The following is a 72,089-nucleotide window of genomic DNA, read 5'->3' on the forward strand; positions in this document are numbered from 1 at the left end:
TTCATCTTTGCCAATTTTGATGCCTTTGATTTCCTTTTGTTGTCTGATTGCTGATGCTAGAACTTCCAACACTATATTAAACAACAGCGGTAAGAGTGGGCATCCCTGTCGTGTTCCTGATCTCAGGGAAAAAGCTCTCAGTTTTTCCCCATTGAGGATGATGTTAGCGGTGGGCTTTTCATAAATGGCTTTTATGATGTGTAAGTATGTTCCTTCTATCCCGACTTTCTCAAGGGTTTTTATTAAGAAAGGGTGCTGGATTTTGTCAAAGGCCTTTTCTGCATCGATTGACAGGATCATATGGTTCTTCTCTTTTTTTTTTTTTAATGTGATGTATCACGTTGATTGATTTGCGAATGTTGAACCAGCCCTGCATCCCAGGAATGAATCCCGCTTGATCATGGTGAATAATTCTTTTTATAAACTGTTGAATTCGATTTGCTAGTATCTTATTGAGAATTTTTGCATCCATATTCATCAGGGATATTGGCCTGTAGTTCCCTTTTTTTACTGGGTCTCTGTCTGGTTTAGGAATCAAAGTAATACTGGCTTCATAGAATGAGTCTGGAAGTTTTCCTTCCCTTTCTATTTCTTGGAATAGCTTGAGAAGGATAGGTATTATCTCTGCTTTAAACGTCTGGTAGAACTCCCCTGGGAAGCCATCTGGTCCTGGACTCTTATTTGTTGGGAGATTTTTGATGACTGATTCAATTTCTTCGCTGGTTATGGGTCTGTTCAAGCTTTCTATTTCCTCCTGATTGAGTTTTGGAAGAGTGTGGGTGTTTAGGAATTTGTCCATTTCTTCCAGGTTGTCCAGTTTGTTGGCATATAATTTTTCATAGTATTCCCTGATAATTGTTTGTATCTCTGAGGGATTGGTTGTAATAATCCCATTTTCATTCATGATTTTATCTGTTTGGGTCATCTCCCTTTTCTTTTTGAGAAGCCTGGCTAGAGGTTTGCCAATTTTGTTTATTTTTTCAAAAAACCAACTCTTGGTTTCATTGATCTGCTCTACAGTTTTTTTAGATTCTATATTGTTTATTTCTGTCCTGATCTTTATTATTTCTCTTCTTCTGCTGGGTTTAGGCTGCCTTTGCTGTTCTGCTTCTATTTCCTTTAGGTGTGCTGTTAGATTTTGTATTTGGGATTTTTCTTGTTTCTTGAGATAGGCCTGGATTGCAATGTATTTTCCTCTCAGGACTGCTTTCGCTGCGTCCCAAAGCATTTGGATTGTTGTATTTTCATTTTCGTTTGTTTCCACATATTTTTTAATTTCTTCTCTAATTGCCTGGTTGACCCACTCATTCGTTAGTAAGGTGTTCTTTAACCTCCATGCTTTTGGAAGTTTTCCAGACTTTTTCCTGTGGTTGATTTCAAGCTTCATAGCATTGTGGTCTGAAAGTATGCATGGTATAATTTCAATTCTTGTAAACTTATGAAGGGCTGTTTTGTGACCCAGTATATGATCTATCTTGGAGAATGTTCCATGTGCACTCGAGAAGAAAGTATATTCTGTTGCTTTGGGATGCAGAGTTCTAAATATATCTGTCAAGTCCATCTGATCCAATGTATCATTCAGGGCCCTTGTTTCTTTATTGACTGTGTGTCTAGATGATCTATCCATTTCTGTAAGTGGAGTGTTAAAGTCCCCTGCAATTACCACATTCTTATCAATAAGGTTGCTTATGTTTGTGAGTAATTGTTTTATATATTTGGGGGCTCCGATATTCGGCACATAGACATTTATAATTGTTAGCTCTTCCTGATGGATAGACCCTGTAATTATTATATAATGCCCTTCTTCATCTCTTGTTACAGCCTTTAATTTAAAGTCTAGTTTGTCTGATATAAGTATGGCTACTCCACCTTTCTTTTGGCTTCCAGTAGCATGATAAATAGTTCTCCATCCCCTCACTCTCAATCTGAAGGTGTCCTCAGGTCTAAAATGAGTCTCTTGTAGACAGCAAATAGATGGGTCTTGTTTTTTTATCCATTCTGATACCCTATGTCTTTTGGTTGGCGCATTTAATCCATTTACATTCAGTGTTATTATAGAAAGATACGGGTTTAGAGTCATTGTGATGTCTGTATGTTTTATGCTGGTAGTGATGTCTCTGGTACTTTGTCTCACAGGATCCCCCTTAGGATCTCTTGTAGGGCTGGTTTAGTGGTGACAAATTCCTTCAGTTTTTCTTTGTTTGGGAAGACCTTTATCTCTCCTTCTATTCTAAATGACAGACTTGCTGGATAAAGGATTCTCGGCTGCATATTTTTCCTGTTTAGCACACTGTAGATATCGTGCCAAGCCTTTCTGGCCTGCCAAGTTTCAAAAGAGAGATCAGTCACGAGTCTTATAGGTCTCCCTTTATATGTGAGGGCACGTTTATCCCTTGCTGCTTTCAGAATTTTCTCTTTATCCTTGTATTTTGCCAGTTTCACTATGATATGTCGTGCAGAAGATCGATTCAAGTTACGTCTGAAGGGAGTTCTCTGTGCCTTTGGATTTCAATGCCTTTTTCCTTCCCCAGTTCAGGGAAGTTCTCAGCTATTATTTCTTCAAGTACCCCTTCAGCACCTTTCCCTCTCTCTTCCTCCTCTGGGATACCAATTATGCGTATATTATTTCTTTTTAGTGTATCACTTAGTTCTCTAATTTTCCCCTCATACTCCTGGGTTTTTTTTATCTCTCTTTCTCTCAGCTTCCTCTTTTTCCATAACTTTATCTTCTAGTTCACCTATCTCTCCTCTGCCTCTTCAATCCGAGCTGTCGTGGTTTCCATTTTGTTTTGCATTTCGTTTAAAGTGCTTTTCAGCTCCTCGTGACTGTTCCTTAGTCCCTTGATCTCTCTAGCAAGAGATTCTCTGCTGTCCTCTATACTGTTTTCAAGCCCAGCGATTAATTTTATGACTATTATTCTAAATTCACTTTCTGTTATATTATTTAAATCCTTTTTGATCAGTTCATTGGCTGTTGTTATTTCCTGGAGATTCTTCTGAGGGAATTCTTACGTTTGGTCATTTTGGATAGTCCCTGGAGTGGTGAGGACCTGCAGGGCACTTCCCCTGTGCTGTGGTGTATAATTGGAGTTGGTGGGCAGGGCCGCAGTCCGACCTGATGTCTGCCCCCAGCCCACCGCGGGGGCCACAGTCAGACTGGTGTGTGCCTTCTCTTCCCCTCTGCTAGGGGTGGGATTCACTGTGGGGTGGCGTGGCCCATCTGGGCTACTTGCACACTTCCAGGCTTGTGGTGCTGGGGATATGGCGTATTAGCTGGGGTGGGTAGGCAAGGTGCACGGGGGCAGGAGGGGCAGGCTTAGCTCGCTTCTCCTTAGGTGATCCACTTCAGGAGGGGCCCTGTGGCAGCGGGAGGGGGTCAGATCCGCTGCCGGAGGTTTGGCTCCGCAGAAGCACAGAGTTGGGTGTTTGTGCGGAGCGAGCAAGTTCCCTGGCAGGAACTGGTTCCCTTTGGGATTTTGGCTGGGGGATGGGCGGGGGAGATGGCGCTGGCGAGCGCCTTTGTTCCCCACCAAGTTGAGCTCTGTCTTCCGGGGGCTCAGCAACTCTCCCTCCCTTTGTCCTCCAGCCTTCCTGCTTTCCGAGCAGAGCTGTTAACTTATGACCTCCCAGAGGCTAAGTCTCGCTTGCTGTCGGAACACACTCCGTCCGGCCCCTCCGCTTTTGCCAGCCAGACTCGGGGGCTCTGCTTGGCTGGCAGGCTGCCCCTCAGCCCCAGCTCCCTCCCGCCAGTCCGTGGAGCGCGCACCGCCTTGCCGCCCTTCCTACCCTCTTCCGTGGGCCTCTAGTCTGCGCTTGGCTCCGGAGACTCTGTTCTACTAATCCTCTGGCGGTTTTCTGGGTTATTTAGGCAGGTGTAGGTGGAATCTAAGTGATCGGCAGGACGTGCAGTGAGCCCAGCGTCCTCCTATGCCGCCATCTTCCAACCTCCTCCCATAGCACTTTTGAGACATCTAACTTATATTTGCTTTGTGACTACCCAAGCTCTCTCAGGACAGGGAAAATTCTGTTTTTATTTATCATCTTTATCACTAATACCTAAGAGTCTTTGCATATAGTAAGTGTTCAATAAGTATTTTTTAAATAAATGAATAGCAGTTGGTTATTCATATTATAAGAAGTTAATATTCCTTTACTCATCAATGGCCCCAAGCACATACACAATTAGCATGATTAAAATCAACCTTCTTTACGAGCACATGGGTGGCTCAGTCAGTTAAGCATCTAATCCTTGATTTTGGCTCAGGTCATGATCTCACGGTACCTGGGATCAAGCCCTCCACTGGGCTCTGCACTGACAGCATAAAGCCTGCTTTGGATTCTCTCTCTCTCTACCTCTCTCTTTGCCCCATTCCTGCTGTTGCATGCTCGCTCTCTCTCTCTCTCTCTCTCTCTCAAAATAAATAAACTTTTTAAAAAATCATTAAAATTTTTTTTAATGTTTACTTATTTATTTTGAGAGAGGGAGAGAGACAGAGAATCCCAAGAAGGCTCCCCACTGTCAGAAGAGAGCCCAGAGCAGGGCTCAAATTCACAAACCATGATATCATGACATGAGCTGAAACCAAGAGTTGGACACTTAACCAACTTACTCCTCCCTAGGCACCCCTAAAATTTTTCAAAATTTTATTTCCTTTATTTCCAGTAGAGGAAACAGTTAATTGTCCCCCAAATAGGCCAGTGGTAACCTGCAGGGCTCCTGTAGATACTTTGCCTTCTACCCTATGTAGCTAAAGGACTGTACCCAAGTGATCTGAGTGCCTTCTATTAGAACTTTACCTCAGTATTAGTTGGTTTCATCTGAAACAGGCCTTTTCATTTCCATCTTAAAAGCATGCAAATATTTTTGTTTTATGAATAAAAAATTGAAATTTGCCTGGGGAACCTGGGTGGTTCAGTCAGTTAAGCATCTGACTCTTGATTTTGGCTCAGATCATGATCTCACCTATGTTGGGCTCTGTGCTGACAGCCTGGAGCCTGCCTGGGAATCTCTCTCTCCCTCTTTCTGCCTCTCCTCCACAAACACTGTGTTCGCGTGCTCTCTTACTCTCTCTCAAAATAAATAAACTTAAAAAAAACAAATAGAAATTTGCAAATTAGACTCCAAAAATATCCATTCTTAATCTTTTCACTTTAAAGTGTTTTCTTTTTAAATTTATTTTATGACAGATTAATTCAAAATTCATCATTGTAAGAGAGATGAGCATAATTGCCCAAAAAAGAAAAAGATGGTGGCACATCTCTGATCTTCTGATAACTGTGTAAATACTGATATTCTACATGCATGGAATTATGACTAACTGAATTAGGGCTGATATCGTATACCCCGGATTTGTTGGGTTGTGTTAGTAATTTAACACAGAAAATTACTGATATAATCCTCTGGTTAGTAAAATTAAATAGAGCTTCTTTCTTGATACACTATAGCCTTTTTAATCTGGGACTTGAGAAGGCTCAGAATGAAGAGACATGGGTTAACTGCTTATGTATTCCTAGTTTTCTCCTCAGAACATTTACATAGTATGTCCCTGTTGGGATGTTCAAGATTGACTGCTGAGCACTAAATAGTCTGGGCCCAGCCACAGGAATAGATTAGTACACAGAAGCCTGATGGAATTTTCCTCTGAAGAAGGGCTCTACCTCTCCTTCTCACCCCACTCTGAAAAGACACTGTAACTCTTGTGGGGTCTGAGGCCTTGATAAATAAAGCAGTGGCAAAGAGGGTGGGTTAGGCATCTTATATTTGCCAAGGACTCTTGAGAGAAAAAAGGAAACATTTTAACAATTTTACTACCAAATATTTCAAGCATATAAAAATGTATACAAATAATAAAACTAACACTCTTATGTCCACTATCAAACTTTGCCAAATCTTAATATTTTATCTTGTATCAGATCTAGTAGAAATAAAAGGGAACATCAGAGATGTGATTGATGTTCTCTAAGGACCCCACCTGTACCACACATTCACCTGTCTTCTTTCCAAGACATATTTACTCTCCAGAGTCTAAAGTTTACATTGACATGTGTTTTTTATTGTTATCTATACATTTTTTGTGTGTTTTAAAATATATTCTCTAAGCAAGTTGTACATACACACACACACACACACACACACACACACACACACACACACGCATGCACCTTGGCTCACTATTCTATTTTTTAGATGTATCCATATTAAAACTTGAATAAATCACATTCCATGTCATCTACTTTAAACCAGTGAATTGCATTTCAGCATTTAAACTCATAAGTGATGGGGCACCTGAGTGGCTCAGTCAATTAAGCATCTGACTTCAGCTCATGATCTCACAGTTTGTGGTTTCAAGCCCTGCATCAGGCTCTGTGCTGACAGCTTATAGCTGGAGACTGCTCCAGATTCTGTGTCTCCCTCTCTCTCTACTCCTCCCCTGTTCATTCTCTCTCTCTCCCTCTCTCTCTCTCTCTCTCTGTCTGTCTGTCTCTCCCTCTCTCTCTCTCTCTGTCTGTCTCTCTCTCTCTCAAAAAAATAATAAATTAACATTAAATTCCTAACAGATCAACTCATTCTCATGGTGGTATATGTTCATGTTGTTTCTTTTTCTTGATATGGCAGGGGTACTGGTGGCAGGAGTGAGGGAAGAATAAAGAGCTACTTTTTCTTCCTGGTGATTCCAATATGTACCCTGCAAGAGAGTCTGTGTGGTTAAAAGATGTCTGTGATGATTAACCTTACATGTCAAGTTGTCTGAACCATGATATCCAAATTTTTGGTTAAATGTTATTCCAGAAGTTTCTGTGAGGATGTTTTATGGATAAGATAAACATTTAAATTGATGGAATGTGAGTAAAGCAAATTGCCCTCCATAATGTAGGTGGACTTCAATCAATCAGTTCAAGGAGAAGAAAAAGCTAAGAGAAAAAAGCCTGAGGTCCCCTGAGCAAGAAGGAATTCTTCCAACAGACTGCTTTGTCCAATGAAATGCAACTCTTCCCTGAGTCCCCAGCCTCCCAAGCCATCTGGTAGATTGTGGATTCACGGAGTCTTCAGAAGCACATGAGCCAATTCCTTAAAATCAATCAATCAACCAATCAATCTGCATGTGTGTTTGTGTGTGCACATACATATATGAATGTACATACACACACACATCCTGTTCCTTCTATTTTTATGGAAAACCCTGACATAAGGTCAAAATATAAATTTCATTTGTTTTCATTTGTGGCTGTCTGGTCTTTGGAGATCCAGAAACTTGGGAATGGAGCAAAAGCAATGGACACATTTGTTGTGTACGCTTTTCTAGTTGTTGTGTATGCTTTTCTTTCACCTAAACTTATACTTTCAGCCCTGGGCCATGAGTTATTTTCTCTACTCTCTGTGCTTAATCAGAAGATGTAAGATAAGGGGCACCTGGGTGGCTCAGTCGGTTAAGTGTCCGACTTCAGCTCAGATCATGGTCTCACGGTCCGAGAGTTTGAGCTCCGCATCGGGCTCTGTGCTGATAGCTCAGAGCCTGGAGCTTTCTTCCCATTCTGTGTCTCCTCCTCTGTCTGCCTCTCCCACACTCATGCTCTGTCTCTCAAAAATGAATAAACATTAAAAAAAGAATTAAAAAAAGAAGACACATGATTAATCTCATAGGCACTCAACTATTGTTTATTAAATTATTAGCTGAATAAATGTGCGTGGTAATTTCAGAGAGCCAAATAGGGATAATAGTAATAAAGGGACCTCTTAACCAACAAATCCATCAATACAAATACACCTGTGTGGCATGGTCATATATTTAGCACTATACTGGAAAGTGTTGGGTAACAGGGTCCAGAGAGACTTGGAAAAATAATTGCAATGGTGACATTTAAGGTCAAAACATAAAAGCACTCAAAAAATGCCGGTACAAAAGCAGCATGTGATAAAAACAAATATAAAAAGAATCATAAGATAGTAGTGATAGAAATAAATATGAGAATAAGTATGAGAAGAATGAGAGGTAGCATGATACAATGATAAAAAGAATGCCGAATTTGGGAACTGAAGGTCTGCATTCAAATCCTAACACTGCCACCCTGTGTTCCATATAATCCTTGGCCAGACAATTAACTCTCTAGCCTTGTTTGCCTTTTTTACAGAATGACTTTCAATTGTCTCTCACTGTGTTCACCCTCTAGATTTCTCATGTGTTGAGTGGTGAATAAGTCAGTTATATGAACATCAAGTACTAATTTATTGATTTCCCTCTACCCTCTGTTTGTCAATCACAAAAACTACTCTGTTAATGAAGTAAAGCAGCATTCAGTACTCAAGGTGCTATGTTTAAAATTTTTTTTTACATTTATTTATTTTTGACAGATGGAGAGAGAGAGAGCACAAATGGGGAAGGGGCAAAGAGAGAAGGAGACACAGAATCAGAAGCAGGCTCCAGGCTCCGAGCTGTCAGCACAGAGCCCAACGCGGGGCTCGAACTCACAAACCATGAGATCATGACCTGAGCTGAAGTCAGACACTTAACCGACTGAGCCACCCAGGTGCCCCCCCCCAATGGTGCTATGTTTAAAAGAAACTACTGAACTCTGTCAAAATCCAGTGACATTACCAAGTACAGGATGAACCACTCTGCTACTTCTTGGATGACTTCACATTTTACATCCTGTTCTGGACACTTCAGAATCTTGTGACAGACCAGATCATGGAACATGGGTCATGTAAATGCCTTCAAGTTGCTCAAATCAGCAACCCCATAACAAGATAGGCAGTCAGATGAAATTATCAGAAGCACAGATGGCACTCAATCGGGCTTAGTGTGGGAGAATTCCTTCTCAAAACATGTGGGGATTGAGTTCTCCTTTATGCTACCCCTTTGTGGAAATGCTTTATGTTTAATCAACCTCTCTTTGCCCACATGCCTGAGAAATGCAATTCCCTTTTCAATGGGGAAAATTGGCCCCTGACTGATTTCCATTATATTTATATATCCTTTGCCTTCCTGGGCATGCATCGGCTGGGTCTCTGCAGTGACAAACTGATGGATGGGGCTCTATGGAGTGGAGAGGAGATGCAACTCCATAGGACAGAGTTCCTCCTTTCCATCTATCTGCTCTGAAGGTATACCATCTCCCAGCTGGAAGCCACAGAAACACAACACAAAGATCCTGAGACTCGGAAAAGTGCTTTGAAAAAGAGAACTGAGAAATATAAAGTACAGTTAAAAGTGTCAGGGTATTCGGTTACAGTCCTGGCTCCACTGATAGCTAAATAGGTGACCTTGGATAAATCACATAAACTCATTAATAAAATGGAAATCTTTCTACCTCATTTCTCTTGTGAAATAACCAAAAAGTGAAAACTTATATTAGGAATGCAAGGTTTTTTGTGTTTTTTTTTTGATAAATATGATCATATATAGTCTACTAGGGATAAAAATCTCAAGGTGCTTCCTGTGGTACCCTCATTGGCCCTGAGCAGTAGAGCTTTGTGGTTACATGTAAGGAAGGGATTTGGAAGTCACCTGCAGGATTTAAATCTCACCTCCAACTCTGGCCATAGGTGTGACCTCACATAAGTTCCTCAAACTGAATTATCAACCTTTTTTTTTCCTTATCTACAAAATAATTAGCTCACAGAGTTATTGTCATGTTAGTTCACGTATGACAAAATTAACATAACTGAGTTGATTCTAGTTCTGAAAATTATTCTGGACACGCTGGTGTTATTTGGTATAGTATTTGTGTAAAAGGCTGAAAAGAAGCCAACGTAGAGGATGCTAACACAAATCGTAGAGAAGGCAAAGTTTCTTTCTATGTCTAGTGCCAGCAGGCACCCCCAGACCCTGGTTCCTCCTTCCTACTATCCCTTTAGTGAGCTCAATGGGATTTTAAAGCAGCTCTTCCTCCACACTGCCCAATAGAAGAGTGAAATACAGATATAAGATGCTGTCCTCCAAAATGTACATTTTGTGGGGCCAAGCACAGGACACAAAGAAAATCTAGAGGAAAATTCTAGAGTGTACATACAAATGCTCAAGACATAGGATGTCAGAGATGAAGAAGTAAGGGAATCATCCTAGTGGGATATAAGCCACCATGGCTGTATCACAAAATCACAAAATCACAGTGAGTTCTTTTGTATTCACAAAATCACAATGAAGTTCTTTGAGTGTCTACTGTGAAAACATTGTCCAACATACTTTATTGTCTATAATCTCATTCAGTCCTCATAAATCTCCTTCAGAGTAAATATTACCATTCCCCCTTTAGAAAGGAGGAAAGGCTCACAGTGATGTCTCCTGGATGAAGTCACACAGAAGTTATGAAAAAGAGTGAGTCTGTGATAGGTTTTTGCAGCTCTGCCTTACCTTCCCAGAATTTTAAAAGTTCATTTGGCTGGTCACATAAAATAACTCACCCCTAAGTGTCCAGGGCGGTCTTCTGGATTCTGGACCTTGTGCTGTTATTTTCTTGCTTTCATTGGCCCACTGGAAGCTTCAGTTCCCAAAATCTGCAGATAAGGAGTAGTTCCAAAGGTTCCCTGAGCCTAAAAGGGAGAAGGAAATAATAGGTAGATGAAATCATAATTGCACAAATAAAAAATAATGGCAGAATAGACCACTAAAAATAGGAACTAATATTTCCTGGAAAAAGAGGGCAACAAAGTTTAAGACTTTATCTTGAGAAAATAAAACTAAAATGTATTAAAGGGAGTTAATTTTACATTTAATAAAAATATAAATTATACTGCAATTATTTGACAATTATTAAAATTAACAAAGAACATTTGAGATCATTTTCCAAAGGAATTACGTAACTGCATGCCCATGATACCCTCCAATGTAAAGGGAATCATTCTTGCAAAAAAAAACACTGAGAGTTCATCAATTTTCCCAAAGGCTTCCCTGTATCCTTTGATATTCAAATCATCAAATTATTCTCCTTTGAAGCCTATCGTGTCATCCTCCTTGTCGATTTTTCTCTTCTTCAATTATTAACTGGTCTAACTCTGTCAGATCCTCATTTGTCAATTATTTTGCATGTGATTAGAGAAATTCTTCATCATCCCTTCATCTTTGCAAAATCCTGCAGCTTTTTCCAAGATGTGCAGTTTCCTTCTGCAGTCAAATTGGAATATACATGTGCTATGTTGTCAGATGTCTGAGAGAACCCAGCAAAGGTACCAATGCTGTGGATGTAGAGAGCAGTATGTTAAGTGAAGAGAGATATTCTCATGGACACTAACTGTAATGAGGGGACAGTTTATTAGTCCATGCCCTCATTCACTGATGCCTTTCATCCCACTCTCCTACATAGCTGTAACTCTAGGGGTGATGGTAAATAATATTATGGTAAAAAGATTCTCTGTATTAGGAAGAATAATAACTCCTAAGTCCTGGGGAGCTCTTCACAGACAGCAAGCTACTTTCACATCCATCACCAGTGTATCCTAACACTATCCTTTAAAGAGAGGCGAAGTATTTTTATATACAATTTCACAGATAAGGAAACTGAGACTCAGCAAGGTGTACATTTTTAAAGAATTTCTTCCTAACCTACTCTCCATCTTCAAAGTATTAACTTTTGTTTACTATTTTCTTGCTTGGCATTGAGTACTGTGCTAAGTATTTTACATGTAGCACCCCATTTATTCCTGATAACTGTCTGAGTGAATGATTACAATTAGGCATTATTAACTTAATTTTGTAAAAACAAAACTGAGGATAATTAAAGTTAAGGAACTTGTTGTGTTAAGTCACTTATTGCTACAACAATCCTGTATAAGAAATGACCCCAAAATCTCAAAGGCTTCCAACAACCATCATTTATTTCTTACTCAAAGAATCAGCTGGAGGGCTGAGTTGACTCTGGTTCAGGTAGTAAGTTGGGTTCAGATCTGTTCCATGTGGGTCATTTATGACCCATGCTGAAGTTGCAGTAGCTATCTGGGGCAAGACCTCCTCATGACATGTCAGCAGTGCATGAGGCTATGTTCATGTCATATCCCTGAACCTGTCACTGTCCAAAATGAATCACTGAATAAAACCAACTCAATGGAAAAAGGGCATAGAATCTGTCTACACTGCTGGGAAGCACTGAAGAGTCACATGACTAAGAGTATGGGTGGATAACCTATTATAGGTGTGGGCAGGCAAAGAGGGTAACAGTTACGTATTTTGTATTTCTGACAACAGCCATATCTTACCACTGGCCCAAGTCTCCCCACCAAGTTCTGACTCCAGAGCCCATGCTGTTAATCACCTCCAGGTACTTTGCAGGAACTGCACCCAATGCACAAAAGTGAGTCCTTGTGGTCATGTTGATACTATATCACCACTTCCTCCTGATCAAAGTTGTTTGTCACCTTCTAGCTGAACCCTCTTGATCCTCCTCTGTATAGATAGCCCCGTGTAGCTCAGGAGCTAACCCAGAACTGGATGATTACTCTCTGTATTTCGAGGACAGCAGCTAAGAAGAAAAGATTTCCTCCTGGGCTGCACTGACCTTAATAGTATATTGAAACAGCAATTCTCAGTTCACAAAGCATTTTCATAGTTCTTATCTCAATGGGCCCTTCTCCCTTAAATTTCAGGTGATAGACATTATCATAGCCATTTTAAAGATTTAGAAGCTGAGGCTTAGCAAGACAAAAGACTCTGCAAATACATAGTTCATGAGCTCCCTTGTCTGGAAATGACGTGAAACCTTCTGTTTAATGTACTTCTATCATCTGGGCAGGCCACTTACTGAGGCTCCTGCAGATGACTTCACTTAATTTTCACAGCAGTGAAATGGGCCAGATGTTCTTATCTGTTTCTGTACACAAGAAGTTAGAACTGTCCCAGGTCATAAGCGAGGGAAGTGGCAAAACCACAGTCCAGCCCAGCTGTGTCACTGCACTGCCTCTTCCTTTAAACTCTACATGCTATTTTGTTTCTTCTTTCATCCTTGTCCCACCTCTCCACTAGGCAATCAGCTGCCAAAAGCCAGATGGTCTCTTGCCTCAAACCCTTGTGATGTAGCCAAACCATGGTCTGGACCCAGGATTTGTCTTTGACTCCATACCTGAACATTTTTGTTCTTCTTTTCTCAGTCTCCTGTATGCTACTCTGTCTAGTTCCATCTGGATCAATTGCTTTCTGACCCTCAGGCCTACTGGCTAGATCTTGATGCCTATTACCTCTCATCCTGCCACACAGAACTTCTCTTCTTAATGTCCTATTTTAAGACATTTCTACATTTACACCTCTATCAGTTTGGACTGGAATGTCTTCAAGTTCAACTTTTGGACAAACAGGTTTTCAACATGTTTACAAGAATAAATCTATCCTTGATGTTTTTGTCCACAATATGTCTCATATATTTAAAATGTTCTTTTTATTTAAATTTACATATAATAAAATTAAACCTTTTTATGTATAGTTCCATGGCATTTAACACATGAATAAGTTTGTGTTACTATCATAACTGATGCACAGAACCATTCTGCCACTTCAAAATTCCCTTCTGCTTTCCCTTTGTAGTTACACCCTTCTTCACTCCTAACAATTGATATCCACTGATTAGTTCCTCACTGCTATAATTTTGTGTTTTCAAGAATGTCATATAATATGTAACCTTTTGAGCCTGGCTTCTCTCACTCACGATAATGCCTTTGAGATGCATCCAGAATGCTGTATGCATAAATAGGCCATTCCTTCTTATTGCTGAGTAACATTTCATTGTATGGATGTGCCCTGGTTTGTTTTTACATTTCCCTGTTGAAGGACATTTGGAAAGTTTCCAGTTTGGACTGATTATGAATAGAGCTGTCATAAACATTCACATATAGATGTTTGTATGAACAGAAGTTTTCATTACTCTAGGATAAGCATCCAGGAGCAGACTGCTAGGTCATATGATAAATGTATTCTTAACTTTATAAGAAAGTGCCATACAGTTTTCCAGAGTTAGAGGTAGTTTTCTTACCTACCTCTATGCAGTTTTATTACAGGCAGACTTTTGTTTGTTGGTTTGTTTTGTTTTGTTTTGTTTTGTTTTAGAGAGAGTGCAAACAAGGGAGAGGGCAGAGGGAGAGAGAGAAAGAATTTTAAGCAGGCTCCATACTCAGCACAGAGTTCAATGTGGGGCTTGATGCCACGGCCCTGGGATCATGACCTGAGCCAAAAACCAAAAGTGGGACTCTCAACTGACTGAGCCACCCAGGTGCCCCTCACAGATTCTGTTACAGTGCTTACGCCCGGTCTTTGCTCCTCCAGATTTACTCTTGGCTCTTCTCCATCTTTCTCCATGCTCAGAAGACTAGTATCCATGGCTACACCAAGTAACTCCCTTATTTTTTGCTTCCCATTGGGTTTGGCTTGTGGGAGGCACTGTTAAGATGGCAGAAGGCAGGAATAGAAGGATGTCAGGATTTGCTTGCCTGATACCTCCCTTCTGGTTGTCACAGTTGTTGTAGCTCTCTAACATAGCCATTGTTTCTTCCAGGCCACACACTTTGATTCCCTTGCCTCCATGGGCCTATTCTTGGTCACCAGGGGTCAATGCACTGTCTCTGGTCATTGTATATTCTTTTTATATTCATATGTTTATATTCTTTTTATATTTATATTAATCTTTGCAAAGTCACTATAAAATAGGAAGATAGCTGAGAAAACAGAGGCACAAGGATAAATTGCCTGAGGTCACATAGGTGGTAATTAACAAAGCCAAGATGAAAATCCAAGTCTTTTGACCCTTAAGCCCATGTTCTTCCCAATAAACTGACTGCATCTTATTTGTGTCAATTCTCTTATCATATATCCCTAGAGATAATTCACCACACATGCTGGGAACATTAAAATAAACTAGCAAAGTCTTGAATTTATGGTCCACATCTTCTCAGCATGTTGACTACATCAATATAGCTTCTCTTCTTCCTATTTATCTGATTTTCTTTCTTATTTTTTTCTTTTTTTAAGTGAAAGAGAGACAATGGGGGAGGGGCAGAGAGAGAGAGAGAGAGAAAGAGAGAGAGAATCCCAAGTAAACTATGCACTGTTAGCACAGAGCCCAACGTGGGGCTTGAACACATGAACTGTGAGATCATGACCTGAGCAAAAGTCAGACGCTTAACTGAGTCACCCAGGCACCCCTGATTTTGTTTCTTTATTCCTAATACCCATGGTATCTTTTGTATCAATTCTAAGCTTAATAAAAAAATGATCAAAATTCCTGAATAAAACATGGGAAGGCTAAATAAAATATTTTTGTTCTTAAGTGAATATTGTCTAATGCTAATATGCCCTATATTCATTATTTCAATGAATAATTGAATAGATTAATAATTTCTTTTAAACTTTAAATATTTTAACATAAACATCTACTGGAATAATCATGAAATTGAAAGGAACCATTCTTATTTAACAAAATAACCAATGCCTATGGGTGTCTGGCCTTACTACCCTTAGGGAGAACATGAATATAGACACAATGCACAGCTCTATATGCACATTCATCTATTCATTCCTTTGCAAATTACTGACTTCATTTAAGTCATTTACCCAACGTCTTCTACTAGTAAATAGAGGAGCTACTTCTCTTGATTTTCACATCAGCAGTCTATTTACTATGAGAGAGTAATTTAAACTGGGATCTGTAGAACCCCAGGGGTCCCTACATGCACTCTTAAGGATGTGCTAGGTGCTCTTTAGGGTAACCAACCACCCCAATTTTTCCAAGAGTGAGGGTTTTTCCCAACATGTGGGACTTTCAGCACTAAAACTCAGAATATTCTGGGCAAACTGTGGGACTTTCAGCACTAAAACTTGGAATATTCTGGGCAAACTAATGAAATGGTCATTCTAACTGGACAGAATGTGTTTGAATTCAATTACAGGAAGGTCACCCAGATGATTCAGTATATGTGTGTATATACACACATATACATACATATATATAGATATATACACACATGTATATATATATATACATATATATTAATATTACTATTGGAATTATGCAAACAAAATTATTTGTAGCTTTAATCCTCTTCCCTACCACATTTCCTTTCCCTTATCCCCAACTCCAGAGGAGCCAGAAGCAGAAGACTGAGTTAGGGGTAAAGTGGAGAAAGGAGAGCAAAGAACAGCCTGCATTTCCTTCGCCATTGCTGGTCAGTGGAATGCAAAGAAAACCTAAACTTGAATGAGCAGATCAGCTCTGAATTTGATGACAGACTGGACTCTTGAGTTCTCCGTCTCTGAAAATGATATTGGTAATTATCTCAAAGTGACAAGAAAACTAATGGAGTCTGCTTAACGCAGCAGGTGGGAAAAGAGAAAGGAATTCAACAGACATTTGAAGGCAGAACTGGGCATAAAACAAGGCCCTTTCTTGGCTGTTCCCTACCAAAGCCAGCCTGCTTTAAAAAGTAGTTATGGGAATGCAGGTTATCTCTTTGGATATTGATTTCAATTCTTCTGGGTGAATTCCCAGAAGTAGAATGGCTGGATTATATGGTAATTCTAGTTTTAATTTTTTGCAAAATCCCTATACTATTTTCTATAGCAGCTGCATCATTCCCACCAACAATGAATGTGTTCCAATTTCCCCACATCCTCACCAACATTTATCTTTATTTTTAAATAATAGCTACCCTAACAGATATGAAGTTTGCTTTTGATTTTCACTTCCCAGATGATTAGTGACACTGAACATCTTTTCCTATATCTGTTGGCCATTTGTATGCCTCTTTTTGCAGAAATGTCTATTCAATCTGATTATTTGGATATTTTTGCTATTGAATTATAGGAGTTCCTTACACATTTTGGATATTAGCCTCTTATCAAATATATGGTATGCAGCATTATTCATAATATCCAAGATACCTGAACAACATAAATGTTGATCAATGGATGAATTTAAAAAAAAAAAGAAAATGTGGTATATACATATGATGGAATACTATTCAGCCTTTAACAAGAAAGAAATCCAGGGGTGCCTGGGTGACTCAGTCAGTTAAGCATCTGACTCTTGGTTTTGGCTCAGGTCATGATCTCATGGGTTTGTGGGATTGAGCCCCACGTCAGGCTCTGCACTGACAGTGCGAAACTTGCTTGGGATTCTGTCTCTCTCTCTCTCTCTCTCCCTCCCTCCCTCCCTCCCTCTACTCCCCCCCACCTTGTTCTCTCTCTCTCTCAAAATAAATAAACATTTCAACAACAAAAGGAGAGAAATCCTTCCATATGTGACAACATGAATGAACCTGGAGGATATTATGCTAAGTGAATATGTCAGTCACAGAAAGAAAAATACTTCATGATGTCACATGTGGAATAGAAAACAGTCAAACTCATAGAAACAGAAAGTAGAATGGTGGTTGTCAGGGGCTGGGAGAAGAAAGGAATGAGAACTTGCTGTTTGACAGTTATAAAGTTCCAGTTATATAAGATAAATAAGTTTTATAAATGCTGTTTGACAGTTATAAAGTTTCAGTAATATAAGATAAATAAGTTTTATAAATATTTATACAACCATGGTGCCATTTTTAACAATAGTGTAGTATACACTTTAAAGCTTATTAAGAGGATAGGACTCATTTCAAGTGTACTTACCACAATTCTAAAAAAAAAAAAAAAAAAAAAAAAAAGGTAAGGCAGTTATGAAAGAATCAAAGGCCCCAGTGAATGACTTATATGTGGAAAAGGAGAGGCAGGGATCAGGGTTCTCAGTCTACCTATGGGAGAAACTGGAGTAACAATGATACTTCCATGTATTATTAAGGCCAAGGACGTGGAGATGGAAGGTTTAAGTTCTAGTAATATTGTATCACTTCCTGGCTGTGAGACATTGGGAAAGTCATGAACTATTTGAAGCCTCACTTCTGCATCTGTGACATGGGAATGGTAATATCCACTGCATATGGTTCTGGTGATGGGAAAATATGTATGCACAAGTGCTTTGTAAATATAAAGCACTATGGAGACATGAAATATGATCATTGGCAACAGAAAGAAAATCAAGAGAAAGAGTCTCAATAAGGCATAGACAGCTGGTTTTCTATGAGGTCATTCTCAAAGGAAAAACCACAGAGGAGTGGATGAATCCTTAGATAGTAGAAAACAAGACCAGAAATCAAGGTCAGGGTTGTTGATTTATGGCTTTCTCAGGTGACAGACAGCCACAGTCAAGTATTTTGTACCACACCCTTCCCTCACTCCCTTGTTCAATTTCAACTCATCCTTCTGATTTCATTCATCTTAATGAGCACTTCCTCAGGGAAGCTTTCTCTGAACACCCTTCCCACCTGTCAGAAAAAGTCCACCCCAACATAGTTGAAATGTCACATTTGCTTTTTCAATTACTTGATTGATGCACCTCTCCACCCAACGCCTAGATAGCAAGCACCAAGGAGGAAGGAATCAGAACCATGGAGGTTTATCTTTATATCCTTATCACTAAGCAGATTGACTGGTGTGGAATAAATGTATACTGAAAACCTTAATGAATAAATGAATAATACATTCTGCCCCATCTGTCCTTCCTGATCTGCCTAATAAGACTATATACCATCTATCCTTGAATTCTGAAACTTTATTATATCTAGCCTTTCATTGGAGTTTAAGTTAATGTTGTGCCTCTCCAAATTGACTCTCTGCTCTGTAAAGACAGATGTTGGTTTGTCTCTATTTGTTCACCCCACATTGCCCAGGATGTGGATGAACTCATAGGTGGTACTCAGTAAGAACACAGTGCCTCTTAGTCAGCTCATGAATCCACTTTCTCCACCACCCTTGCCAACTGCACCCAGGGGAGTGCTCAATTCAGAAATGGATGCCAACTGGATCTCTAATTAAAGTAAATTATTCAGATTCTGACAAGGCCTCCACACGCATAATGGATCTATAGAGTCCTTTGTCCAAACGGTCTCAAACTGCACCTCAGAGTCCCAGGGTTCACTGCAGAATTTCACAAGCTGAGCAGACAGAGAAGCTTGGTGGGAGCCAAAGAGGAGATTTTAAGTTTCCTCATCTTTTCTATAGGCCAAGAAGCTCTCCTCTCTGTTCGATACATGGGGGGTTCAGGTTAAGATTTTAGTGGCCAAAAACAACTCCTCTAATACAATGCTAGCATTTTACTTAAGGGGAATTACCCAGATAATGGAGGGAATTGGTGGCTGAAAACTGACAGCAGAACGCCACACATGAGAAAACTACAGTGATAATCTCTTCCGAATGGAGTATTTTTCAAGTTTCTATGTAATCTGAGCCTCAATTTCTATGAAGGTAACAGTCCCCAGAGCCCTCTCTGTATCGCATATTCTATTATCTGGCTGATTTGGCATTGTTAATAATATCATTGAGAGAGGAGAATTTAATAGTCATCCATAGAGACTTGCTGAGCATGTCAGTGTGTGAGCCCATGCAAGTGAATTCCCTCATGGGTGTGGGCTTAGGTATGTCTTCCATAAAAGAAATCATCCTGTCATTAATCTGTGTACAGCCACACTTGTCAACAGTAATCACAGCAACATCAGTAACCGGCAGAACACAGAATAGATATTTTGGGGGAAATGGACACATCTAAGACATTCCAAAAACAGAAATCTAAGTACGCAGGGTCTATTTTCATTGACAATGCTTTTTTTTTTCATTTATTCTTTCTGACTTCCTCAATGAATATAAGTTTATAATACTATTTTCCATTTTGTAATCTTATGGGCTGAATCACTGAAAACATACAATTAAACCAGCAAAAAGAAGGAAGCTATTTTAGGCACTATAAGACAGGGAATATTGAAAATGTCCCAGGACAATAGACACTTTTTCTCTTGAGAAGCGCTGCCATTAATCTAACCAAGAAAAGAAATTCTCTGGGCCTAAATGATCATAATGAAAAGAAACATACACACACACACACACACACACACACACACACACACACAGCAACAGATCACTGCAAAAGAAATTCAAAAATAATGAGAGAAAGTTGGTTAGCAAACAGCATGAGTCTTAGTGTTTATTTAAAGGAAAAAAATATTTAAAAACTACCTCTCACAAATCATTCTCAACCTCTTTTGTTCTCAATACTTTATGTACTTAAAATCTATTGAAGACTCCACAGCATGTGTTTATGAGAGTTGTATCTTTCAATATTTACCATGCTTAAAATTAAAATTGAAAAATATAGAGAATATTTATTAATCTATCTTAAATAACAATAAACTAATGACATTCATAACATATTTCTATGAAAAATGAAAAAAAAAAGGCTTTCACCACTGAAAAGCTGTGAAGCTCAGGTTGGCAACTATACATTTTTCTGAAATTCGAAATAGTGGCATGGACCCTCAAATTTGCCATTGGCAACTAGTGATGGCAGCTGTTTTTCTTGAAATGGCAAGCTCAGTTCATTCATTTTAGAGAAAATGTCTGCCAAATGCCAAATACCAATACCATGTCAGTTAGTTGGTCTTTCAAGTAAAAATGCTGTTCAAGGAAAAAAGCAGATAGTTCTACTCACAGCTCAAACAACTGCTGACCACGTTTCCTCAAGATAACCATTATATCATACTTGGCTTGCAACAGAAATATTTCATGTGTGCTTATTATTTCTTCACACAGAATAATTAATTAAATTAATAATGTTGCTGCCTCATCAAGGACAGTCCTAAGTGAAACTAGCATTTTTTTAATATGAAATTTATTGTCAAATTGGTTTCCATACAACACCCAGTGCTCATCCCAACAGGTGCCCTCCTCAATGCCCATCACCCACTTTCCCCTCCCTCTCATTCCCCATCAACCCTCAGTTTATTCTCAGTCTTTAAGAGTCCTTATGGTTTGCCTCCCTACTCTCTAACTTTTTTCCCCTTCCCTTCCCCCATGGTCTTCTGTCAAGTTTCTCAGGATCTACCTAAGAGTGAAAACATATGGTATCTTCAATGAGAAAGCATGAAATATGGCATTTTTTTTAATACTGTAAATACATGGTTTGAAGAATACGAAGACTCCTCATATGATTTAATCCTACTGCCTTGGTTTGTACTAAAGCAGCATTATTTTTGAATTGGCAGTATCAGTGGAAAAAACATATCGCATCTTGGCATTATTATGAAAATAGTTTGAACTTTCAGACTCCATGAAAGGGTCTTGGGGACCTCCAGAGGACTACAGGGATGACCAACTGTCTTAAATTCTTCTTCTCTTTCTTTCCTCCCTGTGCTTGTAAACAAAGCCAGTGGAAGCCTGGAGACAAATACTGATGGGCAACCACAGGTAACTATACCATGACTCCTGTCCCCAAAGAACCCAGGCTCCTTGAAAGCCCCATCTCCTAGTGATACACTCTCTTTCTTCCCCCACATGGACCCCTGTCATTTACAACAAAAAAAGTCCCTAATCAAGCAGAGTATTCAAAAGGCCCAAACCTGACCTTTCCGGTTTGACTCCATTCCATGGATTTTCCATAGCGTACTTAATATTATTTATATCTATAATATAGTAGCATTGATTAATTGATCAGTATGTAAACATTCATTCTCATTCTTTTTCTTACATTCTGAAACATGTTATGAGTAAGTTTATTAGATTAAATTATATGAAATTTCCATTTTTGAGTGTGTCAAAAATGGTTGAATAAAATCAATTTCATATAGTTCAACCTAATAACCAAAGTATTATTTTCTATTATTAGAAGGGAAAAAAACAAAATACATCAGCTGAAAGAAAATGGACTGTCTCCAAGTGATGGGCAATTGTCCATCCAAGGAGGGACATTTACTCCAATAAAAAGGAAATTCAGTGAGGTAAAGATTCCCTGACTTAAAATGTGTTTAAGTTGAAACAAACAAGGCAATTTTGGACCCTGCTGGTTTCGCTCAAATATTGAACACATCCGTTTTGTGTTTCCATGACCCTATATTGTTGAGGAAGATAGATCTCCCATTGCTGATGTCCTTCCATGTGGACATCTCTCACACACCCCATCCCACTCACTCCTCCCCATTGAGAAATTTGAGATAAAGAACAGGAACTTAACTGGATCTACCCACCCTTTCTCTTAGGATGACACATTCTGCTCTACACCTTCAAACTGTACCTTGAACAGGGGCAGCCTCCTAGGTGAGAAGAGGTGGGCTGTGTTGCTGTAGCACTGTCTTCAGTAGAAACTTTTATAGTAATCTGGGGTTCACAGTAAATAATCACACTATAAGCCCATACCCAAAGCGCTGACTCCTCAATGTCTAGCTCTCAATATGGCAGGAAAAAAAAGATTAATTTTTGGCTCTTTAGACATCCACATGGTGTTGTTCATATTTATTCACCCAGTCCATAACATAATGCCTGGCACACAGCAGCCATTGAACAAATTTTTGTTGAATGAGTGAATACTTGCAAATACGTAGCTTCTTAAGAATTAGACTCTGGGTTACCCATGCATGAAGCCCATGGGAAGAAGTTTATATTTTATGTTAAGGATGTTAAGGGAGTGGGAAATTACTGAAGGTTTTAAACAGGAGGATGCATGATCAAATTCATGTTTAAAATGTTAATTAAATAAGTATAAAGACAAATGGAAATTTGTTTCTGGTGGAGATCCAGACAAGGGCAGGTGGTGGCGAGTGTGGGAGGAGAATGTCATATGGATCTGTTTCCACCTCATTACTTTCATGGTCTTCTTTCCAGAGATGAAATGGGGAACTAGGCATCCTGCTTGATCTCTGTAGGTGGGTGGTATTACTTTTGCGACCTGCTCCGGATATCTGGCTGTTTGTCCTTGATACAACAAGGCCTCTCTGGGGCTTATGATGATGATGTCAATTATTTTCCTCAGAGGGAAAATAAAATTGACTGTGGAATTTTATTGATGAGTTTTGGCTATCTGCTTCTCAAAGATAAAAAGCCTTCCACACATTACATGACTGGCAATTTAGACACTCCTTCATAGTCATTGTGGTCTAGTGATCATGGATGTCAAGTGGGGACAAATCATTTTCTTGTCTTTGCCTTCTGTCTCAGAACTGCTCTGTAAACAGGCTGATGGAATATTTCAGATATGGCAAGCGGACCTGAGGACCGGCTTTAAGGTTTTAAGGGTAATTTTACCACTTACCACTCTCACCTATAAATTGGTCTCTTTTCCCTTAAAAGTCACCGTCTTTAGTAAAAACCACATCATCTACAACATGGAATGAGGAAGAGACTGCCAGCCTAGCCAACTAGATCAGCTGGATTAATCATGACCATTTGTAGGATAAAAGAGTAGATCAGCAAAAGCCCATATCTAAAATCAAATTGTAAGAAAAAGTTGAAGTTGGAATTAAAGCCAATAGCGACCAGGAGTAAATGTACAACAGTTTGACATTGTCCCAAACTCACGGGGCTATTTGTTATCAAATACAAAGGTAAAAAGGAAGCATAATAGCTATTGATACTGTTTTTCCCCACAATCCCTAAGACTTTGAACTTGGATTCCTGATGAAAACTGGTAGGGTTTAGATCATGCTGCAAGTGAAGAGCACAGAAGTGAAACCACACCACCTTTCAAGTCTCCATCATAACAGGATTAAGTGTTCCCCTTTACCAGAGTCACATTCATCAGAGAAATGTTTGCTTACAAGTTCAGTTGTGCAGTTTTTTGCATGGATAAGCCATAGAGTCTAATTCTTAAGAAGCTAAATATTTGCATTCATTCATTCAACAAATATTTACTGAATGGCTGCTGTGTGCCAGGCGTTATACTACAGACTAAGTAAATAGATATTAACAAAACAGACACAGTCTGTAACCTCAGGATTACAATATATGCAGGCATGTGCAGAATATAAAATTTCCATTTCTTCTCTTTTTTAACGTTTATTTTTGAGAGAAAGAGACAGAGTGTGAGGGGGAGAGGGACAGAGAGAGGGAGACACAGAATTGGAAGCAGGCTCCAGGCTCTGAGCTGTCAGCACAGAGCCTGATGTGGGGCTCAAACTCACGAACCGGGAGATCATGACCTGAGCTGAAGTCGGATGCTCAACCGACTGAGCCACCCAGGTGCCCCTAAAATTTCTATTTCTAAGCCAGATACCATGAAAACAATTTAACCTATGCAATTATTATACAGATGAGAAAACTGAGGTCTAAGGAGTTACTTTCCTAGAATCACATAGATAGTAAACAATAGCAGCAGAGGTGATGATAAACACCATTAATCTCTATTGAATACTATGTACCAAGTTCCTGGTAAGCAAGTTCTTGACATGGGCTACTTTCATAACTTTTCATGTAATATTTCTAAGATAAGTACTATGTTCATCTTAATTTTCTAGATAAGACAGATATATGTTCATAGTCCTGGGAAATCATTGAGCTAAGGTTTATTTCTAGGCAGGGTGACTTGAGGAATTCCCAATCACTATTATACTCTAAAAATATGTCAGCTCAGCAACACACCCCCTCATCACCAGTTAAAGTCTAACACCTACTAGTATCCACAAAACAAAGAGAATTTATCCAATGTATAAAGAGAGGGTGATACAGTAACCATCTGTTTGCTTGCATTAAAGCCAGGAGTGGCCATGCAAAAATAAAATAGCTTTGAGATTTCCAAAAAGTATCTTAAATCTTGGTCACTGGTATATCAAATTTTAAACTAAGAATTATACATGTTATAAAATGATTATTCTTAACAATAGAGGTTGAAAGGATGTAAGTTCCTTCATTTTACCAGAAAGCTTCCAAGAGGATCTTGAAATTTTATAACTTTCAGGTCCCTCAAAACTTATATTTGTCACTACTTTAGCCATATAGAAGTATGTCTTAAGAGTTAACTCTGGCTTGACGTTTACCATGAGACTTTGGGTAATTCATCTCTTGGAACCCCTATTTCCATATCTGCTAAATGGATATATACATTCTTGGCATCATAGGGTTGCTGGGAGAACGAGAGTGGCCATGTTTATATAGCAAGAAAGATCAATGTTACATGTTGCTTCTTATACCTCAATTTCCTTGAGGCTGGCTTTTATCTGTAGTAACAAAACCTCAAGATACAGTGGCTAAAATGACTAAGGGTCCACCTTTCCTGATTAGTAAGTCTAGAAAGAGTCTCAGAAATGTCATGGGGATCCAGACTCACTAAATCTTACTCTTTAGCCTTCCTTAGTGTAGACTCTATCTTCATGGTCTCAGAATGACTGCTCTACTCCAGATATTGTGTTTGCATTTCAGGAAGAAAAAAAGGAGAAGGGAACATGAGGTATGCCAGTTAAATTCATCTCCTTATGTCAGGAAAAATATTATTATTTCTAGAAAGTCCACTGTGTAAGGAGAGAGTTAATTTGTACGGAATCTGTAATAATTCTATTCTTATCTCAGGGATGCCTGGGACCATGCCAGGAAGCATGGTACTGACCTTTGGGCAAGAAAGGGATAAAATGCACTGGCTAGTGGTTTATAATATTATGTTTAAAGTCCGAAACTCCCCAGAAGGCATGCTATACCAGCTTCTCTATACTGTTTACTGCAAACATGTAGATTGATAGGCTACAGCTGATTTACCTGGTTTTATAGCCTAGTTTGTGTTATTTGACCAGTAGGGTATAAAAAAACTCAGTAAACTTGTGCCTTAGCAAGCTATCTCACATGTATCTTGATAGTTTATTATCTGGTAAGGAAGTACCTCCTCTGAGACTGAGAATCTATGCCTAGGTATCTCCAACCTCCCTGATGTTTACCCATGATTTCTGTCTCCTGCTATATTGTATCTTACGTCATCATTCAAGATACATATGTATGTATATGTATATTTATAGAGATATACATATATATCTAATTTAAATATATATATCTCTATATATTTGATATATAGATATATTTATACAGAGATAATATTTATGTGTCTAGAATTTATATATATGTGTGTGTGTACATATATATATATATATATATATATATATATGATCTGCATTTACACATAGGATCTCTATTTCTGTGTTACACACACACACACACTTATGATTTGTTTTATTTATCCAACCCTGGGTAAACGTTGCAACCATCCAGTTATATCTCATTGATAAGAAGTGAATCCCATGGCAATTTGAGCTCTATGAGCCTTGGGTAGTGAGAATTTTTACCTGCTAACACTTCTTAAAAAAAATTGGAGTTCTGAATACATGAAAGAGAAAGTCATTTATCTAGTATAACATTCTCAAACTTTTGCTAACATCAGAATTATCGATCGTGAGGCCCCATCCCCAGAGTTTCTGATTCAGTAAGTCTGGGATGCAGCCTGAGAATTTACATTTTTAACAGCTTCCCAGATGATGCTGTTGCTACTGGTCCAGGGATTATACTTTTTAGAACCATTTGCCTCACAGAACGAAAAAGGATGGGATTAGTTTTGCTTAATCTCTGACAGCTTCTACTGGGTTGATTTTATGGTCCAAGCAAAGCAGAAAATAAATGAAGAAACCAATATTAAACCTGGATGGGACTTATTTCTATTTTCCTGGGGAAAACACCAGATAAATGTCAGCCCATTTCATTGGCTTTATTTGGTATGGGGACCAGAAGCACGCTAATGAAGAGGCTGGCTATTTGGCCAAGGAGTTTTAAACCTATCTCAGTGGTGACGAGTGAGCCACCTGTGCCAAATGCCATAGAAGAAACACAGAGGGAAAATGACAGATGAATCCTAGGGACGGCCAGTTCTGAAAATGCCATTTTCCACCACAAAAATATGACCAGAGAGACCATGCATTCCAGAAGCTGCCAAGTAGAAGCAACAGAAAAAGAGGAGAAAAGCTGAGAAGTGATGCCAATAGCTTTTTATTACAGGTCTTCATTTACTTCAGCATAAGGTTTGTGTTCCGTCTATCATGGGAAGGAAATCTGAGGCTTTTGGACAAGCCATTGGAGAAAGACACTAGACCTAGCCTGGCTTGAGAGATACCTGACCCATCCCTTCTCTCCTAAATTCTAATGACCTATTTCCCTAAATCTTGTTTGATAAAGGTCTATGATTCTTTACCCACAATTCTGAAATCCAAACTCTCTGAAAACCAAGAGTTTGTTGTAAAACCTGACGTGATTACATTCGGCAGCAAAGCCTGAGGTAATCTGACATAAAACTATTCATAGTCTTTAAATTTTCTTACTTGGCATGAACAGTTCTACATTTCACTGCAGAAAAATTAACACACTTGATTATAAAGCTCTGCCCAGACATGCTGGGGAGATTTTACACAATGAAATATGCATCATGTTACCTTTCAAAAGAAGAATAATTCTGAATTACAAAATGGATATGGTCCCGGGAGTTTTTAATACCGCTTTGAGGACCTGACCTTTGCTTTGTCTGATCACGTTGGTTCCCATTTTTGATGAATCTTTCTGTCACAGCCTTGTCCAGATCTCCTTCCCCCGGGGCACCTTTTCAATGCATCCAGATGTTCTTGAGTTTCCTAGCAACTAGAGATGTGATGCCACTAGTCTGTGGCTGAATCCTATTTTGAACTCAGCAGGAAGGCTTGCTCATGAAGTCCCTTCTCGGTGGACTGAAACTCAGGAGAGTAAGTCTGAATCTTCTGACGTGACTGCTTACTTTGGGAATATCACCTTAATAGTTTAATTCCTCTGTTTCTTCCCTTAGACCACATCCCTGGCAGTATTTTTATACACAAAGGGAAGAAACCAAAGCTCAGAAAAATTGATCAACTTCTTACATTACTGTCTCAACATGATTCTAAGACACAATGTTGGAAGCAACTTGAGGCAAGAAACAGATTCCACCATCTTCTATACAGAACAAGCTGCATAATTTGCAGTGCCTTGTGAAAACAAAAGTACAGGATCCCTGGTCTAAAATGTACTAAAAATTTCCATGTGGAAACATGAGAGAATTTAAACCAAACACCGGTGCTTTAAGTGTGAGGTGGTGCATGGATGCATAAGGCACACGCCCATGAAGCTGGCACTGCTACTACATTTTCCACAGCACCTAATATAATATGACTTGATGAAATAATGTTTTAATTGAATGCCATCCATGTCAATTGATGGGAGGTAATGCCAAGAAATGACACCCACAAAATATTATAAAGTTGACTTCACAATATGCCTCCTTACTTTAGTACTATCCATTAGACAGTCTGCTTAACTTGCAAACTGCCTTTTTATGCATTGAAACAACACTTCTGAAGCAGGCATATTGCCCAGGAGATGCCAACACTGCTAAAAACCTATCTGTGCTCAAAGTAATTTATTATCCTTAAAGCTTTTCCTTCCTTTTATAGACCAAGTTATAACCTCTTCCAGAAACCATTACCCAACACTTTCTCAAAACACTTTCTTTTGGTTGTATTGTGGATGTGATGGCATGTCCATTTGTCATGGTGAGTTTATAAACATCTAACATCTCTTCACTGAATATTCAACTTATTCAAATACTGCCAGCTCAGGACATGAAAAGAAGCCAATCAGCCAGTAAGGCCAACCTCTACACAATTATGGTTAATTGGTAGAAAAGTTTGGTTTTATTGTGAATAAGCTGGTAATGTTCAATTATCTGTATACATGAAAGGGAGAAGTATTTAAAGTCTAAAATAATGCACAATTCAAAAACCTCTTTTGTCACTGTAGAGTTGTCTTTTTTCCCTACATTCTCCTCAACTGTACTTTGTGTATGATGTGTGAACAATGCCATGTACACAAAATACACAGGCAGTTGAGTCAGATAAGCCAGAGACTTGGCTAGTGTCTCCTTTTTGTCACCTTGTGCAACTCTAACGACAAAACTATGTTCAAGCTTTGGGGAACCTTAAATATAAACAATCCCTGCTTTTTCATATCATGGGAGGAGAATCTGAAGCTCAGAGAGGCTTCTTCCTGCAGTCCTATCCATACTGGAAACTGGAATCAGATTCCCATCTTCCCTGCTCTCTTCGAACTCACAAGGTAGCTAAGGGCTTGCCTTCTAATGTACTAGCCTAGATTCCACATCAAAAATAGAGCTAAGCTGTCAAGGAAACTATTCAAAGTACATCAGGCATCCTGTTATTTTGATTTTTCAAGTGTCCACAAAATAAGTTCCTTAGGGTGGTAAGCATTAACTATCATCAGGTCAAGCTATTTACTGAATCATTAACATCAAAAACTAGCTAAATAGCACACTGCCAGGCACCTAAGGAGTTAACAACAACAAAGAATGAGGTGATAATATAGTCATCTTCCTCAAGACAGGAGTCAACAACCAATCTGGGAGACAAAAGTGGGTTGTCAATGGACCCTAACCTCCCCTGGAGCAAGTTCTGTCTGTGTGCCTTTTATCTCTGCAGCCAAAGCAATCCTTCCAAAAGTGAAGTCTTCACAGGTTTTCTCTGCTCTTAGAATAAGTGCTAAATCCTTACTGCTGTCTTTGAGGTATAGCACAATATAAACTAGGGGTCAGAAAACTTCTGCGTAAAGGGCCAGATAGTAAACATTTTCAGCTTTGCCAGACAATCTCTATGGCAATGTCTCCATTCCATCACTGCAGCAAGAAGGCAGCCACAGGAGCTTAGTAAGTGAACAGGCAAAACAGTGGTGCAATAAAACTCTGTATAAACACAGGTAGTGGGACGATCTGGACTGCAATCCATGGTTTGTGGATTCGTGGTATAAACTATGTATCTCAAACTTTATGCCTACTAATCACCCGAGGATCTTGTTAAATAGAGATTTTAATACAGTCTGTCTGGAGTAGAGACTGAGATTCTATATATATTTTTAAAATCCAAGTTAGTTAACATATAGTGTAATAATAGTTTCAGGAGAAGAATTTAGTGATGCATCACTTACATACAACACCCAGTGATCATCCCAAGTGCCCTCCTTAATGCCCATCACCCATTTAGCTCATTCCCCACACAAAACCCCTCTAGCAACCCTCAGTTTGTTCTCTGTATTTAAGAATCTCTTCCTGCAGATGGCAAGATTTCATTCTTTTTGATCGCTGAGTAATATGAAAATCTTCTCTTTTTCTTTAATCTATTCATTCAAAACCCATCTCAGGTGCCCCATTCCTTAAAAAAAGATGCTCCACAGAGGTCAAGCACACCCCATATGCTCTCACTGGTCCAGACACCTCTCCATCAGAGTGATTATCACATTTATAATTTTATATTTGCTTGTGTCGTTCTTAAGGGCTGTCTCGTCCATTGGAATGTAAGCTGCTTGAGAAGAGATGATATGCCATTTTGGTTATTTTATACCATGTCCCTAACACAGTTTTCTGCAATAGTTGATACTCGTAAATATTTAATAAATCAAGGAAGCAATTAATCAATCCTTATTGTCTAGAATGGCTCATAGTAGATAGGCACTCAGTTAAGACTGGCTATTTTTATTTTATTTTATTTTATTTTATTTTATTTTATTTTATTTTATTTTACTTATTTTATTTTATTTATTTTATGAGAGTGTTTGTGTGCATGAGCCAGGGAGAAGGGCAGAAGGAGGCAGGGAGGGAGGGGCGGGAGGGGAGGGGGAGAGAGAGAGAGAGAGGGAATATCTCAAGCAGACTGTGCTGAGTGTGGACACAGGGCTTGAACCCACGATCCTGGGATCATGACCTGAGTCCAAATCAAGAGTCAACACTCAACCGAGCCACCCAGGCACCCCAAGATTGTTGGATAACTTTTAGGAAGTTTTGGAATTCACAAAATTTAAAAATTTAGAAGGTTTTTTTATACCCCTTTACTGTTCTCCTTCCCTCCCTTCTGTACTCTACTTCTCTCTCTCTCAAAACCGGTAATGTCCAGTGGAGATTTCTGCAATGATGGGACTGTTCTATGTTGTCCAATATAGTAGCCAGCAGTGCTACTGAGAATCTGAAATGTGCTGGTGCAACCAGGGAACTGAATTGTAATTGTATTTAATTTTAAAATTTTAATGTGAATGGACACATGTGGCTCGTAACTACTGTATTGGATAGTACAGCTCTAGATTTTCTTGGGGTGATTATATCTATTATAAAACCAATGGCTATGATGATAGTTACTAAATCATTTAGAATTGAATCACCAAGAGTGTGAGGGAAATACCTTGTTTTGGAATCCATTGTATTGCCCTGTGTCTGGCATCAATTGTAGTATGCCCTTAGCTTGAAGTAGATCTGAGTGGTACATCTTTATGATGGCTCAGTGCCCAAACATGCTCCTTTGTGAAAATGTGAGAATGCTCTTCCTCATATTATTAAACACAATCACATTTATTCTTTTCTGGGGGAAGTGGGGTTAACTTGAATATGGGTTTTTATCATACTTTTTAATAATTCACATAATTCACAAACCATAAAATTCACATCTTTAAAATGTACAATTCATTTAGTACATTCACGATGTTGTATGATCATCACCACTAAATCCAGAACCTTATAACCACCTCAAAAAGAAATTTCATACCAATTAGCAATCACTCTCCATCTTTCCTTATCCTAAAGCCCAGGTATTCACTACTGAATTTACTGTGTCCTTGGATTTGTCCATTCTGGACACTTCATATAGATGGAATGAAATATGTGGCCTTTTTTGTTTAGTTACTTTCACTTACCATGAGGTTTGATTGTATCAGTACTTCATTATTTTTATAGATTGTATCAGTACTTCATTATTTTTATAGCTTTTTAATGGTACAGCACATTTTCATTATCCATTAATTATCAGGCACTGGGGTCATTTCCAGGTTTAGACTATTAGGAATAATGTTGCTATGAACTTTCATGTACAAGTTTCATGTGGGCATAGTTTCATTTCTCTTGGGGATATACCAAGGAGTGGAATACCTGGGTCAAATGATAGCTCAATGGGACTGCCAAACTGATTTCTAAAGTGGCTGTGCCACTTTCCAGCAGCAATTAGGATGGTTCCAATTTCTCCACATCCTAACACTTGCTATTATTGTCTTCTTTATCATAACCCTCTTAGTGCATGTGAAGTGGTATCCCTTTGAAATTTTAGTATGAAATATACTAATTAATGATGTTGAGTGTCTTTCATGTGATTATTGACTACTTTGGAGAAATATCTATCCAAGTATTTTCCCCAATTTTTAATTAGGCTTTTGTCTTTTAATTTTTGAGGTGGAGGAGTTCTTTATTCTCCATATAGTCCCTCAAAAGATATATAATTTGCAAATATTTTCTCCCCGTGGGATGTCTTTATACTCTCTTGATCATATCCTTTGAAGAATAAATAAGTAAATTTTAGTGGAGTCCAATTTATCTATTTTTTTTTCTCTTTTGTTGCTTGTGCTTTTGGTGTTATATTTGCCAAATATTAGGAGTCACAAATATTAATTTATACTTGTTTCCTTTTGAGAGTTTTTTCATTTTAGCTCTTTATGTCTTGGATCCATTTTGAGTAGATTTTTGTTAATGGCATGAGGTAGAAATCCAACCTCATTCTTTTCATGTGGACATCCAATTGTTCTAGCACTGTTTGTTTAAAAGACTATACTTTTGCCCCATGAATCATGTGGTATCTCTTTCTTTTTCTTTTACTTGCCTAATTGCCTTGGTTAGGACCTCCAATGCAATGCTGAAAAAAAAATGATGTGAGTGGACTTCCTTGTTTTCCTGATCTTGGGGGGACACTTCACTTTTTTACACTTAAGTGTGATGTTAGCTATGGGGTTTTGGTGGATTATCTTGATCAGGTTGAGGAAATTCCCTTCTATTCAGGCTTGTTCAAAGTGTTTTGAATCGTGAAAGGATTTTTGGATTTTGTGAAATGTTTTTTCTGCATCTATTATTAAATCAAATGGGTTTTGCCCCTTTGTTCTATTAATGTTATGTATTACACTGATTGATTTTTTAATGTTAGGCAAACCTGGTATAGCTGTGAGATAAATCCCACTTGATCCTGTCATATAATCCTCTTTATATGTTTTTGGATTTAGTTTGTTGGTATTTTGTTAAGATTTTCATTTTGATATTAATAATGTATACTTTTTTTTTTCTTTTTCATTTAAAGTATTGTCTAATTTCCTTTTTCTTTATCATTCCCTTGTTGCCAAGGAACATCATACTTTGTATGATTTCAACTCTTTCAAATGTATTGAGATTAGTTTTATGGCCTAATATATGGTCTATTTTGGAAAATGTTCTCAATACACTTAAGAATACATATTGTGTAGTTACTGACTGAAGGACTCTATAGACGTATGTTAGGTCTAGTTCATTTAGTTTGGGTAAGTCTTTTGTTTCCTCAGTCATCCTCTATTCAGGTGTTTTAGCCATTATATAACATAGAGCATTGATGTTTCCAACTATTAATGTTGAATTGGTTAATTATCCTTTAAGTCTATCAATTTTTGCTTCATGTATTTGGGACTATATTACTGGCTTTATATCTGTTTATAATTATTATATCATCTTGGTGAAATTAACCTTTTATTATTATAAAATATCCTTCTGTGTGTCTAGCTTTTTCATAAAGTCTGTTTTGTCTAATAGTAGATCCACTCCAGATTGTGGGGTTACTTTTTTATAGTATATCTTTTTCTATTCTTTTGTTTTCAACAGATTGTGTCTTTGCATATAAAGTGTATCTTTTTAGACAGCATTTAGTTGAATTATTTTTCCAGTTTTACTGAGAAAAAATTGTCATACATCACTGTGTAAGTTTAACATATACAGCATGATACTTTGATTACAATATATTATAAAATGATTACTACAAAAGGTTTATTTAACAACCATCATCATAGAGATAAATTTTTTTAAAAAGAAAAAAAGGAAGCAGCCCAGGTGTCCATCAACAGATGAATATATATACATCCCATCCCGTGTGTGTGCGTGTGTGTGTGTGTGTGTGTGTGTGTGTGTATGGGATGTGTGATATATATATATACACACAATGGAATATTATTCAGCCATTTAAAAAATGAAATCTTTCCATTTACAATGATGTGGATGGAGCTAGAGTATAATGATAAGCAAAATAATTCAGAGAACAGCAAATACCATATGATTTCACTCATATGGGGAATTTAAGAATCAAAACAAATGAGCAAAAGAAAAAAGACAAGGATACAAACCAAGAAACAGACTCTTAACTATAGAGAATAAACTGATGGTTACCAGAGGTGGGTAGATAAGGGGGTGGATGTATAGGTGATGGGTATTAAGGAGTACACTTGTGATGAGCACTAGCTGATGTATGGTGTAGCTGAATCACTATGTTGCACACCTGAAACTAATAGTGTATGTTAACTATACTGGAATTAAAATAAAATTTTATAAAATACAAAAAAAAAATTTATTCTTATGATAAGAACTCAGAATTTACAGTCTTAACAACTTTCTTATGTAACCTCCAGCAGTGTTGACTACAGTCATCATGTAGTACATTACATACCAGTACTTATTTACCTTGTAATTGCAAGTTGGTATCTTTTTTAAAATGTTTATTTATTTTAGAGAGAGAGAGAGAGACAGAGCATGAGCATGGGAGGGGTAGAGACAGAGGGAGACACAGAATCTGAAGCAGGCTCTGGGCTCTGAGCTGTCAGCACAGAGCCCGACGTGGGGCTCGAACTCACAAGCTGTAAGATCATGACCTGAGCTGAAGTCAGCTGCCCAACCAACTGAGCCACCCAGGGGCCCCAACAAGTTGGTATCTTTTGACCACCTGCATCCAATTCCCCCACCCCTCAATCCCCTGTCTCTGGTAACCACAAACCTGACTTCTGCTATAATATTGGTGTGGGTTTTTTGTTTGTTTGTTTGTTTGTTTGTTTGTTTGTTTGTTTTGGGGTTTTTGGGGGGCTTTTTAGATTCCACATGTAAGTGAGATTATACAGGAGTTGTCTTTCTCTCTCTGACTTATTTCACTTAGCTTAATACCATCAAATTCCATCATGTTGTTACAAAGAGAATTTCCATATTTTTATGGCTGATTAATATTTCATTGTACATACATAGCACAGCTTCTTTATCCACTAATCCACTGATGGGCACTCAGTTGTTTCCATGTCTTGGTATTATAAATAATGGTGCTATGAACATGAAAGTGTAGCTATCTTTTCAGATAGTGTTTTTGTTTCCATTGGATATGTTCCCAGAAGTCAAATTGCTGTATTATATGGTGGTTCTATTTTTAATTTTTTGAGGAATCTCCATACTGTTTTCCATAGTTGCTGCACCAGTTGACAATCCCACCAACAGTACACAAGGGTTCCCTTTTCTCCACATCCATGCCAGCATCTCTTATCTTTTGATGATGGCCATTCTTACAGTTGTGAAATGATCTATCTGTTGGTTTTAATTTTTACTTCCCTAATGACTAGTGATGTTGAGTATCTTCTCATGTACCAATTAGCATTCGTTAACCTCTTTGGAAAAATGTCTATTCAGGTCCTTTGCCCATTCTTAACTGGATTGTTTGTTTCTGCTATTGAGTTATAGGAGTTCTTTATATATTTTGGATATTAACCCCTTATCCAACATATGGTGTGAAAATATTTTTTCCCATTCCATAGGTTGTCTGTTCACTTTGTGGATGGTTTTCTCTGCTGTGAAGAAAGCTTTTTAATTTGATGTAGCTCACTTATATTTCATTTGGTTGCTTGCACTTCAGGTGTGATTTCCAAAAAAAAAATCATTACAAGAACCCATGCCAAGGAGCTTTATTTCTATGTTTTCCAAGGGTTTTCCAATTTTGTTTATCTTTGTAAATAACCTGTTTTTAGTTTAATCTTTTCTGTAGCTTTTCTGTTCTCTATTTCATTTACTTCTTCTCTAATCTTTATTTTTTCCTTCCTTCTGCTAACTTTGGGCTCGATTTTTCTTTTTCTTATTTCTCCAGATATAGAATTAGGTTGTTTATTTGAGATCTTCTTGATTCTCTTTCTTTCCTTTTTTTCTTTCTTGATTTTTAATGTGTTTATTGCTATGAAATTTCCTCTTACAACCACTGTTGCTGCATCACATAAGTTCTGGTAAGTTGTGCTTCCATTTTTATGTGTTTCAAGAAACTTTTATTTCCCTTTTAACTTCTTCTTTGATCCACTGATTATTCAAGAGACTGTTGTTTAATTTCCATGTATTCGTGAATTCTCCAGTTTTCCTCTTGCTCTTCATTTCTAGTGTTATGCTGTTGTGGTCAGAGAAGATACTTAGTATAATTTCAGACTTCTTGAATTTGCTAAAATTTTCTTTGTGGCTGAACATATGGTCTATATCCTAAAAAATGTTCCATGTGTATTTGAGAAGAATATGTGTTCTACTGTTGTTGGATAGAATGTTCTGTATATGTCTGTTAGGCCCAATTGGGCTATAGTGTTGTTTAAACCCACCATTTCTTTATATTCATTCTCTGTCTGGATCATGTATTCACTGATGAGAGTAGGGTATTTAAATTCCTAACTACTATTGTATTGGTGCTTACCTCTCCTTTTATCTCTGTTAGTTTTTGTTTTATACATTAGATACTTCAATACTGAGTATATTTACAATTGCCTGTGAGGTGAGTCCAGAATAGAAGCTCCCACAAAGCAACCTACAATGCTAGGGGTGCTAGTTGTTCCCCTAGGCTCTCTTTCCTCACTGAGGAAAAAGGAATTCCTTCTGCATGGTTCTGCACTGACCTGGGGGAAGAACCACGTGGTTAGGATGTAGCTGTTCCTCTTACCTTTCTAATGCAGTCCATCTTGGTCTCTGTGGTACAGGGGAATGTTTCAGCCTCATTCACACATTCTAGGAGTCTCTCAGTGGTGTCTTGTTTGTAAACAGTTGTCAGTTGTTTTTCTTGTGAGGCGGACTGAGGCAGGAATGACCAAGGCTGCCATCTAAGTGATGGCACTCCTGGGTAATTTGTTTTTTAACTCATTCACCCAATCTCTGCCTTCTGATTGGAGTGTATAATCCATTTACAATTAATGTTATTACTGATAAAGTAGAATTTTCCCTGCCATTTTTCTATTTATTTTCTGTATATCTTATAGTCTTTCTTGTTCCTCTGTTACTTCATTTTTGCTTTCTTTTTCTGTTAAACAGACATTTTCTGGTGTATTATTTTAATTATTTTTCCATTTCTTTTATTATTTTTTATTACTTTCTTAATGGTTACCTTACAGATTACAATTAACATTTAGTTGATAACATTGTAGCTCAGATTAATGCCAACTTAATTTCAATAGTATACAAAAACTTTGCTTCTGTATACGTACATTTCTTCCCCTCCTCTTATGTTGTCATTGCCATATAAATCACATCTTTATAAACTGTGTGTCCATCAAAACAATTTGTAAGTATTGCTTTATGCAGTTGTCTTTAAATCAAATGAGAGAAAAAGGAGTTACAAACCAAACATGCATTTATGTTGTCCTTATTATTATTTATTCCTTCCTACAGATTTAGGTTACTTTGTAGCATCATTTCATTTCAGCCTGAAGGACTTTGTTTATTATTTCTTACAGGGCAGGTCTGCCAACAACAAATTGTCTCAGTTTCTGCTTACTGACAATGTCTTCACTTCTCCATTTTTGAAAGATAGTTTCACTGGATATAGAATTCTCAACTGACAGTCTGTTACTTTCAACATGTTGAATATGCCATATGAGTTCCAGGCTTTTGATCAGAAATCAGCTCTTCTTATGGAGAATCCTTGTAAATAATAATTTTCTTCTTTCTTCTTGCTTTCAAGATTGTCTTTGCTTTTGGTTGACTGTTTGCTTATAATGTGTTTATGTATTATCTCTTAGAGTTTACCCTACTTGGAATCACTGAATTTATCTGATGTGGAAACTAATGTTTTGCATCAAACTTCAGCCATTATTTCTCCAAATATGCCTTCACTTTCCTTCCTCTCTTTCTAGAACTCTCATTAAGAGTGTATTAAGTTGCTTTTTAGTCTCCCACAAGTCTCTTAGGCTCTATTTTTTTAATTCTTTTATCTGTTTTTCATTCTGAATCATCTCAATTAACCCATATTTAAGGTCGTTGCTTCTTTCTTCTTCCTGATCAAATCTGATGTTGAATCCCTCTGGTGAATTTTTAATTTCAGTTATTATACTGTTCAACTTCAAATTTCTCTTTGGTTCTTTGTTTTAACATTTTTTAATGTTTTATTTATTATTGAGAGACAGAAACAGAGCATGAGCATGGGAGGGGCAGAGAGATGGAGAGACACAGAAACCAAAGCAGGCTCCAGGCTCTGAGCTGGAGCCCGATGTGGGGCTTGAGCTCACATTCCATAATATCATGACCTGAGCCGAAGTTGGATGCTCAATCGACTGAGCCACCCAGGTGCCCCTGGTTCTTTGTTTTAAATAATTAATATTCCTTTACAGATACTCTCTATTTGGTGAAACATTGTCTTTATCAGCTTGGGCTGCTATAACAAAATACCACAGACTGATTTCAACAACAGAAATTTAGGTTCTCTTAGTTCTAGAGACTGGAACTCAGAAATCAGGGTAACTGGATGGTCAGATTCTGTTTGGGTATCTCTTCCTGTATTGTAGAGGCTGCCTCCTCACTGTATCCTCTGAGTTGGACATAAAGGGAGAGCAAACTCTCTGCTTTCTCTTCTTAGGACCTCACCCTTGTAACATCATCTGATCTTAATTACCTCCCAAAGACCCTATCTCCAGATATGATCACATGAGGGATTAGGGCTTCAACATAAGGGACTTAATACAAAGGATCTGGAACTGACTGACATTCTGAATAAAAATCCCTAGTACATTTTCAGTCCACCTCTTTTTGTCCTATGCTGCTGAAGTTTCAAAATCCTACCCTTTCTCTGATCTGTTTTTTATCTGTGACTTTTAAATTGTAAAAATATGGTTCTAAAACATTCCAAATGAAAGTTCCAAACATAGGAAATAATTTCAAAAACATTTACTGAATTCAACAGAAGCCAGTGAAGCTGCTGATGAAGCATTTCCACAGATCTCCATGGTCTCCTCTATAATCTTTTCCTCTGCCCTACTGACCTAGCTTCTTCCCACTCATTTTCTACTTCCTTCCACATCTTTTAAATTAACCAAGGTTCTTCCTTTCCAACATAAAACACCTTGTAATATTCTCATTGTAAAGTGTTAAGTGATGGATGATACAGTAAAAAGGAACACTGAGACTTAGTTTCCAAGATTACTTTTATATCCAGACTTAGTTCATAATTTGTATTAGAAAAATTTCTTCTTCCCTCTCAAAGTACCACATGAAAATATTGATCTCTACAGTTTTATTTTTAGTGTTGCATGAATCCACAACATAAGTTTCATAAGTTGCATAATAGTGTTATTATTAAGTCATCACCCCTAGGCACTATATATTTTTTAAAAGTATATGCATTTAAAAGAGAATAAAGAACGATGGCAATGTTATATCTTAAGGCGGGACTCACTAGTGGTAAGATTTCAGGTACTATATACTTATTGTATAAACACTTATTTAGGGTCCATGCTAAACACCCTCCCTATGTGTTAGTAATACAGAGATAAGTGACCACTGCCCTATAAAAGCACATAGTCACACAAATTAATTTTTGGAGAAGATTTAGTTCAACCAGAGTTGGTAAATGAAATCTTACCTCCCTTGCCAATTTCACTCTATTAGTAATTCCCACCTTAATAATCATTTTGGCTCCTCAGGATAGACTGCTGAGAGTGGATAAAACATATGTGTTATGTATATAGGTGATACAATTGTACAAGGGCCACAGATTTCCTTTCCCTACTCTGAGATTACCTCATGCAGTGACTCCTTTTTGCTTTAGTTTTCCATCTCTTCATGTTAGTTTTCCTTCTTGTTCACTATGTTTTACCTCCCTGAATCTTACCTCTCAACTATATTATGGGGATAATGATAGCACTTACTTTATGGGACTGTGGGAAGACTAAGTTAGAAGATGTATGTAAAAAAAAAGACATATGTAAAACAATAAGCAGAGTCTGATACACAACAGAAAACCACTATCCTCTAAATCATTGGTTCTCTATTGGTTTAGAGCAAGAGTTAGAGTAGAGCTATTTTCCCTTAAGGGGACATATGGCAATATATGGAGTTATTTTTGTTGTAACTTGGGGAGGTACATTACTGGCATCTACTGGGTATAACCCATAGATGCTGCTAAATGGCCTACAATGCACCAGCCTCCCACAAAAAAAAGAATTATCCAGCCTAAAATGTTAATAGTATCAAAGCTGATAAACCTTGCTCTAAATTAGTGCTAGAAAAAAACGTTAAAACAAGTTATGACTATAATATATTAATTTTTGTTAACTCTCAAACTAAATATTTGCCTACTTTTCTTAAAATCATAACACAATAAACTCAAGAAAAGTTACTGTATGCTTAAGAGCAGGTACCAGGCAACACAGAAAGTAAAGCCTAGCTTCTCTCCTTCCCTACGTCCTTCTCTCCATCTCCTCCTATCTCTATTTTTCCGTCTGTTTCTCCCTCGTTCCCCTCTCTCTCCTTTTACCCACAGTTCTGCAAAGATGGCTTCCAGGTGCAAGCAAAGATTTGCAAAGAGCATCAAGGCACATCATTTGCATTTCAAGTTCACCATGAAAATTTATGTTCCTGCAACAAGCAGGAAGCCCAGGAAGCTGATTTTCTCTGGTGACATATGCACTCCATAAGGCAGAAATTGTTGTTGTCAGAATAACTGAGCTAAAATATCAGGATATTTGCCTAAACTCAGAGAGCTTGTCATATAAATTGCCACTGAGCAGGGACTGCATATGGGATTAGAACCTGCCTTTTGGAGAGGTGATTTGTCAGCCCAGGCAGCAGAACTGGCACAGTAAATAACACTAAAATGAAATGAGCTACATTCTCAGAAATGGTGTACTTTATGTTGCAATGGGCAGTTAGGGAAATAGAGATAAGTAATGGCTACCTACTACATGCTCACATTTCTACCTAATCATGGCCTCCTCAGTCACAGGTACTATGTACCAGTGTGGAGACTGACCATGGGTCTGACATCTTTGATGGGGAGGAATATGTGCATAATAACATGGGAGAGGAAATAAAAATATGGGCCTTGGGAAAAAAACAACAACATAGTGACATGAGTGGATACAGTTTGTAGGTTAATCAAAACTAGCTGGGATTAAGGAAGACTTTGAGAAAGTACATTTGAACTCAGTTTTACAATATGTGTAGGATCTGGATAAGGACTTCTTGAACGCCAGGACTTCAAATCCATGAATTCGAATGGGAAACAAAATCACATCTTGATATTCACCAATCTCTGACATTTAACATTCCTTCATTTACTAAAGTAAACCACACACATAATAGTTTTGGTAGAACCTGTGATTCGGTCACCAGTAGAAATCATAGGTACCCTCATGGCATGTTACTACATTACAGATAATTGAAATATTATTTATGTTCATCGCTCCCTTGAAATTACAGTAATTATTAGACCAACTGTTACATCTTATTTATGAGTCCATTAGAAAAGCACATACATTACCCTAACAAATTAAGTTTTTAAATGTGTGTTCATTATTTTTAAATATAATTGGCTCTCTGTAAATTTATAGATTTTATATTATGCATTTTAGAATGCTGTTCTGACAAGAAGTGAACAGACTTTACCAGATGCCAAATGGACCCAATGGCACAAAGGAAACTAAGAACCTGTAACAGAAAATGGAAACTGGAGAGGTGCCTGGGTGGCTCAGTGGGTTAAGCAGCTGACTCTGGGTTTCAGCTCAGGTCATCATCTCACACTTCATGAGTACAAGCCCTGCATCAGGCTCTGCAGCTGGCAGCATGGAGCCTGCTTGGGATATTCTCTCTCTCTCTCTCTCTCCCCCTCCCCTACTCGTGTTGTCTCTGTCTCTCTCAAAATAAGTAAATAAACTTAAAAAATAAAAGAAAATGGAGAATGGAGTGGACACATTTGTCACATAACAGTATAGACATATATACAAAAGGATGACTCCATGATTTTGAGAAATGACTTCATGATTTAAGAATAACAAGAATTAGACCTGACATTTTTATAGTTCTTTAATGTGGTTCAAACACTGATATTAGTCAATTTAGCACTCTAAAAATTTTATGAGGTCGTTATGATTACTGCCCCCATTTTACAGATAAGGAAACACACAAAGACAGGTTGAGTGATTTGACCATAGTAGCACAGCTGTTAAGAGTTAGAGGTGACCAAGCTGACAACAACTATGTTATACTGCTACACAATAATAATGGCATTCCTAAAAATAGCAATGATCATGTGCTAAGTGCTGCATAGGCATCAGGCATTGTGATAGTGCATTACAAACTTCATGTAGTTTAATTCTTATGACCATTCTGGAAGGTAGTTATTATCCCTACAGTACAGAAAGTGAGGCTTAGAAAAACTATGAGATTTTCCCAAGTCAGACAATAAGTGGCTAAAGGAGAATCTGAACTCAGGTTAATATGATATCAAGCCTGGCCTCTTAATGTCTGCAGCCAGGCCAAGAAGTTTTATTTTAGTCTGTGGCAACAGGGAAACATTAATGGCTTTTGATGGGAAACCTACATTATATGATCTGTATTTTTTTTAATATATGAAATTTATTGTCAAATTGGTTTCCATACAACACCCAGTGCTCATCCCAAAAGATGCCCTCTTCAATACCCATCACCTACCCTACCCTCCCTCCCACTCCCCAATATGATCTGTATTTTAGACAGATCGACATGGCAATAATATGGAAGATAGTTGGAGCAAAAAGTTGGAAGCAATGAGATCAGTTAAGCAGCCATTGGAGAACCTGTCCAAGGAGAAGTTAAGATAAAAGTAAGCAGAGATAGGAAAGGCATTTGAGGGAAATAATGCTATCTGGTATAAATCAGACATCACAGGGGGCAGTGTAACAAGTGGAGAGGCCAATGACACCACCCAGGTGTCTAGCTAGTGATTATGGGACCACTAAATGGAACAAGGAACAAAGGAGGACAAAAAAACCATGAGCTCTTCCTTGCACATAATGAATCTGAGGTACCCATGAAATACCTTGGTGGGTGTATTCAACGGAAAGTTGGAAGTTTGGGTGTGGTCCTCTATGACTGAGATGTAGTTTGTGTCCTGCAGATGTTCCTACGTTCCAGGACTAGATCAAAGTAGTGGAGCCAATGGAAGAGCTGAGAAATGGACAGAAAGGCTTAGGATGCAGACATCAAGAGAGGAAATTGTTCTTAATAATAGAGGGAATTAGTGGAGACAAGAGAAAAAGAAAGAGCAATAAAACAATGAAATATATCCTCAAAAAAGAATTTGAATTCCTTTATTTTTCATTTTATTTTTGAGAGAGAGAGAGAGACAGAGTGTGAGCAGGGGAGGGACAGAGAGAGAGGGAGACATAGAATCCGAAGCAGGCTCCAGACTGTGAGCTGTCAGCACAGAGCCCAACGCAGGGCTTGAACTCAGGAACCATGAGATCATGACCAGAGCTGAAGTTAGACACTTAACCGACTCAGCCACCCAAGCGCCCCTTGAATTCCTTTTTTGAGGCTCTTTAAAGCAGGTAGGAATAGTCTTCTTAGACATATTTAAGTCCTTATTTGCATAGAGGCAGAGAGATGGAAAAAATGACACTATTAGGTCCTGCCTGATCCAGTCACAGATTGGGAGTTCTAAGATAAATGATGAAAACAACATTTGGGCTCCTGCATAAGGAGAGAGGTTAAGACGGGGAGCAGGTGAGTAAGAAACTATCTTTTCAGTCGGAAAACTGGAGTGAGGGAGGTGTGTGTGTCCATGTGTGTGTATGTTGGGGGCTGGCCTTAAATTGTTTACATTTATATGCCACGGTTACAACATTGAAAAACTCTAGAAACAGCTTACATAGAAATTTAAACCATGAAAATAGAAAAAGAGCCTGAATATGAATGTGGTAATTTCTATAAAAAGCCATGATTCTTTGGTTGGGGGGGGGGGGGGATATAGAGTGGTGGATAATAAACTACTCAAGCAGGTGAATCATTTTAAATACCTGGGAAATCTCAATAGCCCAGGGGAGGAAAGAATCCTGAAGCTAAGAGATTAAAATTTATTACAATAAAGAAGAACATTAAAGGAGATTTATAATATCATCACAAAGCCGATTATTAATTTTGGCAGGGCAACTTGGATATGGAAAGAAGAAGATAAAAAGACAATATGGTAGAAGCTGTTGAAATGAAATTTCCTGTCTTACTTGAGGCTTGGATAAGATTTAAAGAGTGAAAATACACAGGATGCAGAATATTGGTAGTCAGTGGTAATTGGTGACCAGAATTTACTTTTACAAAAACAGAAAAGATCAACTGGAAAACACATTGAGACTTTGAAATACCAGGTAGTCTGAACCAAACAAGACACCCCAGAAAATGCCTGCCCATTCAAATATAGATCCCATCGATGCCAAGAGTGAGAACCAGTCTTCTGTGTCTGACTCAATTAGAAGTCTTCTGATTTGCCCACTAACAGAAAATCAAACCCTCCTTGACGAAAAGAGAAAAGTCTTGACTTCTGAACCAGGAAGTACTAGGGCTAGCATTACATTTCAAGTCAGCTTGAGGCAGAGGCTCAAATGCGTTCCCAAGAACTCTGTTCTCTTTGTCTCTCATATCAGCTCTGCTCTTCTCTTCCTGTGATTTCTTTCTCACTCAGTCTCTCCTCCTTATCTCAAGGTAGCTGCCAAGCTCTAGACCTTACCTCCTCTCAGTTTTCCAACCAGTGGGAGAAGCACTGCTCTCCTTACAATGGTCAAGCATGAATCTCAGATATGATGCTCACTGACCAAATGGGAGCCTTCTGCCCATCCCCAGCCAATCACCATGCTCAAAGGAATGTGATATGATAATAGGCTTAAACCAATCTGAGCCCAGCCCTGGAGTGTGGGGGACAGGTAAAGATTAAATCATAGGAGTTAAAAATGAGGGGCGGTTCCCCAACAAAAAGTAGGGATGTCTTTCACAAATGGGGACAAGGAATGCAAAATATAATAAACATTCACTGTAGTTAACAAGCTTCAGTTCTGAGAGTCCCACCCTGTGTATAATTTAAGCTTCTTATGCTAAAATTTTAATCCATTCCGTAGATCAAGGGTGGTGTCAAGTACATATCAATAAGCAAAAATCCTCATTGTTGCAATGGAGAAGAGTCTTTTGATATTTCATATGGGTGGTCTGCCTAATTGGAGTAATTCTAGTTATTGTAATTGAGTTATTTTCATATTTGTGCAAACAAGTTAAGGAAGATGATAATGGAATATATATTTAGCAAGGTAAAATCACCTATCCACACAGTCATCAAATATCATATTGTTTATCATGTAAAGAGCTTTTGATTCTTTTTTTAAAAAAATCTTTTAACATTTATTTTTAAGAGACAGAGAGAGACAGAGCACAAGTGGGGGAGGGGCAGAGAGAGAGAGAAGACACAGAATCTAAAGCAGGCTCCAGGCTCCGAGCTCCGAGCTGTCAGCACAGAGCCCAATGTGGGGTTCAAACCCACAAACCATGAGATCATGACCTGAGCCGAAGTCGGCCACTTAACCAACTGAGACACCCGGGTACCCCTCAATCGTTTTTTTTTTTTTAGTTCCTCTGGTGATCACCTGTGCCTCTGTGCTGTAAGATGTCCACCATTCACTGGCTCCAGTTTCACTAAGAAAGGTCTGAACATATTAATTACAACCTCTTAGACTTCCGTGCAATTCATGCTGTTGAGAACATCAAATCTCTTGGAAAATAACAAAGGTGGGTAGGGGTTAAGCATTACAGATTTTGGCACAGCACACAACAAAGCAGCACACAGTCACTTTTTTTTTAAGAGAATGTGATTTTTAAAGAGAATGTGATTTTTAAAGAGAATGTGATTATCATGCAGAAGAAAGAAGTCAAAAGGCACTGGATCTCCTGCTCCATAGGTGGGGGTATTTGAACACATTAACACATTAAACTTTTTTAACATCTGGGAGAAGAGTTACACTCTCTATGTTATAGTTTCACAGTGTATAATTACAAATGCCAATCCAGCCACAGCAAATGCTGCCTTGAATATATTAAAGGAAAAACCATGCATCTCTGGGGGGAGAAAAAGTAAGAGAAGAAAATTGCATTGTGTCATCATCCACCAGGCAGGGGTATTTCTCTGCACTGGGAGTGCAGAAGAAGAAAATATACATATAGGGAAAAGTCCCTACGCATGAAGGCAGGTACCAGAAGTGGCATTCTGTTCTGTCTGCTCAGTCTCACCTCTTTCTTCCCACACTCCCTCTTCTCATTTGCCTAAGAGAGCCTCAACACAAAACAGCTCAAATAGACGACTCATTAGAAAAATACACTTCTTCATAGAAACCAAGCTCTGATTTCTTAGAATCTTACTTACAATATGATTTTAAAAAAACAAAAACAAAAACAAAAAAAAAGCTCTTTCTGGCTGCCTTCACATCATGTTGTCAGCTTTCAAATACAAAATGAATTACAATTCTTTTGTGTCACCAAAAGCAAAGCAGATAGAAAATTTTCCAGGAGGATGTATTCAAGAAACTCAGCAAATCATGTATTACAAATAGACAAGCAAGATGCCCCAGAAATACACAATCCAGTTCTTTTTCGGTGTCTACAAGCATGAGAGGGATGTTCAGGATCAGTCTTCCATGGGTATGGCAGGTAGCTCTGAAGCACATTCACTCCCTCGCTGAATGGACATTGGCTAATGCTTATTATGTGCCAGACACTGTGCTGTTTACCTCCATATGTTTTTTCATTCAATCCTCACTTTATCTTCATTTTTAGTGATGAAAAACCTGGGGGCTCAGAGAGGTTAAATAACTTGTCCAAATGCATAAATCCAGACAGTGGTAGAGCCAGGTTTTTGACCAGCATCTGCCTGAATCCAAAGCTCATGTATTTTCAGTACACCATACTGCCCTCTGTGAAAGGCACTTAAAAAAAATTTCCCTGCCTAACGTGGGGTTAAAGATTCATGAAGATGATGCTACCTGGACCTCAGGGCCCAAGGTTAAGTCTCACCTGAGATACAGGGACTACTCCAGGGCCTCCAGCCACCTTGCATTCAGCAATGTCTGCATCTAGGACCTTGGGAAGAAGAGAGGAATCTTCCTTCAGGAAACAACATCAGGACCCAGGAAATGGTGGCTCAAAAGGGAGCACCAAAGACTCCCCTGGGCTTACCCTCAGGAATGAGGACAGAGAGTCCAAGGTTGAGGAGACATCCATCTAAGAAAGAACATCAAGTACTACAGATCTGGGTCAGTGCTTTGGGAATGCTTGGACATCTATGGGATTTGCCCCTTCCCTTTGCATCTTGTTTATGTTAAATCTTTTTATGATTTCAATGTTTAGAAATCAACTCCCTGAAGCCAGGAAGAAGAAAAAAAGGCACAGGAGCATATTCGCCTGAGTAGCCAGGGAGGTAGGGCCATACGAATGGCATTCACCTCCACAGCCTGTCCAGGGAAGGGTGCAGTGGCTTAAAACTATGTCTACAAATTGATACTCCACTCATGAAGAGGTGGAGCCTAATGTCCCTCCCTTTGAGGGTGGGCTAGTCCTAGTGACCCACCTCGAATGGGAAGTAGAATAGAGCAGAAATCACAAGTGACTTCAGAGATGAGGTCATAAAAATGGTAGTATGGCTTCCATTTCAGTGGCTCTTTCCTTTGAGTCACTTACTTGGGGGAAGCCAGTTTTCAGGTTGTAAGTAGCCCTATGTAAAGACCCACATGGCAAGGAATTGGGATCTCCTAACAACAGACACAGGAATGAGGTTGAAAGTGAATCCCCCAGCCTCAATCAAGTTAACACTTTGACTACAACCTCGTGACAGACCCTAAGCCAAAACCACCCATGTAAGTCACTCCCAGATTCCTGATCTCAGAAATTGTGTAGAATGATTCATTTTGTCTTAAAGGGCTACATTTGGGGATAATTTTAACACAGCAAGTACTACATATAAATAATATAAGAGATACCTCAATGTTCAGAGAAGAATAGCATTGAAGAGTAAGGAAGGCTAGATGATTCTTGAGGCTTTTCTGATTCTTGAAGCATGGCTCTGAGACCCAATCTGGGAGGAAGGGGGCTTCCTAGGCTCCTTACCTGGAAAAAAACTGGAGAAGTTCCCAAAAAGGTTAAAAAGGGGAATATTTTTTTTTTCTTTTTTCCCCTATGTAAAGAAAACCTGTTTACAGATCTTCCAAGTGGGGCACCTGAATGGCTCAGTCAGTTAAGCATCCAACTCTTGATTTCAGCTCAAGTCATCATCTTATGGTTCCTGAGTTTGGTTCCAGCCCTGCATCAGGCTCTGCACTGACTGGGATTCTCTCTCTCCTTCTCTCTCTGCCCTTCCTCTGCTCCATGCTCACACGCACATGTTCCCTCTCTCAAAATGAATAAATAAACTTAAAAAGAAAGATCCTTTAACTGAGGACTTTAAGAGACAAAAGAGATGAACATAAGGGAAGGGAAACAAAAATAATATAAAAACAGGGAAGGGGACAAAACAGAAGAGACTCATAAATATGGAGAACAAACTGAGGGTTGCTGGAGGGGTTGTGGGAGGGGGGATGGGATAAATGGGTAAGGGGCGTTAAGGGGTCTACTCCTGAAATCATTGTTTCACTATATGCTGACTAATTCGCATGTAAACTTTAAAAAATAAAAAATAAAATTAAAAAAAATATCCTTTGTGCAACATAGAAATATAGGAAACATATTTAAATTTATGCTATACAAATGTTTGTGTAAAGGAGAGTGATGATATATTATTAGCTGTTAGAAAATCATATTAAGCCATCACAAAATGTGCCACAATTGTATCTTGGTTGTCTCTTCTCTGGAAGATGCTGACTAGGTATTTTGGGAAGTGAGAGGTTGTTCTTGCCATCAAAGGGCACAGAGGTTTCTTACAAAGCAGAGATACGAAGAGTCATCATCTATTCAATAAATGCTTCTGTACCAGTTACTATGTGTCAGGTACTGCATTTGCCTGTGGACAGATGATATGAAATCAGATGCAGCTCTGCCCTTGGGATCTTGGAGTTTACATGGAAACAGACAAGATAATAAGATACTCTAATACTACACGTGATAAGGAATAAGCATTGGATATTCACAAAAGCACAGAACAGGGTGTTAACATAAGCATATACAGTAACACCTTGGATTGCAAGTAAGTTGTTCTATGAATGTTCAACAAGATGAGCAAAGATTTGTAATAAGTTTTAACTTGATAAAGAAGCAAGGTCTTGCAATTTGAGTATTACATGACCCAAACATCACATGATCACAACTGAGCCAATGGTTCCTCTCTCTCTCCCTCCCTGCCTCTCTATCTCTCTGTCTCTCTCTCTCTGAGATTGTGGGTGATCATCTCCCATACTCAGCTGCTTTGTCTCAGGCTGCAGTGTTTGGAAGAAATTAGTGATTTTTCAGAACATTGGAAGGTGCCCACAACTGGCACTAGTGTATCTTTTGGGACTTCAAAGCACCTATGGACAGTCCTTTGCTTTTCCATACAAGAGTAAGCTTAGGAATGCTTTGCTTAATTCTGGGTCATTAGATAGGTTTCCTGTTAAAGTTGCACAAAAAGAAAAAGACTCCACTCAGCCAACAGACAGCAGTGATTCTGTTAGTGAAAGTGAAAGTCGTCCTGTACAATAACCCTCTACCCTCTTCTCTCCTTCACATCAGCCACGAAGGCTTCCAAAGGTAAGTGCAGTTTCATCTGTTCATTTTTTCTTTATATTTTGTATTTTCTTCATTATTTTGTATTATGTTACAGTATTATAATCACTTGTATATGAATTTTTTGGGGTTGTGGAATGAATTATCTGAGTTTCCATTATTTCTTACTGGGAAATTCACTTTGATATACAAGTGCTTTGGATTACAAGCATATTTCTGGAATGAAACATGAGGGAACGCTTCTAGATAATTAACAATACCAAAGTTTGAGGTATGAAACAAGAGATGTGGACACTAAGAAGTCTGAAGAAGTGAGACTTCCCAGTGGGTTGTGATTATCAGAGGAGAATCGATTAGAGAGGGAAATACGGGCCCTTAAAAGACAAGTGATGAATCTACCCCCAAAACCAAGAGCACACTGTATACACTCTATGTTAGCCATCTTGACAATAAATTATATGTAAAGGAAAGTGGTAAGGAAAATAGTCAAAAAAGTGAAGGAGACATGTCATAGAGATCACTTTACCAGTGTTAAATCTTTACATGCGAGTATTTAAAAGAGGGGAAAGAGCATTTGAGAAAGTCAGTGTCTTAGTTGCTACAATAATGCTGCATGACACACAATCACCTAATCTCAGGGTCTTTATGACAAATTCATCTTTTTTCTCACTCTTGAATCTTTGGGATAGACAGGGCAGCTGTGCCTCAGATTATGAGTTGGACTCCAGTTTGCTCATGTGTGTGCACTCTGGGCCCTAGCCTTCAGGGACAGTGGTTGCCTGGGGTATGCTCTTCTCATGGTAGGTCACAGACAGGGAAATCCATGCAAGCAAAGTTCTGTTTGAATCATATTCACTCAACTTCCCTCAGTGGAAGCAAGTCATATGCTCAATTTCAACAGTCATGGGATGGCAAAATATACTCTACTCACATGGAGAGGTAATGCAAAGTTACCTGGCAAAGACTGGGGTTTACAATCTTCTTGTGAAAAAATGGAAACAGTAGTGCAATTTATCATAGCCAGACAGAAAGTTTTTCATTTATGGTCCAGGAAGTAGAGACCTATTAAAGTTTTTGAGCATCAGAGTGGCAGGCAGTGGAAACATTTCAGTAGAGCACAGATCAGACATTGGAAGCTAGTGCCACACAGTTCGTGTGTACAGCAATAGGAGTGGTAACTATAATTTAACAATGGTGATCAAGGAGAATGAAGTCTGGGGAAATCACTTGAAGGGTGGACTGAGAGGACTTTAATGACTGATTGGAAAATGACGACAGACAGATAAAGCTAGAAGAAAAGTCCAAGATGATTCTAATGTCTCATATTTGGATGAGGAGAAGTTGTGTGTGTCATGCTCACTTAAAGGAGTGGAGTTGATGTGGTAGATGGGAAAATAATAGACTGTGGTATATGATATGGGGTCTTATGGTGCATTTGATGTATGGAGTAGCCAAGCTGGGGCAGCCAAGAAATGTCTAGAAGGTGGAAAGTTCCCACTAACATCTGGGAGAAAGGTCAGATTTGAATATGTATAATTAAAGTCCATCCATATGAAGGAGTAGTTGAAATTCTCAAGGAAGTGAGCATAAATAGAAAGGACCCAAGTTTATAGGACGAGGATACTGGGGTGAGGTAGATGAACAAAGATTGTAAGACAAGGATAGTGATACTCTGCATGAGAAACAATAACTCTGTAGACAATAATACATAGGAAACAAAATCCTCGATGTAATTATCTTAGATATGTCTTTGTCCATATTAAAATTACTTTGGGATTTTAAAACAGATTGCATTTCTGTGCCTTTGTAGAGCATTATCTATAAAACAAGAACATGTAAAGATGGGAATTTACAGATGTTAAAAAGCCAGAAGAGAAATGCAGCAGCTGGAGTGTTCATGAAAGCATAATCTGTTATGTGTGGAAATAAGCAGCGTACATTTGCTATGATGGGGCGACCCTTATGAAACTTCATTGCAGCAAAGTGAAAAATCCGAGCAGAGAAACTTTTCCAGCCAAAAGGGAGAAATGTGATGAATTCTTTTAATTTTCTTTAAAGTCAAATGCTCCCTTGCATATGCCAGTATCACAAGAGAAGAACAAAACTGGTTGTGTATTCGTATTGTACACTTCTTTAAAAATTAAATGAATCCACTTAATGTATTAGATAATCACTATTTCTTCATGACCATATTATGTATGATGTCAAGTCAGACATGTACAGTAGAATCTTAATTGAACCATGGAAACATGTACAAATGAGACAACATTCATCCATTATACGGGATATGCACGCAAACTGTGGTTCACAAAACACTTTTGTACACATGATAGTCTTTGATCTTCACACAATGCCTATAAAACAGTCCTAGGATATGTTCTTACTCAATTTACAAATGAAGAAACAAAGCATAAAACATTAAATCATTTTCTCAATATCATGTAGCTGGAGGGTCGAAGTGGCTTTCAAATCATGTTTGGTGTCCTTCCTATTCCATCAAGATACTTACCTACACAAACAGGAGTCCTCCTAAATCCCTCCACCTCCTCCCCTCCACTGAGACTTCTATTGTCTATTTATTGCCTGCCAGATAAAATTCAACATTCTTCACAGAGCATACAAGCATCTTTGTAATCAGTCTTTCTTTTACCACTCTGATCTCACCCTCTGCCACTATCTTCCCACCCACCTCAACACACGGATTTCTCCACCATGATTATCTGGTGACCAGGGGGCTCCCTCTGGTCTTGGTGGTGCCGCCTGAAGAGGGCAAAAAGAAGTTTCCCCACTTGGGTCATCAGGTGTTTCTTGACGGAAGAAAGTGTGGTGTGTTGGGATTCCTACCGGTGTCTCCCAGCTTCCCAGTGTCTCTGAGCAAAGGAGTGAGTACTAGGTCTTTAGGGACAAAAAGGCTGTCTGGACTAAACCGCTTGCTATAACCTGGTTCCTTTTTCTGGTTCTGCTGGCCCATCTGGAATTTGGGGGTCAGGGAAGGAAGAGCCTACATGTAAAAAGAGGTGTCCTGTCCAGGGCAGCTTGCTATACCTTGGTTCTTTTTGCTAGTTCTGACACCTTCCCTTTCTATCTCCTGATAAAAAAAGGGATGGGGGGAGTCTCAATATTGGTATGGAAGGAGAAGCAGTCCCTTGTTTCTGGCAGAGCTCTCAATCTATCCTTCTTCCAAGGGTATCAGGCTCACCTCGTGTTGTTAAAGGGACTTCTGTTCAATTCAGGGGAAGAAAAAGCTTCCTGGGCTATCTTCTGTGGTTACGTGAGGAGTCAGGAAATGCCAGGTGTGTAACCTTCCTCTGTTGGGTAAGAGGACACAAAACCACCTGGAAGAACACTATATTGTTCTTCCAGAGCTAGATTCCCAAGTAGCTCGCCTTCTTCTTACCACCTAGCAGAGTTATCCTTTGGTTGTCTCTTACACCATTTCTAGGGTTTTTAGTCGTGGTTAGCAGAGAAGAGCAGAAATAATGGGTCTAAGACATCTTGTTGTATCAAAAACAAACCCATGTAGGGGTGCCTGGGTGGCTCAGTCAGTGAAACATTCAACTTCAGCTCAGGTCATGATCTCACAGCTCATGAGTTCGAGCCCTGTGCTGGGCTCTGGGCTAACACCTCAGAACCTGGAGCCTACTTCAGATTCTGTGTCTTCCTCTCTCTTTCTGCTCCTCCCTTGCTCATGCTCTGTCTCTCAAAAATAAACAAACATTAAAAAAAGTAAACCCATGTTATTTTATCATATCAAAGCCAGGATTTTTGTTAGTATAATTATTTCAGACATGACTCAGTAATGTCTTTATGTTTCTCATTCCTCTCTTCAATCCATATCTCCTGCCCTCTCCATGCCTTCTTGCTCCCATCTCCAATGTCCTCACCCCAACCTTCAGCCCTTTTGTTTCAGTGAGCTCATGCAACTCTCCTGCCTCCTTCCATCCTCTCTTCAACTTTTACCTAATAATAACCATACCAGTCGTCATCATCATCATCATCATCATCACCACCATCATCATTATCATCACCAAGATTAAAAATGAAGCTGGTAGGAGGTACCTAGAAAACACATGCAGATATAGCCACCAAGGCTAGGTAAGATAGGGACTAAGGGCAGAGATAACCCTTAAGAGCAACCACAAAAGCGAAATCAGAACTGCTAAGGACTGAAGTTGAAGGATGCTGAGCACCAGTATGGCTGAAGTTTAATATTAGAAATGTGTGTGACATGTGTATTTTCAAAACTTTACACTTCACTTGTGTTTTGAAGTGTTCATAAATTATTGGCTTGAAATATATTCAATAGCTTCATTTGTTAAATTTATGAATTCTAAATGATTTAAAACAAAATACTAGTATTCCCATTACTACTTTAGTGTCATGTAATTACATGGAACCAATAGTAAAATGCAGGTAGTGATACCTTCTTCAGTGTTGAAATTGCTCATCATACATCACACTGCTCTTTAAACATGTCAACATTTGAGCATTTTAATAATCATTCATCTCCAATCTTTTAACAAAGTAAATACTTCTACCACACATCGAGCAAGACAAGAACAGCCTAGGATTATTTAGATACTACAGAAATTTGGACAAAACAGAAAACACCAGCTCGTATCAAAGTGTGGCATGCCCCTAGGCTACTGTTCAACATGGCAGTCTGCAAAGTATCCTTGTACATTGTGAATGTATTACTATGGAACCCTACACATTCACAACAAAATCAAAGATACAAGTTAATGAAAACCCAGGGGCTTTCAGAATGTTGCAATAGGTATCATAAATGTAAGCAATAGGTATCATAAAGTGCCACGTTGCACAATGGAAAACAGCTAAGACTGTTGTGTAGAACAAAGATACTATGCCATATCCAAATGCACTCACTAAAAATACAGATGCTATAATTTCAGTATGTGGGTTTTATAACTATGGTCCTATAGGCTTTTTTCTATGAAATACTCATTAAATCTAACATTTCTATTTTTTGTGTTTGATAATAATTGCTTGAGAAAAGATAAAAGGTGAATGTTGAAACTGTTCTACAGTTTCCATTTACCACACCTGGTGACAATGACTAATTCATAGAGATAATAACAAAAAGTAATTCCCTTAACACATACATATACATATTTTTTACTCCTTATTGCTCATTCCAGCTATATACTTCTGTTTCCACGGAAAACAGATTGGCAGGAGAGAAACAGCTGCTCTTATCATACCTATTCCAAGTGGATCATGCAAATATCATCCTCTTTGTTTTTCCCAGAATTCTCTTTAGATAGAATACTGCACCTCCAGAATTTTAACGCCCACACCATCGCTCCTAATGTTATCTGATATAGAAGAGAGGCTCTATCTTTTCCACTACCTCAAAGCCTTACCTGGACATTCCATCCACCAAGAATAGTTTTGTCCTCCAACTACTAAAGAATAACTGTCATAAAATCAAAGAATCTCTAAATGGGACAGAATCCTGTTTTAGCCTGTCCTCAGTGTTTAAGTTCATATCTATTTATCCATTCAATAAGGATTAGTTAAAACTTGCTTCATCACAAGACACTGTTCTAGACAAAATATGTAACTGAGGACACACACACATTCCATATTCCTAAAGAACATATCAGTACACCTTCTTTAGAATTGAAATTTGTCAGTTATTTAGGGTTACATTCTTTCAGCCCTTAAATAGCTCATGATGGTAACTTCATCCCTGTCTTCTCTAGTCTGAATGTCTCCAACTCTACTGAACCAATGCATTTTACTTTTAATATCTGCCTATGTCTACTCCCCAACTAAACTGTAAGCTTCTAACAGCCAAGTTTCAAATATTATCTCTATTCATCTAGCACAGGGTTTTTCAGCCCCAACATTATTGCCTGGATAATTCTTTTTTTCTGGGGAGCTCTTCTGCGCTTTACAGGATGCAAAGCAGCATCCACAGCTCCTACTCTATAGATGCCAAGAGGAACCCCCCTTCCAACTATGCACTTAAAATGTTTCCAGGCTTATCCAAATTTTCCTGGGGAATAAATCACACCTGGTGACCACTGGTCTAGCACTATATCTGGCAATGTACCATGCACTGATATACAACTCACATTTATAGAGTAAATTACCATTTGCAAAATTTTTCAAATATAGGTCTCAGTGATGCTCATGATAGCTTTTGAATTATGTCTTTATGCTCAATTTGTATTTGAGACTCAAACCTGGGTAGTTTGAATCCAGAGTCAGCACTTTGAACCGAGCTGTGTAACCCTGGGAAATGTACTCAATATTCCCGAATCTCAGTTGCCTCACCTATGAGATGGAAGAAAATAGACACACTCATCTCAGAGTGTTGTAGTGATGATTACATGAGACAAACCTAGCACATAAGGGCTCGATAAAAATTGGCTCACATTATTATTCCAATAAACACAGATATGAATGCTGTGGCTGGGTGAGTGTTCCATTAAGTCATCAGGAGGGAAAAAAAAGAGTTATCAGGAAAAACTTTATCTCTTTTTGGAGATTCAAAAGGTGTTATGACTTAGGTTTGATATCACATGACAGTTATCTTTCCCACCATATGAAAACATCCTGTCTGTGACAATGGAGAAGTAGGACCACATTCAAAGATAAAAAGAGACAAGTAAAGAGATGAGAGACAAATAGAGAGACAGAGAGTGAGAAAGACAAAAGGAAAATATTTGACATTAAATGAACCTCCAGTTCCAGCCCTGTTTGCAACTAGTTATGCCCTTGAACTTCCTAGTACTTGAACTAATGTAACCAGTAAACCCGTTACATTCCTTTTTATGCTTAGGTTAAGTAAGGATGAGTTTCTATCTCCATCATTTGAAAGAAGTTTGACTAATATAGATATTCAGGATGACTCTTTACAGTCACCCAAAGAAAACTGTTCTCTTACAACCATGAAACCATGACAGAGGTCATAAATTGATTAATCTAGTTCAAGATCAAAGGAATAATCCTGAGGGATAAAAATATACCATGGTTTTCCCTAAATAGTTTCTGTCTAATTCTGTTTTTCTGTAATTTATAATGGACAAAGTTATTCCAGTTAAATGTCCACACTATGTAATTAGCACTTACAACATACAAAAAACACTTTTGCAGGTCTAAGCATATACTGAGAAAATGAGGTGTTCTCTAACTTTACATGCAATTTTCTAGAAGGACAAACAGGTAAGATTAAAAGATAACATATTATGGCATAAACAGAGTTCTTTGGAGCCAGACCAAAGGATTTAAAAAAGGAACTTCCATACATGACAGATGCCAGTTTTGTCCCCCAGTGTAAATATTCATTCATATTGTGCATGCACACTCATGCACACACACACACACACACACACACACACTCTCAATTGTAATATTCTCCTGATCAAAGGGAATAACAAACAGAAATATACAAATAGCAACATGAATCCATTAAAATTATGACCAAAGAGAAAACAGTCAACTCAAGCTGTGAGCAAAGGCTCACCCTATCATTGGCACCTCAAGTGCAGCGTTTGATTGGGTGCCACAATTCTCTTGTATTGTTTGTATGCCAGTTTCAACCAGAATGGAGCTGGGTTGAAGATTAAGGGGGTTACCTAAAAATAGCAGAGAAAATCAATCTTTATACTATAAAACTCTTCAGCCAGAAAGGAAATTTGGGACTAGCAAGTCCTCTGAAAACATGCAAATATGTTTTCTTCTCAAACTATAATTCTCTTGCTTTCCAATAATCTAGCTTTTGCAACACCTCTATGGTATCCCTATTAATACCATGTTTCCTCCACTGACTACTGTTTTAGGCCTGCAATCCTACAGTTTTCTAATTTGCCACTTCTTAGTTTGCTAGAAAAGAAAATCTACTTGGGCAAATATATCAAGAAAGACACAGATTAACAAACCAAGCTACTGATCAAATTTATATACTTATTTATTTATACGCTTAATGTGGGAGAAAGCACATTTGAACACGGAGAGAAAATCTGTTCTTAAAACTGAATGTATATATTACCCTGGTCCACCAAGTTCAGGGGAGCAAAATGTGATTTCATAATAAAAATGAAAATTTTTACAGAACTTTAGAGTTTAAAAGTGCTTTTTTTACATCCATATTTTGATTTATTCCTCTCACAGGGTTGGAATTGTTTCAGATGAGGAAAGAGAGGCTCAAAAAATTTAAGGAACAAAAACCTAAGTTATAAGCTAGAAAGTGGTAGAGTTAGGACTCAGATACAAGCCCAATGACCCTACATTCCATGATAGTTCCACCATACCTATTGACACATTGAGCCTTAATTTTCAGAGAGCAGATGGTGTGACTCCAGGCTGAATTTCAGAGATCAAGACTGGAGAATAATGGGGGAAAGGAGTTTGAAATGATAACACATTAACAGTCACCATCTACCTGTGTAACTAGGAGAAATCATAATCTCATCCTTAACCTTTCCCTTCCCTCCCTACATTCTCTCCCTCAGATCGGTTACCATAGGCAAAGACATTCTTCCTACATCCATATGGTCTGTGTATAAAAACGATGAAGTCACATATACAAGTCTCCATCCCATTCTTAGGCATTCAAGAACTGATTTTGCATGAAAATAGAATATTGTAGTAGAAGAATTAATATCTCTTTTGCACTTGGCAGGTAATTTTTTTCATCAATTAGAAGAAACAGATACCTTAATTTGGATTTCTGACACCATGCTCACTCAACTCTGTACCATTTTTCTCTCTCAGGGGGTGGTACCATACTATGCACTGCATGGCCTATGGGCATGTCTTCCTTTGTTGGTGTGTGTCTGTACAAGTGCAGGACTTGTCTTCATGAAGCCCAATCTCTGAATAGTCAAGAAATCCCTCCACAGACTGGTCCAAAAAAGTGACGAGTCTGGCGAATACTTCAGGTAAATGATAATATTACAGTGAAATTTCACTTTGATAAACAATTAGATTGTATTTATCAACACAAATAAATGAGCATGAAAATAAAAAGCAGGGCATACATGCCTTCACACTTTTGTCTCCATCTTCAGGGGTAAAATCCAGGCCAGTAAGTGAGCAAAGAGAGATAGGCCTCTCTCAGAAGAAATGGAACACATAAACTATCACACCTGTGGCAGACCATTGGCGGAAAGTCAGCCACCATACAAGTAGGTAAAAAGTCAGCTAAAATTTTAATTCATTCCTTAAAAGCTAATTGTAGGCTAGAATGTCATTTTGTCATACCTCCAGACACAAGTGGTATCTACATTTCCCAGAGCTCTTTACTGAGGACTCACAAGAAATGTTGGGGACAAAAAAGATCCTGGAGAAACTCTCCCTTGGTACAGAATCTCAGCTCAAGGGGTGATCAGTAGCTGCTGGGGGAAAGGAACAAAGCCCTTCCCACTTTCCCAGACTTCTCTTTCCTAGAAAGCAAAGGCCTTAAGCTGCTGGGAGAAGAAAATAAATTTTGTCGCTGCCAGGGCACAGCAAAGAACCATTGCAAATGGAGGATGGGTAGGTGAAGCCACTCCAGAGAACTGGAAACTATCCTGGGTCAAAAACCCTATACCAAGCAGAGGTTGCTATGACAAAAGATGAAGCAGGAAACTACCAGCTAAGACCAACTACAGATCCAAGTTAAAGTTGGGTTCTCAGGAGACAGGAAGGAATGCCAAGAAAGCATTGCTCCTAAGACACAGATGCACATTGTCATGTACACCTGAGGCTGGGCCATGACAACAGAGCACCCTTCTTAGCCCTACCATGAGGGTAAAACGGAGGAAGGAGCAACATGAGCCCTTTGCAGGAGGAGGGGCAAGAGCCTGGAGATGCCATCTGTGCCACAGTGTGTGGGAAAAGCTGAAAGCTGAGGGTGGGTGTGTAAAATACTAATTCATGGGTCCACAATGGTAGCAATCAATGGTTGAATACACAAATAAATAATAAATGGGGAGAAGAGACAGATCTCTGTAAGGATTTCTCAATCATTTATAGATATCCTACCCTCAAATGGGTGAAACATAACTCCCCACACCTTAAATGTAAGGTGCACATGGTGACTTCTCTAAAAAGAGTACAATATGAATATGGGGAAAATCTGGAAAATACAACTCAACCATGACAAGGTCAGTATCAACAGTGATGAGTCATATTAACAGCACGTATTCTTGGAGTGACATAATGAGAATGGTAATTGACCTCTGTGCTATTCCTCCAAAGAATCTACAACTCCAGTATAAGAAACAAAATAATCCAAGAAATCTCAGTTGTGAGACATCCTACAAAATAAATGACCAGTACTTCTCATAATTCTCCATGTCTTGAAAATTATAAAAATTCTGAGAAACCATCACAAACAAGATGAACCTAAGGAGACATGTCAACCAAATACAAGGAGGTATTCTGGATAGGATTCTAGAAAAGGGACACTAGATAAAAGCTAAGAAAATTAGTCCATAAAAATATAACTAATGTTAGTCCATTAATCTTAATAAATGCACCATGGAGATATAATGATAACACAATTTTTATACTTTCATACTTTATATTTTACATGTAACCAATATGCAAATAATAATAAGGTGTCAACATTGTATCCAAATATACCATATGAACATAAGATATTAATAATGAAAGAAAGTGGATGTAGAGTATATGGTAATTTTCTGTACTGTCTTCACATTTTGTCTACCTAAAATTAACCCCAAACTAAGATTTTATTAAAATATAAGGTCAAAATAAGGGACTTCTCAGGATTCTCAACAAAAATTCTGAGAAACCATCACAAACAAGATGAACCTAAGGAGACATGTCAACCAAATACAAGGAGGTATTCTGGATAGGATTCTAGAAAAGAACAAATGAACAGATATTTTTGTTGCCAGCAAACATGTGATCTAAGAAATTACAAAGGATGTTCTTTGGGCAGAAGGAATAAGATTTCAGACAGAAACTTGCATTTACATAAAGAAAGGAAAAGATCTGTAAATGCTCCAAATAAAGGTAAACATGTATATATTTTTTACTTTAAATGTCTCCTAAAGAAAACTCACTGCCTAAAGCAAACTTCATTACATTGTTCTGTGGCATTTGCAACACACACAGAAAGTATATCAAGACAACAGTACAAATGACGTGTGGGAGGGAATGGAAGGTCCTTGTGTGGTACATGGTCCCATAAAATTACCTGAAGGCAGATAGTGGAAAGTTTAAAATATAAATATTGTAAAAGACTAAGTAAACTGCAAAATTACAGTGGGTGCCACAAAATTAACTCATGATTAAAGGAGTGAGACATGAAATAATTTAGAAAAGCCCATGAGGAAAGACCGAAATAAAGGAAATAAAGAAATCAGTAGTCACATTATTTGGTTTTGGAGGGTTTTTATTTTCCTGGTTTTTCTATTCTAACTAGAGAGATAATAATGTTTAGAATCAAAATACCCCAAAAGACAATATAGTGATTTTACCCATAAAGCTCTTGGACTTTAATTTTGCTTAAAACCTTTTTTGGCTTGTGCCTTGCCTGGGACAGCATGAGTTAAAGGTGTGAAACAGAGGTGCATATTTTGATGGGAGTCCATGACTCTGGGTCTTCCTAAGAGTAGGGAATGATGAGGGAGGGGATTATCTAAACACAGGAGTAAAAAGAGCACAAGCTGACCAGGATGGTTTCAGCTCCTGATTTAGCATCTTCAGTCTGTGATCTTGGGCAACATTTGACTTTACAGGACCCTCAACTGCTCAGGCATATCCTGAGGCTAACACTCCCTACTTTAGGGAAGTTTTAAGGATGAAATAAAGGCACATAGTAGGTCATCAATAAATGTTAGCTGCCCTAACAGCAAGATGCCAATGAAGTATATTTTACTCGAAACTAAGGATGAGACTGAAAACACATAATAGACAAAACATCACCCAACCCAACAGGTATCACAACCAATAAGAATGGATACTACCATGAAAAACATCACCAGACTCTGCCAAGTCAGACTGGATGATTATCAACTTGAAACTACAAGTTATTTTCACTTCTAATGTCGGCCTAATCACCCTGTCATAATTATCATGGACTACTTCAAACACAATTATTTCTTAACTTTTGTTTCTGTGATAAGCAAAGCAAACACCATTAAAGAACCTGTTTCCTGGTAGGTTGAAGCCTGAATTTTAAGTGTTTTGGCAATAAATCAACTGTGGTTTTGTATCAAGTTTTATAAACATTTGTGATTTCTCTTCTAAATGGAAGCAAGAGTACCATGTGGGCCTATTTCGAAATTTTATTGTTAGTCTTCTCTTCAAGTTTCTCCTTCTTCTCCTCCTTCTCCTTGTCCTCCTCCCCCTTCTCCCCTTCTCATTTTTTCCTCCTTTTTTAAATACATCCTCAAGATATTAACATTTTGGTTTATATGAGAGGTTTACATCCACCAACTATTTAGTCTAATTTTTGTCTGATTGTTTTCTTTACTTGATTTTAATTCATTCTGTCTGATTAACAACTACTGAATAGCAACAAGATATAAAGTGCCTAACTACAAGATTAAACATATAAATACATATATGAAGTCTTGGGAAAATTTCTGCTTACGTAGACAGATTAGGAAGCTAAACTAGATGGTATGAGAATCTAATCTAGAATGCTTACCATAAGAGTTAGACATTGAAATAAATTTACTTGTAAAGAGGGTCAGCAGCATGTTTGGCAAAAGGTATGCCTGACTGAGAAGTCAGGTGAACTAGGTGGAGGAAATGACAAGTCAACAGAGAGTGCAGAGATTTTCTGAAGAGGAGTAGAAAGTTCTAAGAGACCTCCCTAAATGGAGGGACCATAATCCAAGGACCTGAGCTTCAGCCTGGCCAAAGCCCAGAGTTGTCTGACATGAGAAAGTTGATTCATGCCAATCAAATACAAGAACCTGAAGCACATGGACCACAAGCCAGTCTGCTAGTTTCCAGTGGGGGTGGGGGGTATCCTGTTCTAATCACTAGAAATCTTAGTCCCCCATCTAGGTCCCCATCATTCTCAGATCAGAAGCCTGAGACATCAAAAGGTTGCAGTGTGACAGACTCAAAGTTTTATTTCCAATGCTAAGCGCCCAGAAAACTTGGCAATTGCAATTCTAAATGCTTGAAATGGCATGCCCAACCTGTCCCAGCAATCACGAAAATCACCGTGGTCCCGATCCAAGGAGACACTGAAGATAGAGTAAAAACAGAAAACAGGAATATGTTGTTTCCCTTTAAAATACACATAAATTTTCTTTCCCTTTAATCATCTTATTTCCTAACCTCAATATCTGAGATGCTTAGTAGTGTTCAAAATACCTGAGTCTTTTGCTGGATTCATGAGCAATTGGAGGGATACCAATAAATGGACTGCCCAATGTGTAAATACCCAGCCATTTTAAAAGACTTGCAGAAACTGTAACTCTGGACTGAACAAAACATCTTTTGACCTCAGGAGGGTCAGAGGTGATAAATTCTCATGCCATCTCATAATGAAAGCACGAACCCACAACCTGTCCTTCTGGTTGCATTCTGAAGATGATATAATGAATCAACTGACAAATATGCATCAAAGAAGGCCAATATTAGGCTAGACCCTGGCCTCTGAAACAACTAAAAGGGCCCTAATGCTGCTGATTGAGAGAGTATTCCTGCAAAGGTAAGGAACACTTTGGTTCAATAATTAATGTCTTCTAGTTTAAGAGTTTGGTATAGACACATTTGCTTTTGGAAACACCATAAATGGAAAATAGGAACTAATGTTAGTCCAGATCCCTCAGCAGTGAAGCCACAGATGGATATACTAGGGAGTATGAATTTAGAACAAAGGGCTAGACGTTTTTTAGGGCAATTTTGTTAAGGCTACAGTAAGAACTCATACCTGAACTGCAGTAAGAGTTGATTTTTGCCACTGAAAGGTACTAAACACACACTGCCAACATCTAGCTCTGGAATACCTATCCTAGCCCTACCAAAACCATTCTCTTCTTCTTACAGTCTTTCCCCATTCATATGTAACTGATTATATTTCCACTTACTACATTACAATCATTGTTCTGTCCTATGTCCTGAGAAATGTAGGCCACCTTGAATGGATTTTCATAAACTTCTTAATCACTTGTATATCATCTTTTGGTGTGCTCCCTCACATGAAATATTCCATACACTGTGCCTATATTTTCTTAACTTGACCCTGAGAAGGCTGGTGTTACTCACTATTGACCTCAGGAATAAACATATATAGTAGTTTCAACTTCATCTATTTGTATGGCTTTGTGCAAAGAATTTCATCTGTCTCACTTTGGTTTCCTCATCAATAGTAAGAGGACTAAACTCAATGATCTGAGAGTTCTTCCAGTCCTGTCACCTGTGGTTATACGCTTGCCCTTCTTTGGCCATGGTAGGCACTAAACAACAGAGACAGAGGGTACAGAAACATGACATAATGATCATGTATTCAGTATTAAGAGGTAACAATTCTATGTTTGCATTAAAAAACAATGAAAATATTAAAATATTCATTGCCAAAAGAAGTGAACTCTTTCCACAAACTTACAAAATTGCTGCCTTACCAGAAATCCAATTTAACGCAAGGCACTATAATATCAAAGATATATTACTCAGTATGTTCCCTTTAAATACTGCTGTTAAAACTGTTTATATCCTTGAGCATAATTTTTATTGCTCTAGGAGCCACTATTTTCCTGTGGGAACACATCTCTGAAATTTTGTCAATAGGAAAGAAAGATTCAATTTACAGAAATTTGATTTACAAACAACTCTTGAGATCTTGTAGTGCTCTTGGATGTCCCCTGGTGACCAACTATAGTCAATGCAAGTTTAATAAAGCAGTTAATACATGTGGTATCACCAGCTCTTCTGCTCTCTCTCCTTTGCCCAAAAACTGTAGCCTGTTTTAGGATCTATTATCACATATTGCATTTGAAGGTAAATCAGATATCATTTTCCTCCACATATTAAACAGGAGTACTAATTTAAACAGGAGTACTAATCGCAAAAGTCACAAGAGCTTTGCCCAAGATCATAGAACCAGTCACAGGCCAAGTTGGGACTGGATTCCAAATGATGTGACAACCAAAAGTCCCATAAAGCTTTTTATAAGTTCCCATCTCTCAGCATACCAAGGAGCCTATACTTCTTTGTTTTCTTCTTCTATTGTGAATATATGCAAAACAGTAAAATTGTAATTGCAAGAATTGTATACCCTCATTGAGCTCATTTGGTTTAAATGCAGAGTGCTATGATTCTTGTTGTTTATTATCCAGAACTAAAACTCCTTCATGTGTTTTGGGAAAAAAAGGAAATGATACAGCAGAATTAGGATGCATAAGTCCATTTAATTATTGTTTACAAGTCTCAGTGAAGCAGTATGCCAAGAATTTCCTTGCCACCCATCCTGTATTCTAGATGAAGAGCCACAGCCTGAACACTGACTGCCATGGAGTCTGAATAGTCCTGCCAGGTTTTAAGCAAGTCAATCCATCAAACTAGAACTCAGTGAGTACTAGCACTAGAATTGCTCCAAATGTGAAAGGAAGGATGAAATAATTGTCTTAATACTAGACATCTCATGGGAAATCGTTCAAATCCTGGTAGTGCTTAAGATTTGAGTCAGGATCATACAATCCCAGAAAAATTCCCCTGACCATAATATATGGCAAAGTGATCCCCAAATGGCAAATAACACAAATGCCACAGAATACAAAAATAAAAAATCCTAGGGCACAAATGTGCTGGCATCACCAATAGATCTTTCCAAGTTTTACCTATGTTAGATCCAAAGGTGAATCTTCTTAACTTTGGATCCAAATCTAAATTTCAGCACATATTCTTCTTTTCAGATAGTCAGATTTTAAAGAGGTTCCTTCTACCCATTCATTCCAATTAAGAGTTTAACACTCTTTAATATCTCCAAGAATTTTATTTTTGCCAGCAATAAAATTGGATAAGAGCCACAGTAACAAGCAAAGGGAGATTTACAGAGTCTGAAAAGCAGATCAGGTAATCAAAACATCTTAATACACACCTCACCAAAGAAGATATACAATGGCAAGTGAGCGTATGAAAATATGTTCAATATCATTTGTTACTAGGAAACTGTGAGTTGAACAATGGGAATTATCACTACACACCTATTAAAATAATTATTTTTTAAAAGACAAACCAGTTGTTGACAGGGATGTAGAGTACCAGGAACTCTCATTCATTTGGAAAATGGTACAGCCACTTTGTAAGACAGTTTGTTGGTTTCTTACAAAACTAAACATAGTCTTACTATACAATCCAGTGATTGTGCTCATAGGTATTTACCCAGATGATGAGTAAACTTATCTCTACATAAAGTCACTCATATATCTTCATAGTATCACTATCCATAATGTTAACAACTGAAAGCAAAGCAAAATGTCCCTAATAGGTGATGAATAAACAAGCTATGGTATATCCATGTAACAGAGTATTATTCAACAATTAAAAAATAAGCTATTGGGGTGCAACAATTAAAAAATGGTGTGTGTGTGTGTGTGTGTGTGTGTGTGTGTGTGTGTGTATATATGTATATGTAGATATATATATCTCCATATATATATATATATATATATATATATATATATATATATCCATATATATCTCTCCATATATACATATATATATATGGAGAGAGAGAAGAGAAGAGAAGAGAAGAGAAGAGAAGAGAATTAAACTATTGACTGAAAGAAAGGCAGATGGTAGGGGCAAGTTTTCTGCTACTGCAATGGGAGTTTAAAGACAAACATGGGGAGAATGCCAGAATGATCCAGGCAGTAATGAATTAGAGTCAGAGACATCAATATGAACTCCTATATAGCTTAACATAGATATAGACACATACTGAAATATGTGTAGAAATGTGTATATACACAGGTTGGCATATATACATATAAGTTCTGCCTTTGTCAGCTGAGAAGGTCTAAATGCAACACCACCTAGTGGTAAGGTGTGCTCCTAGCATTCGGATCCTGGCTTCTCATACCCTTCTCCAGTGAAAGGAACCACAGCTCACTGGCTCATTCTAGGACTGGGGAGCAATTGGAGCCACAGAATTAAGTGGCATTGGATTATAACACGAGGTAGAAGATAAATATCCATGAGTCCATACTGATGGCAATCAATGACTGAATACATAAATAAATGGTAAACAGAGGAGAAGACACAAATCTCCAAGAAGAACTCTAACTGATATACTGTCTGGTCAAAAGGGTGCAGCACAATGCCCCACACTGTACGTGCACAGTGCACATGATGACTGCTTTAAAGAGAGTACACTATGAGGAAATGGGGAAAAGAGAGGCAACTGGATAGTGTGGAACCTGACAAACAGGACATCAGCCATGATCAAGGTCAATACCAAGTGATAAACATTTCTAGATAAATAGACAGCATATGAAGAAAATGGCACTTTTACCTCTGTGGTCTTCCTCCCCAAAACCCAAAACCTCAGTCACATCAAGGAAAAGTATCAGAAAAAAACCAACAAAGGGATATTCTCCAAAATTCTTGATCAGCATATGCCTCAAAATTGTTAAAGTCTTCAAAAGTAAGAAAAGTCTAAAAAACTGTCACAGCCAAGAGAAGCCAAAGGAGACATGACAACTAAAAATAGTATACCAGACGGGATTCTGGAACAGAAAAATAGACATTAAGTAAAGACTAAGTAAATCTGCATAAAGTACGGACTTTAGTTAATTACAATGTATGCAATTTGGTCTATTAATTATAACATACTATGACAAATGACTTTACTGGACCAGGTGAATTGTCCCCTTTTGCACTTTCATTACTTACTCATCACCCACACTTACTCTGGTAGCACATAACACATTAGTGGTAAACATCTGCTCAGTGGTCTGCCTTTTCCACCAGACTCTAAGTTCCACAAGGGAAGAAATCATGCCTACCTTGTTTATCATTACAGACATCAGGCCTGGTATGTGGGTATTGAGTAAATACTATGTGGGCCCTATTGAAATGGAAGATTTATTAGCTCCTCCATCAGACTATTAGCTACTGTGAACAAGTATTGTTGCCTTTGGTCTCCCCAGCATCTATCACAGGACCTGGAATATATTAGCTGAAAATAATATAGCAGAGTTTGAAATCAATGAGATGACATCAAGGACAACTCAGGGAGGAGAAACTTCCCCCAAAAGATGGCTCTTTAGAGTTTCCTTCCTCCAATTCACTTCACTCAGTAATCATGTGCTCAGGTTATCCTGTGTGACGTGCAATTTCACATGACTGTGAATTATCTATTTAAAAAAATAGTAAGGGGTCTATTGAGATGTGAAGCAGACCTAAAAATCCTTAAGACTGACCATTTGTGCTCTTATTTTTGTAACTATACCAAGGCCATAATCCATGTGGCCTAGCTGAGAGTAATATTAATGTTTGAAAAATGTTCAACAACCAAAGCATAATTTTTAAATGACTTCAAAGTCTTTACCATTTCTCAAATACCACAAAAAAGTACTTTTTAGGACTGTTTCCTTTCATTACCTTCCCTCACACACCAGTACCAGTCCTGTGCTTTCCTCTTCAACATGTTATTTAAAAAAAATTCCTGCTCCCAGTTAAAATGATGAATATTGCTCTTCTGCCTTCTCCACACCTTGTGAAATGATGGCCAAGTCATCATATCCCCAAGCCAAAAGGGTCACCCAACTCCTGTTACCACAGTTTAGTCACATAAAAATAGCGGAAAGTACACTCAACTGGACTATTCATTTTTCTGCTTTAATATGTTCTGGAACAAAAATCAATTATTACTATGTAAGTGTCTTCAGTTATTTTTTTTCCTTTAACATTAAAGAAGGTAAGGTCTTTCTTATTTGTTTCGTATCTTCTTGTGCCCTTCAAGTTACTTCTGTATTTATGTCAATATAGTCCCAGGAGCTCTATCTTCAGGTCCAGCCTTATATCTGATCTTCTGGGCCCTCCAGTGTGGCTGTAAATACCTGATTCCCTGAATTTCTACCACATAAATCAAGAATAGTTTATATTTCCTAAGATGAAACCTGAATTATTCAATCCTAACCAGATTTTTTAAAGCACACTAAATGCTAGAATCATAAAGCTAAACTGAAGGAACAAAAGGGAAATTTCCATGAACATATGGCAGGTCCTTTAGAGAAGTATCATATCTCTACCAGTGAATGAGGTTGGAAGGAGAATTTTAAAGTGTCCCTGGTACCACCAGGTTTATTTCATGCTGTTTACTAGCAACTTGTATATACTAACAGAATCGTCTGTGCTCATAAGCACTGAACCAGAAAGTATAGTCACATCTGAGCATTAGGTAGATGTAAATCAATTAAATTAGAAGCACAGATGAGTACTTCTTTTGGGTCTTTTCAAAGTACCAAGTCCAGTACTTTCCTACTCAGTGAACTCCTATTAAAATAAACAATTCAAGAGAAAAATTCAAAAGACTCCCAAAGGAACCAAAGTGAACCTCATTATATCCATGTAAAAATGCTTTCATGCCCTCGCTAAACCCCTCTCCTTATACCCAAGACTTTTGAAACTAAAACACTAGGTATCTTATTTTATGCCAAGTTTTAAGGGTTTTATTTGCTTTTTAAGTTTATTTATTTTGAGAGACAGAGAGAGAGAGAGAGAGAGAATGAGGACGGGACAGAGAGAGAGACAGAAAATCCCAAACAGGCGCCATGCTGTGAGCACAGAAGCTGTCGCGGGGCTCAAACCCACAAACCCTGAGATTGTGACTTGAGCTGAAATTAACAGTGGGGGTGTTTAACCGACTGAGCCACCCAGGCACCCCTAAGTTTTAAGGTCTTCCAAAATCGTATTCCAGGGGTGCCTGAGTGGCTCAGGCAATTAAGTATTTGACTCTTGATTTGGACTCAGGTCATGATCTGGTAGTTGATGGAATTGAGCCCTGCACCTGACTCTGCATTGACAGTGCATGGAGCCTATTTGGGATTCTCTCTCTCTACCTCTCTCTCTCTCTCTCTGCCCTTCCCTCACTTGCCCCATAAATAAACAAATTTTAAAAAATAAAATCTTATTCCAAATATAGTTATCATATTTCCAGTAGATAACAATAAAAAAAATGTCGAGTTTTAAACTTTGAGAAGAAAGAAAGTACAATAGACACCCACCAGAGAAAATGTATGCTATATTAGGAAAAAAAAGATAAACATTGGCACATAAAATATTAAAGTTTTCTTTCCTACAAGTGAGAAAGCTCCATTGATTTTCTTAAGTCAAAGCCATCAGGTTAATTAAAGGTTTAATGATGTAATCTAGCTCTCTTTAGATGAACTCACTTCTTTCTTTGAGCCTTTTGTTTTTTACATTATAAATGTAAAACCTGCTTCAGCAAGTCTGGGAACAACTTGGTTATTGATCTTCCAAAACCTATTACTTGGGAATTGGCCTTTTAGATCCATGGTAGAATATGTAATGTCTACCTGGGAGTTACCGAAAGCCCCATCCACCATTTGAAATTAAAATCAAGGCATTCTACAAGTGTACAGGGAAAGAAGTTGTGAAAGGGAAATGAGGAAAGAATAAATGGCTTTTGAACATTCTTTCATATTCTGCCTATGCAAAGTGGAAATTATCGGGCTTTGCTCCCATTTGTGACAAGGCACATTCATTCTTGTCTTGAATAAAGGAAGAATAAGAGCAGAAGAGTTGTATATGTTGTTTCTCCTTCATTGGTCCCATAGACCGTGAGCCCCTCAATCAGAGGAAGGAAGCAGACCCTGACATAGACATTAGCATGCAGGAAGATTATGGAAGAATATTCTTGAGAACACCTGAGGAAGAGACAGAGAGAAAGCAAAACCAGTTGAAGAGAACAGCTAGGTTGCAATGCAGGCTCATCCAAGGGCTAAGTCAACCCTATGAGGAACTAGGATATGGGGATGGCCCTTCACAGTTAGACCTTCAGAACAATCACTGTATATGGGCTGTCACAGGAAGGGATTGTGAACTTGGGTAAGGCAGCTCTGTAGCTGAGTCAATTCTTGAAAAGGACTGACAGTAGAAGGTTGTCAGCCAAGAGCATTCACACCAGATCAGGAGTTAAGTTCTTCAATCTTGAAGGGGTATCACAGCATCCATTGTGTCATTTTATTTATTGCTTATATCCCTAATTACCCAGTAATGGGTGTACAACATTAAGTGTCCAGTGAAAACTTATTTAAATGAATTATTCTGCACTATGGAGAATCCAGCCAGAGACAGGCCTTGGTATACTATACCCTTAGGCACACTAGTCCTTATGTGCATTTTCTCACATACTTCAGTATAATGGTCGTGAATGATCTGGTTAATGCTATTTCAAGCACTGAGAGGTAGCAGAGTGCGCCAAGAATTTCAGTTATCATGAACAGATAAAGACCTTATGTTGATAGCATTCCCCTACCAATTAAATCTTTTGGAGTAAACCATGTCCAAAGGGAAGAGACTTGGGCCATCTATAAGGGCATATTCTCTAAGGGCTAAGTTGGTCATAGTCAAGCAGAGTATGATACTCTCCATTTTGCAAACCATGTGGAGGGCTCTTTATGCAAATGGCTTTGCATGGCTTAGTGTCCAGTGCTCACTTTCCCATGCCAACCCTGGAATGTGTTTGGCTCTGAGCCAGCCCCTGTAAAGAAATGGAGACACTATCAAGAGACCTACCATATAATAAATTTGCTTCAGATAAAAGAGAAGCATGGTGAGAGCTCTTATGATTTTTATGGGAATTTTAAAATTAACAGCCTTAAGCATCCACATGAAATATAGCCATTAATTGTCTACACATGTTGTACTTGTAATATAGTATAGGGTTTTTTTGTCCTATATCTTATATAGAAAGTATCGCAGAATTCTGGTACAATGCTGGATGATGATATTCCTTGTCTGACTCAAACTATCCCAAAGTATACACAGCCCAAAGAGCATAGAGATCATATTAAATATGAAATCATTAAGAATGTGCCTCCAACTGATAAATCCAGTTCCTTTTTATTAGGATAATTAATACTCTAAAGGGATTTTGTAAGAGAATATCTTGGATTAAACGGTATATTTTCTAGAGAAGATCTAGGTGCAAAAGTGATTAGGGGTGCCCCAAGAAATCTTGTCTGTTGGACTATGTTCATAAGGAGCTAAGACTCTGACTGGGAAGAAAGCAGGGCAACCTGGGAAAGTGACTTCCACTGGTCAAAGCAGAGATGGGATTTAGAGAAGAAACACACTAAGCATTGCTCTGCACATTCGGGGACACACACACATGACCTGACAGCTGCGTGACTTTCCATCTATGGCCAAGATTAGTTAGTCGCTCACCAGACTCACATTCACCCTCCATAGTGTAATTATTGCTGGTAAACAAATTTCCAGCCTGGGATTACATTTCTTAGCAC

At 38.2% G+C, this 72,089-nt stretch overlaps 1 long non-coding RNA gene across 1 annotated transcript; it reads right to left on the bottom strand.

The window, feature by feature from the left end:
* Positions 1–10,334: 10,334 nt before the first annotated feature.
* Positions 10,335–48,075, bottom strand: LOC144614108 (uncharacterized). The gene is made up of 3 exons (XR_013551635.2): positions 47,937–48,075; positions 46,975–47,040; positions 10,335–10,531 (listed from the first exon to the last, which is right to left on the bottom strand). It is a non-coding gene; the product is annotated as an uncharacterized LOC144614108 (long non-coding RNA).
* Positions 48,076–72,089: the final 24,014 nt, after the last annotated feature.

The sequence above is a fragment of the Panthera onca genome, chromosome A2 (genome assembly GCF_046562875.1).
Source record: "Panthera onca isolate mPanOnc1 chromosome A2, mPanOnc1 haplotype 2, whole genome shotgun sequence".
Classification (NCBI taxonomy): Eukaryota; Metazoa; Chordata; class Mammalia; order Carnivora; family Felidae; genus Panthera; species Panthera onca.